This window comes from Bufo bufo, chromosome 5 (assembly GCF_905171765.1).
Source record: "Bufo bufo chromosome 5, aBufBuf1.1, whole genome shotgun sequence".
Classification (NCBI taxonomy): Eukaryota; Metazoa; Chordata; class Amphibia; order Anura; family Bufonidae; genus Bufo; species Bufo bufo.
In genome coordinates, this window is record NC_053393.1 from 502127329 (window position 1) to 502199417 (window position 72089).

General features: G+C 45.8%; 1 protein-coding gene across 1 annotated transcript; it reads left to right on the forward strand.

Annotated features, from left to right (window-relative positions):
- The first annotated feature begins 21223 nt into the window (after positions 1 to 21223).
- Positions 21224 to 24035, forward strand: LOC121002592 (uncharacterized protein K02A2.6-like). Its single transcript, XM_040434038.1, has 2 exons — positions 21224 to 23742; positions 23969 to 24035. The coding sequence occupies exons 1-2, from the start codon at positions 21224 to 21226 to the stop codon at positions 24033 to 24035; spliced, it is 2586 nt and encodes an 861-aa protein (XP_040289972.1).
- Positions 24036 to 72089: the final 48054 nt, after the last annotated feature.

The following is a 72089-nucleotide window of genomic DNA, read 5'->3' on the forward strand; positions in this document are numbered from 1 at the left end:
TATGGGGGCAGCCACAAGGAGAGGTTATACTGTATGGGGGCAGCCACAAGGAGATGTTATACTGTATGGGGGCAGCCACAAGGAGATGTTATACTGTATGGGGGCAGCTACAAGGAGACATTATACTGTATGGGGGCAGCCGCAGGGAGACGTTATACTGTATGGGGGCAGCTACAAGGGGACGTTATACTGTATGGGGCAGCCACAAGGGGACGTTATACTGTATGGGGCAACCACAAGGAGACATTACACTGTATGGGGGCCACAAGGAGATGTTATACTGTATGGGGGCAGCCACAAGGAGACATTATACTGTATGGGGCAGCCACAAGGAGATGTTATACTGTATGGGGGCAGCTACAAGGAGACATTATACTGTATGGGGGCAGCCACAAGGAGAGGTTATACTGTATGGGGGCAGCCACAAGGAGATGTTATACTGTATGGGGCAGCCACAAGGGGACGTTATACTGTATGGGGCAACCACAAGGAGACATTACACTGTATGGGGGCCACAAGGAGACGTTATACTGTATGGGGCAGCCACAAGGAGACATTATACTGTATGGGGCAGCCACAAGGAGATGTTATACTGTATGGGAACAGCCACAAGGAGACGTTATACTGTATGGGGGCAGCCACAAGGAGACGTTATACTGTATGGGGCGGCCACAAGGAGACGTTATACTGTATGGGGGCAGCCACAAGGAGACGTTATACTGTAAGGGACGGCCACAAGGAGACGCTATACTGTATGGGGCAGCCACAAGGAGACGTTATACTGTATGGGACGGCCACAAGGAGACGCTACTGTAAGGAGTCAGTATAATAGTCTTGTGGCCATCATACAGTAATGTATATTTCTTCTTGCCCTAATGCCTGCTTTTAGAGATCAATGTGCAGCTTGCAGGCAGGAAGGGAAGGACCAGGGCCATAGAAGACAGACACTATCACCTTTGGAGGGACTCTCTCCTGGCAAACACAGCTCTGCTGCAGTGAATGCAGTGGAGCAGACTGATGTAATTACAATGTATAGTTATTGCAGGGACTCAGAGAATCGTCTGAGAGTTTATTAGTTAAAAGAATCTAATGAGTCAGAGACTGTGTCACCGAGTCCCTGCCAGGCTTCCTGCTCTGCTACATGCACCCTGTACACACACAGCTCCACTACATGCTATGCTAATAATGCCCCCCCTTCCCCCGGACGGACTTACAGGGAGCCGCAGAGCAGGAGGCCTGGCAGGGACTCTGTGACGGTCTGTGACTCATTGGATTCTTTTAACTAATAAACTGTCAGACGATTCTCTGAGTCTCTGCACTACGCTCCCTGTGCTGTGAGTCTCTGATTGGTTGGAGGGCGGGGCGGGGCGGAGCTAGCTTCCACTGTCGGCTCCTATTACACACTGCCTGCTGCTGCCTCTGAAGCTGTTAGCTGTGCGAGGTGCAGGGGCAGGCCGCGGACTGACACAGACACATAGAAGCGGTGCACAGGTATCGGCAGTGGTATCGGGGACATTTGCACGAGTACATGTACTCGTGCAAATGCCCGGTAACGGTCCCGATACCGATACTGGTATCGGTATCGGGACATCCCTAGTTTGAAGTATTTGGCAAAGTCCTCAGGTGAGATGAGAGGAGAGGGTGGGGGCGCTGGGGGACAGAGACGGGAGTTAAAAGTGTTAAAAAGTTGTTTAGGGCTGTGGGCCAAGGAAGATATGAGAGATGAGAAGTAGGCCTGTTTTGCATCAGCGAGTGAGGATTTGAATATGAGGAGGGATTGCTTGTATGCGGTAAATTGATCTGTATAATGGGATTTCTTCCATTGCCGCTCAGCAGCCCTGGAAGCTTGTCTGAGTTTTTTGGTCAGGTTGGTGTGCCAGGGCTGTCTGTTAATTTTTTGGGTTTTGTTATATGTGAGGGGGGCAACAGTGTCCAGAGCTGTACTTATTGTGGTGTTATATAGGGTGGTGGCAGCTTCTGGGTCTTGGAGGGAACAGATGGTAGAGAGTGGGAGAAGAGAGTCAGAAAGCAAGCAAAAGTCAAGATGTTTAAGGTTCCTGCGGGGGTGTGCTAATGTGGACCGGGGGAGCAGCAGAAGAGACCAATGAAGAGAAGGTGAGTAGGTTGTGGTCGGATAGGGGGAGAGGCGAATTAGAAAAGTTAGATAGGGAGCAGAGGCAGGTAAAGATAAGATCCAGAGTGTGACCATCTCTGTGGTTGGGAGCTGAAGACCACTGTGATAGGCCGAAGGAGAAATAGAGTGATAGGAGTTTAGAGGCGGCCGAGTGGCAGGTGTCAATAGGGATGTTGAAGTCACCCATGATGATAGTGGGGATGTCGGCATAAAGAAAGTGTAGTAGCCAGGTGTTAAAGTGGTCAAGAAAGATGGTGGCTGGGCCTGGGGGGCTGTAAATGACGGCTACTTGAAGGTTGGAGGGAGAGTAGATGCAAACAGAGTGTACTTCAAATGAGGTGAGCATAATGGAGGGTGGCAGTGGAGTTGGGCTGTAGGAGCAGGTGTCTGATAGGAGAAGACCAACTCCTCCACCATGTTTGCAGCCGGGGCGGGGGGTGTGAGTGAATTGAAATCCACTATATGAGAGTGCAGCAGGGGAGGAGGTGTCAGCCATGTTTCTGTGAGACCCAGAAAAAGTTTTTGAGAGATGAAAGGTTCATGAATGTAGGACAGTTTGTCTCAGCCAGAGCGTGCATTCCATAATGCTCCTGCAAGAGGAACCAAGGGAGCAGGGGTCAGAGGAATGGTTATTAGGTTTAAAGGATTGCAGAAATTTGTAGAAGGGGATTTGTACTGGGACATAGAGGTGATAGTAGGGATTTGCTGAGGGGGGCCTGGATTTGGAGAGATAGCACCAGCAATAAGGAGAAGCAGAGAAAGTGTTAATAGGTTAGAATAAGAGAGGGCAGGAGGTATCTGTGTGTGTCGTCCAATTCTGGTATAATTCAGTATGTGCACTTAAGAGTTGCACTTGAGAGATGTTGCATTTGAAAAGACCAAGGTCTGGAAGACCTAGGAACTTACATTTATACCACTCAGTATTCAATCAGGTGTGACCAAGAGGGGAGGTGGCTACATTTGGCCTAATCAAGGAGGACCAGATACAGGGGTGAAATAGTCGATGTAAACAAATACTCAATAAATCCAGCAGGGAAAGAGACATTAAAGCTTCAGTGAAGACATACCAGGATTTAGAAGGAAAGGTGAGAGGTGTGGGCAATATCAGACTCTGGAAAAGCTGGGTGCAGCAGTAAGCTTCAGTGAAGACATACCAGGATTTAGAAGGAAAGATGAGAGGGGTGGACAATATCAGACTGTGGTATTCAGACTGTGGCCAGATTTGGCACATAAAACAATAGCGCTTGCATATGAATGAGTGATCCTGGGACAACATCCCATTGTATCTTATAGACACCACTTTAAAGGGAAAGTGATACATTGTGTATTGATATACACTGACACTGTAAATTAACAATATTGGCACACATCTCCCACAGTGGACAACTATATACTAATGTGTGAGAGATAACAGTGAAATGGTTGCTGTGTCCTTATAATTTGTGGGCAAACTGCCCTCTCACATTGAGCCTGTATTTGTAAATCTAGTGGAAAGCCACAAGTTTTTAATAAGTAGTATTTAATAAAATGGTATTTTAAGCATTCTATTTATTCAGGCAGTTAATCAATGGTAATAAAAAATAATAAAATAATTACTCACCTCATCCACTTGATCGTGCAGCCGTATATGAAGATAGAAGGATCTTGTATCTTCATTCAGCAGGACCTGCGCTGACGTCACCACTTGGTGAGCGCGATGACGTCATCGAAGGTCCTTTTGTAGGTCCTGCAAGAAGAAGAAAGAAGACGATAACGGCTGCGCGATCAAGCGAATGAGTTGAGTAATTATTTTATTATTTTTTAATCCTCAATGGACATTTTACTTAGCATTCTGTATTAAAGATTGCTATTAAACGATGTCATTGAATTTGTGGGCAGTGGCCAGTGGGGCTCAAGAGGCAGCTGCCTTGGGCCCCCAGGAGCAACTGGGCCCAGGGCAGCTGCCTCTTTTGCCCCGCATTAAAGACGGGGGCCCTCCAGCTCAGCTGTCTATGCGCCTCCCGTCTAGCACTGTCAGTAGCTCCGCCCCAGTCTAGGTAGCTCTGCCCCCTGGTAGTAGCCCCACCCACATCTGGTGCTTAATGTGTGAGGCCTGCAGCCTGTCCCTTACTCACATACTGTGAGGCTACATTAAATGGATTCTAATGTATTTTGCGGTCCGCAGATGGGCAAGATATGGATGCGGTCCATGTGTGATCCGTATATTTTTGTAGACCCAATAACTTAAATGGGTCTGCATTTTGTAGAGAAATATAGGACGTGTCACATTTTCCATCTTGTGCAGATTGGACATACAGATGCAGAAAACACATAGAAGTCATTTGCTTTCCGCATCCGTATGTTTGTTCCGCAAAGGACAGAAAATGTGACATGTCCTATACTGGTCCGCAATGTGCAGGCTAGTTAATGGGTCTGCAAAAAAATGCAGATGGCACATGGGCGTCATCTGTAATTTGCAGATCACAAAATACATATGGTCCATGTCGTGTAAATGGGTTAAAAGTGTTGTTCAGACACTCAGAGGTCATTTATTAAGACCGGCATTTTAGACATCGGCTTTAAATGGATTCTGTCATCTGGATTTTGCCTATAGAGCTGCGGACATGCGCTGCTAGATCGCCGATAGCACATCCGCAATATAGATTCCCCATAACTCTCAGTGCTTTTATTGTGTAAAAAAAACAGATTTTATACAGTACAGACCAAAAGTTTGGACACACCTTCTCATTCAAAGAGTTTTCTTTATTTTCATGACTATGAAGGCATCAAAACTATGAATTAACACATGTGGAATTATATACATAACAAACAAGTGTGAAACAACTGAAAATATGTCATATTCTAGGTTCTTCAAAGTAGCCACCTTTTGCTTTGATTACTGCTTTGCACACTCTTGGCATTCTCTTGATGAGCTTCAAGAGGTAGTCCCCTGAAATGGTCTTCCAACAGTCTTGAAGGAGTTCCCAGAGATGTTTAGCACTTGTTGGCCCTTTTGCCTTCACTCTGCGGTCCAGCTCACCCCAAACCATCTCGATTGGGTTCAGGTCTGGTGACTGTGGAGGCCAGGTCATCTGGAGCAGCACCCCATCACTCTCCTTCATGGTCAAATAGCCCTTACTTTCAAAGTTTTCCCAATTTTTCGGCTGACTGACTGACCTTCATTTCTTAAAGTAATGATGGCCACTAGTTTTTCTTTACTTAGCTGCTTTTTTCTTGCCATAATACAAATTCTAACAGTCTATTCAGTAGGACTATCAGCTGTGTATCCACCTGACTTCTCCTCAACGCAACTGATGGTCCCAACCCCATTTATAAGGCAAGAAATCCCACTTATTAAACCTGACAGGGCACACCTGTGAAGTGAAAACCATTTCAGGGGACTGCCTCTTGAAGCTCATCAAGAGAATGCCAAGAGTGTGCAAAGCAGTAATCAAAGCAAAAGGTGGCTACTTTGAAGAACCTAAATTATGACATATTTTCAGTTGTTTCACACTTGTTTGTTATGTATATAATTCCACATGTGTTAATTCATAGTTTTGATGCCTTCAGTGTGAATCTACAATTTTCATAGTCATGAAAATAAAGAAAACTCTTTGAATTAGAAGGTGTGTCCAAACTTTTGGTCTGTACTGTATATATGTAAATGAGGCAAGTAAGGTGCTCAAGGGGCTGTTACTAACGTTTTTGTAGCCCAGCCAGGCCCACTGTGAAGGAGCCCAGCACCACCCGCATCCTCCGAATCTCCTCCTTGCTCCCCAACGTCACAAAGCTAGAGCGCCGTAATATTTGCCAACTCTATAGGCAAAATCCAGGTGACAGAATCCCTTTAACCACTTAAGGACCACAGGTTTATACCCCGCTAGTGACCAGGCCCTTTTTTACAAATCTTCACAACTTTAACAGTTTATTGCTCGGTCATGCAACTTGGCACCCAAATGAATTTTACCTCCTTTTCTTCTCACAAATACAGCTTTCTTTTGGTGGTATTTGATTGCTGCTGAGATTTTTTGTTTTTCTAATATTAATCAAAATAGACCGCAATTTTCTCAAAAAAAGTGTATTTTTAACTTTTTCTGGTAAAATTGTTCAAATATAATTACATTTCTATACAAGTTTGTGTCAGAATTTATTGTGCTACATGTCTTTGATAAAAAATTAATCCAATAAGTGTATAGTTATTGGTTTGCGCAAAAGTTATAGCGTTTACAAACTATGGTACAAAAATGTGAATTTCCGCATTTTGAAGCATCTCTGACTTTCTGAGCACCTGTCATGTTTCTTGAGGTGCTAGAATGCCAGGATAGTATAAATACCCTCCAAATGACCCCATTTTAGAAAGAAGACACCCCAAAGTATTCGCGGAGGGGCATGGTGTGTTTATGTATGATTAAAATTTTTTTCACAAGTTAGCGGAAAATGACACTTTCTGAGGAAAAAAATAAATAAATAAGGTTTCCATTTCTTCTAACTTCTGGCAAAAAAAATAAAAAATCTCCCACGGACTCACTATGCCCCTCAGTGAATACCTTGGGGTGTCTACTTTCCGAAATGGGGTCATTTGTGGGGTGTGTTTACTGTTCTGGTATTTTGGGCGGGGCTAAATTGTGAGCAACCCTGTAAAACCTAAAGGTACTCGTTGGACTTTCGGCCCCTTTACGCTCCTAGGCTGCAAAAAAGTGTCACACATGTGGTATCGCCGTTCTCAGAAGAAGTAGGGCAATGTGGTTTGGGGTGTATTTTTACATATACCCATGCTGGGTGAGAGAAATATCTCTGTAAATTGACAACTTTGTATACATTTTTTTTAAAAAGTTGTCATTTACAGAGATATTTCTCACACACAGTATGGGTATATGTAAAAATACACCCCAAAACACATTGCCCTACTTCTTCTGAGTACGGCGATACCACATGTGTGACACTTTTTTGCAGCCTATGTGCACAAAGGGGCCCAAATTTCAATGAGTACCTTTAGGATTTCACAGGGCATTTTTACGCATTTGGATTCCAAACTACTTCTCACGCTTTAGGGCCCCTAAAATGCCAGGGCAGTATAAATACCCCACAAGTGACCCCATTTTGGAAAGAAGACACCCCAAGGTATTCCGTGAGGGGCATGGCGAGTTCATCGAAGTTTTTTTTTTTTGGGACAAGTTAGCGGAAATTTTATTTTTATTTTCTTTCCCCTTACAAAGTCTCATATTCCACTAACTTGTGACAAAAAATACAATTTTACATGAACTCGCCATGCCCCTCACGGAATACCTTGGGGTGTCTTGTTTCCAAAATGGGGTCACTTGTGGGGTATTTATACTGCCCTGGCATTTTAGGGGCCCTAAAGCGTGAGAAGAAGTCTGGAATCCAAATGTCTAAAAATGCCCTCCTAAAAGGTACTCGTTGGAATTTGGGCCCCTTTGCGTACCTAGGCTGCAAATAAGTGTCACACATGTGGTATCGCCGTACTCAGGAGAAGTAGGGCAATGTGTTTTGGGGTGTCTTTTCACACATACCCATACTGTGTGTGAGAAATATCTCTGTAAATTACAACTTTTTTTTCTATTTTTTTATACAAAGTTGTCAATTTACAGAGATATTTCTCTCACCCAGCATGGGTTTATGTAAAAATACACCCCAAAACACATTGCCCTACTTCTCCTGAGTACAGCGATACCACATGTGTGACACTTTTTTGCAGCCAAGATGCGCAAAGGGGCCCAAATTCCAATGAGTACCTTTAGGATTTCACAGGGCATTTTTTTACGCATTTGGATTCCGTGAGGGGTATGGTGAGTTCATGTAAGATTTAATTTTTTGGCACAAGTTAGTGGAATATGAGACTTTGTAAGAAAAAATAAAAAATAAAAAAATAAATAAATCTCCGCTAACTTGTGGCAAAAAAAAAAAATCTTCTATGAACTCGCCATGCCCCTCAAAAGTGATCTTTATAGCGCCGCAGCGATTTTACAGTGTTTTTGCAGTGATCAGAAAAAAAAAAAATTCTGCCACTGCGGTGGGGTAGACTGAACGCAAGTGTGCGCACAAGATCAGGCCTGATCGGGCGAACACTGCGTTTTTTGTAGAGCCTAAGGTGACCCTAATGTACTGATATAGATCTGATTGCGATCAGTCTTGATCACTTACAGATACTATATAGTACTAGTGCTGATTAGCGACAGCGATGACGCTAATCAGCGACTAATCAGTGACTGCGGTGGGCGCTAACTACCTAACAAGTAGCTAAGTAACTGGCGGTGATAAGGGACCCTTAGGCCCCATTCACACGTCCGCAATTCTGTTCCGCATTTTGCGGACCCATTCATTTCTACGGGGACAGACTTTATCCCGCTTGGATCCGGAATTGCGGATCTGCACTTCCGGGTCCGCACTTCCGTTCTGCAAAAATATAGAACATGTCCTATTCTTGTCCGCAATTGCGGACAAGAAAAGGCATTTTCTATATAGTTCTGGCAATGTGCGGATCCGCAAAATGCGGAAAGCACATTGCCGGTGTCTGTGTTTTGCGGATCCGCAAAACACATACGGACGTCTGAATGGAGCCTTACAGGGGGTGATCAATGACAGGGGTGTGATCAGGGAGTCTATATGGGGTGATCAGGGGTTAATAAGGGGTTAATAAGTGACAGGGGTGGGGTGTAGTGTAGTGGTGCTTGGTGCTACTTACAGAGCTGCCTGTGTCCTCTGGTGGTCAATTCAAGCAAAAGGGACCACCAGAGGACCAGGTAGCAGGTATATTAGACGCTGTTAACAAAACAACGTCTAATATACCTTTCTGATGCGATTATTTTAACATCTACAGCCTGCCAGCGAATGATCATCGCTGGCAGGCTGTAGTTTAACTTCTAAGCTGTGCATCGCTGTGAGCGCGCACGCGAAATCTCGGGTCTCACGAGATGACGCCAATAGGCGTCATTGAGACCTGAGAGAGCCGCCGCACTGACGCCTTTCGGCGTTAGTGTGACGGCAGGAGGTTAATAACCCCTAAACTGGCAGTGGTTCTGCTGAAGTTATGAAGTGGCGCTGGCCTCTCTATAACTTTGGCGCATCCAGCCCATTCTAAATGAATATCATCCAGACTGCATCCTGACCCATTAATTTCAATAGGTCTGTGTGAGGAGGCATATATCTGGCCATAACTACTGTGAGGGGGCACATATCTAGCATAATTACTGTGAGGGGCACATATCTCGCATCATAACTACTGTGAAGGGGCACATATCTGGACATAACTACTGTGGTGGGCATGTATCTGGGCATAAATACTGTGAAGGAGGCATAACTAATGTGAAGGGACACATATCTGGCATAACTACTGCGAGGGGGCACATATATGTCCATAGCTACTGTGAAGGGGGCACAATGTGGATATTACTACTGGCACAAAGGGGCAAAAATTACTACTTGGGGGCATTAATACGCACCACAGTATCTAAAGGGTCTCCACCATCTTTGATGCCCCTGATCACCCCTTCCTCTCTCTGTAGGGTTGGGGGGAGATGACAAATTGGGATCCCTTCTGCTGCCACACATCATTGTATTAATCTTTACCTGTGGCCTAGGTTTATTTCTGTATGTGTGATTGGGGGGACCCAGGCACATTCTTTGCACCTGTGTCCGTCCCAGGTGGGACCCACACCTATCAGACATCGGGGGCATGCCCCAATGTATGAGATGGGCCAACTCCTTTCACTGAGAAAGGCCAGTTTCTGCAGCTGCAGGTAACAGCTGATTGGTGGGGGGGGGGGGGGGGGGGGGGAGCGTGCTGAGTGTCAGAACCCCTGTGAAGTCATTTTCCTGTTGACCAAAATCCAAAATGTGGCTTCTGTGGGAAAATAAAAGTGAGTATGGGATGAGCATAGCGGATGTGCTGTATGTACGTCAAAGCATTTATGTTCCAACAACGAAAAATTCTAAAGTCTGCAGCTATAATGAGAATTGCTAATATCATTCAAAAACCTGAATGTAAATGTTTCTGGAGGTTTGCAGATCTGGATATATGTGATCGTGGGAACAGACATTTTTCAGAACCCCTTCTGGAAAAACCCTTTAAATGCACAATTTAGGTTTTTGAAGGGTTAACTGGAGTGTTCTTCAGTTCTTCATATGACAGGAAGCCTGAAAAATGTCTGTTCCCACGATCACATATGTCCAGATCTGCAAACCTCCAGAAACATTTACATTCATCGCTTGTGAATGATATTAGCAATTCTCATTATAGCTGCAGACTTTAGAATTTTTCGTTGCTGTAACATAAACGCTTTGACGTACATACAGCACATCCGCTATGCTCATCCCATACTCACTTTTATTTTCCCACAGAAGCCACATTTTGGATTTTGGTCAACAGGAAAATGACTTCACAGTCGTGGAGCCAGCAAGCAGGGGCGTACACACATAGGTCCCCATAACAAATCTTAGTATCGGCCCCCTGCCCCCCCCCCCCCCCCGTTTCCCAGTACACGTGCGACATTCACTCTGATGTGACACCCCAGGCCTCGGACTAAGGCCACTTGCACACGGACATTGTGCGGCCGTTTCGTGCATTGGGGTCCGCAATCGATTACTGTATGTATGTTTGAAACAGTATTACACATCAACAGCGATACTGTAATATATAGTTACGGTAATTAACCCCTTCAGAACTGTGTGATTTTCCGTTTTTGCATTTTCTTTTTTTACTCTTCTGCCTTCCCGAAAGGAATGTTAACGGCTGTGAACACCTTTGGGGGAAATTTTTTTGGTCATTACATTTTACTCATTTTGAACAAAAAAATCATATTTTCAGTTCTGTATTGAAAAAAAAACAATTAACACTATCTGCAGACTATGGCTTTCAGTTTGATAGGAATATGGCTGAAAGGGGTTGTTCACCCCGGTGACTTCTTCCTCAGACTCCCAGCGTGGCCGGACCCGTGGTGGGTAATCATAGTTTTTACTTGATCCCTGCCAGCTCTGCAGATCAACATCCAGCTTCATGTGGGTCAAGTGACCATTGCAGCCACCGTTGACCACTACAGTGACATGTCACCCATGTGGCACGTTACTGCGTCACACACTGCAGTCACCCTGTCATTGGCTGCAGTGGTCACTTGACCCATGTTGACGCAGGGAGTCCCGGGACCTGCAGAGCCGGTGAGGCATCAATGGAGCCAGAAGCGGGCATCAGGATCCCAGACTCCTGTCCCACCAGTTGGTAGATTTAGGTCTCTTTCACACGACCGTATGGCTTTTTCAGTGTTTTGCGGTCTGTTTTAAACGGATCAGTTGTTCCGTTTCCATTCCGTTTTTCCGTTCCGTTTTTCCGTATGGCATATACAGTATACAGTAATTAAAAAGAAAAAATTGGGCTGGGGATAACATTTTCAATAGATTGTTCCGTAAAAACGGAACGGATACGGAAGACATACGGATGCATTTCTGTATGTGTGCTGTTTTTTTTTTTTGCGGACCCATTGACTTGAATGGAGCCACGGAAAGTGATTTGCGGGCAATAATAGGACATGTTCTATCTTTCAACGGAACGGAAAAACGGAAATACGGAAACGGAATGCATACAACGTACATTCCGTTTTTTATACGGAGCGCAAAAAACGGCCCGTAAACGGCAAAAAAAAAAAACGGTCGTGTGAAAGAGGCCTTACTTTGTGATCCCTGTCCCTTGCCACACGACAGAATACATTTACATACATAAGGTACAGGGGTAAAATATTCTCTATACAATGTCCAACATTAAAGTGGGATTCCAGCTGTAGCAAGTTTTTCCGTATCGACAGGATACAGGATTACTATTAGATCTACGGGAGTTCTACCACTGGGATGTAAGAGGTATGGGCCGCTGTATTACCCTGTATGTTCTGTAGTGATGGGAGGGTGGATATAGAATTTGGCCCACACTGTAGCAGCCCGGCTCCAGACTTCAGGTCACACTGTGCGTGTTCTGAAATCTGGGTCCTCACAACCATCTAGACGTCAGGACAACAGTGAAGCGCGCAGAGAAGATGGAGGAGCTGTGGAGCGGTGCCCCTACAGGAAAGGTAAGTACTGTCGTTGGGGACATGGCTAGACAGATGGTGGCACTGGGGGGCAATCTGGTTGCACTGGGGGGCAGTTGGTGGCACTGGGGGGACAAGCTGGTGGCACTGGGGGCAAGCTGGTGGCATTGGGGGCATTTGGTGGCACTGGAGGGGCAAGCTGATGGCACTGGGGGGGAGATGATGGCTCTGGGGTGGCAGCTGGTGGCACTAGGGTGGCAGCTGGGGGCACTGGGGGGCAAGCTGGTGGCACTGGGAGGCAAGCTGGTGGCATTGGGGGGCAAGCTGATGGCACTGGGGGGGGGGCAAGCTAATGGCACTGGGGGGCAAGCTAATGGCACTGGAGGGAGCCTGATGGCACTTGGTGGCAGCTGATGGCACTGAGGGACAGCTGATGGCACTGGGGTGGCAGCTGGTGGCACTGGGGTGGCAGCTGATGGCACTGGATTGGCAGCTGGTGGCACTAGGGAGCAGCTGGTGGCACTGGGGTGGCAGCTGGTGGCACTGGGGAGTGGCTGATGGGGAAGAGCTGAAGGCACTGGGGGGAACTGATGCACTTGGGCTGATCACACAGGGGGGAACAAAGGGTGTTGGGGACTGATGGCAGGGGGTCTGATGAGTTTTTATAAAGGAAAACAGTCTATTGATTCATTTTTTCTGATTAAATTACTCTATTAATCGTGAAAAATAATTGATAGAATACTCGATTTCTAAAATAATTGTTTACTGCAGCCATAGACCCCATACCCTGCAGAGATCCCAAAAAGAACAGGGTGGCAGGTCGAACATGCTCAGTGCCACTCCATTCATCTCTATCGGAGTTCTGGAGATAGCCGAGTACACACCGCCGCTCCTATATTTCTGGGGGTCCCACACTGATCTAATAGGGACCCCCTATCCTGTAGATAGGAGAGAACGTGCTACAACCGGAATACCTCTTGAACATTGATGACGTCTTCAGAATTTAGCTTGGAAATTAGCCTCTTGCTGTCACAAAAACATGTTTCCAGTTTTTCAGGATTTCCCAGGATTTCACAGGTTAGGTCGCTTCGCCCCCTGTTTGGATTTTTTTTTTTTATGGTTACATAACAACAACTTAAAAATGTTAATGAGTTAAAACACCCCTAGAGGGACATTTAACCTGATTGGAAGGACACATTTGTAATTAACAGGTCAATGCTTTAAATACCCATAAACAAGAAGCAAGTGACATGAAAGGACTGGTAATAATACGAGTACGTGGCCTTAAAGAGCCCCCTCATCCTAAAGACGTAACGTATAATACTCCTCTGTGAGGCTGCCGGGCACTGGTCCATCAATAATGCGTCCCAATAGCCTAATCGGGTCCAATATTCTGCCGACCAATTCATGCATAATTGCTCTGTAGATTGAGGCCCCCAGCGGTGGAGGCGGTTATTTTGGAATGGTGGACACTTATTTTATTTGTACAAATCTGTGCATTAATCATCCATTTTTTTCTATGATAATGCAAAAACAAAGTGTAATACACACAATAAACACCCATCAAGCAGAACAGAAGACAATGGGGTAGATATACTAAGCTACATTTTTATACCTCATTTATTATCCCATATTGTGTTTTAGACACTAGACAAAGGGATGGGGCTTGGGGCTCATGCACAGGACCATATGTATCTTGCGGTCCGCAAAAAACGGATCCGCATAAAGTACGAATGACGTCCGTGTGCATTCCGTATTTTACGGAACAGCTGGCCCCTAATAAAACGGCCCTATCCTTGTCTGTAATGCGGACATGTTCTATTTTTTTGCAGAATGGACATACGGAAACGTAATACACATGGAGTAACCTCCGAAATGAATGGTTCCGCATACTGTCCGCAAAATAAAACGGAATGGACACGGAAAGAAAATACATTTGTGTGCATGAGCCCTTAATAAGGGGGCATTGCTTACGGCCTCATGCACACAGCCGTTGTTTTGGTCCGCATCCGAGCCGCAGTTTTGGCGGCTCGGATGCGGACCCATTCACTTTACTGGGGCCGCAAAAGATGCGGACAGCCCTCCGTGTGCTGTCCGCATCCGTTGCTCTGCTCCGTGGCCCCGCAAAAAATATATAACATGTCCTATTCTTGTCCGCGGACAAGAATAGGCAGTTACATTAAAGGCTGTTCGTGCCGTTCAGCAAATTGCAAACGCGCGCGGACCGCAAAACACACCACGGTCGTGTGCATGTAGCCTAAAATTGTAAAAAAAATTCCTGCTAAGTAAAGCTGGCGATACACGAGAAAAACATTTTCGCCCGATTTCGACCATTTTGGCTGACACAATGATTCACAATCGCCAACGACCAACTCTTGTCTGTTGGGAATCTAATTGGCCACGCTAGGAAATTTCACCTGTTGACAGAAATGGTATGTTTTTGGCATGATCTGCCGAATTTGCCCGTTTATTTGCCATTGTGCTCAATGACCAGGGAGTCCGTTTTTTGGTCGGCCAGTTTACTCTGGCATGTCGCTGGTGGGATCATTCATAGGAACGATCCCATGGACGAATAATCTGCTCTGCCGCAATGAGACTGATCATTGTCTCAAATGTATGGCCAACTTAAGACAACCAATAGATGGCAAAACGTCAGGGCTGTATTACACCAACAGACTATCTGACGGGTTTTCTGGTCAGATGGCCGTTTACACACACAGATCTTTTGTCCGTGGGTCAGTGTTTTTAGCACAGATGCATGCTCTATTTTGTCTGTATTCATGGATCCATCACGTCCATTATGGTCTAAGGGTCCGTGAAACTCATGGATGCAACACGGATGTAATCTGTGTTGGATCCGTGTTTCACGGATCATTAAGAAGAGATGCTTTGAAAATTATTTTTCAGCTGTTCAGTGTCAGTGAAACACGGATGCAACATGGACAGCAAAAAACGGACACAACACGGATCCTTCACGGATGCATCGCTGACCACCTGCTCACGGATTTGAGCACGGGCGTGTGAATGAGGCTTTACTGTGATAAATTATAGACTTTCTGCACTGAGAATATGCCGTCTAAAATTCAGACAGGATTAGTAAATCTGCCCCCGTAGGATCCAAGTGTGTGACATGTCCTTATCTTTGCCTCAGAAAGGGTTGAGTGCTGCATTGCTATGGGGGTCGGCGGTGTTTGTTGGGTATAAATAGCCCGATGATGGCATGCATGGTCTTTTCAGAATGATTTATTTTTCTCCTGACCTGAGGACCTCCTGGACTTCTAGTGACAACAGCAGGTTTCTACTTTTAGTGAGCTGCTACTGAAAATCTTGATTTTGAATTTATTGTGTGAGAAATGATAATGTTCAAATACATATTATCAGCAAATGTAGATGTTGAGTTATTTTTTTTTAGCAAAATTTGTTGCATTTATACTTTGTGATAATCCTTTATGCTTCTCAATACTGAATTCCATGTTATATAGCCTAAAGGCCTCATGTAAAAGCCACGGAGGCAAAGACCAACAAGTTGTCTGCCCTGGATTGGCAGAGAATGTCTGTTATTTTCGTGCATTTTTTGCTGTTCTGTAAAACCTAGATGTTAAAGGGGTTGTCCCACCAAAGATATTCTACAGTTTTCAAACCACTATTAGCATCTGAATACTTTTGTAGTTGCATGTAATTATATATTTTTTTGTATTTTTGTTCAATAAAATGTATGTTTAGCGCCACCTGCTCTTTGTTCTTTATCTTATTTCTTTGCCCGACTCACTGACATGGACGCACATGCTCAGTTCGAACCTTCAACTGCCTCCTGAGCTGTGATAGGGAGAACCTGGACACGCCCCCTGAGCTGTTATAGGGAGAGCATGGACACGCCCCCTGAGCTGCAGCAGAAAAGCCACTCCCATTGAGCTGTCAGCTTGATATAAATCTAGCAGAGCAATGAATTGGGAGATTTCTGGATCCATGTGAGGTACTGGATCCATGTGAGAACTGGTTCTAGCTTTGTTAGAAAGAGATTGTCGTGTACTGTATGATGTCTGATATTTAATTTTTTACAATAAAGTGGTTGTGTCTAGAGATGAGCGAATTTCATATTTTGAAATTCATTCACGGTTCATTTACTGGTAAAAGGTAAATTGCGTTATGCATTCTGTTACCACGGACCATAACGCAATTCTGACGGCATGCATAACTGAATGCCTTTAGAGGCATTCCGGTATTCATTCCGTCATAATAGAAGTCTATGGGCTGCAAAACGGATCCAAAACGGAAACGGGACAGATCCGTTATGCAGCCCATAGACTTCTATTATGACGGAATGAATACCGGAATGCCTCTAAAGGCATTCCGTTATGCATTCCGTCTTAGAATTGCGTTATGGTCCGTGGTGACAGAATCCATAACGCAATTCTTCTTTTACCGATGATATGAAATTCGCTCATCTCTAGTTGTGTCACTTCAGTAAGTGGCATTTATCATGTAGAGAAGGCACTTACTAATGTATTGTGATTTTCCATATTGTTTCCTTTGCTGGCGGGATCCATTTTTCCATTGTTTTATACACTGCTCGTTTCCATTGTTACGACCACCCTGCAATCCAACAGTTGTGGTCGTGCTTGCACATTATAGGAAAAAGTGCCAGCCTATCTGGTGGCCGTGACTGTGGGAGCGCACCTAGGTTGGTGCTTTTTTCTATATTGTGCGAGCACGGCCACCGATACTGGATTACAGGGTGGTCGTAACCATGGAAATGAGCAATGTATAATGTGATCAAAATGAATCAAGCCAGCAGAGGAGGCAATATGGAGAATCACAATACATTAGGAAGTGTTTTGTATTAACTTTCTCTACATAATAAATGCTATTTGCTGAAGTGACACAACCGTTTTAATCATGGGATAATAACCTTCAAGACAGGAACACATATAAATGAATATTTTCACTGTAAAATTCTGCAGTATGTATTCCAAGGGTGACTTTAGTAAGTCTTGGGAGTCTCCTGACAACCCAGCCCTATCCTAAGTTTATAGCACATGTAAGTATCAAAGGCTGGTGTTCTCATACTTTAATACTGATGACTATGGTTGAGCGAAGCGCGCTTCGGATCATAGACCTAAAGTCGCTTTGTTTAAAATTTAATTTGCTGCAGCATTCAAATGTATGGGCAGGGTTTCATAGGAATACATTGTCTTATACACTCCAATGCTAATGCATTAGAGTGTATAAGAGACGCAATCTGATGACTATAAAATAGTGTAAAACATTTTTTTTTTTATATAAAAATTCAAATCACCCCCATTTTCTCAAAATATAAATAAAAAAATTGTAAACAATAAAAAAATACACATCATGTATATCGCCATGTGCAAAAATGCCTGTACTATTGAAATATAAAAATATGTTTCCCATATGGCAAAAGGCGAAATAAAATAAAAAAAGTCAAAATGGCCAATTCACCATTTTTTGGTCACTTCACCTGCGAGAAAAATTTTAAATAAAAAGTGATTAAAAAGTCTTACACACCACAGAATGGTATCAATGAAAAGTACAGATCACCCTGCAAAAAATGAGCCCTCACACAGCTCTGTACACATACCTACAGAAGGTTATAGGGGTCACAATATGCCGTTGAAAAGAAAAAAACTTTTTAAAATGTTTTTTTTTCAGTATTAAAATGCAAGAAAAACTATACGTGGTATATGTGGTATCGTCGTAATTGTACTGACCTGGAGAATAAAAGTCAGTTTTACCGTATAAGGAACACTGTAAAAACAAAACCCATAAAACTGTTTTTTTTCCAATTTCACTCCATTTGGAATTTTTTTCCAGCTCCCCTCTACATCCTATGCAATATTAAATGGTGGAATTAGAAAGTGCAACTTGTGCCACAAAAAAAATAAGCCCTCTTATAGCTATGTAAGTGGTAAAATAAAAAAAGGGAGTGAAAATGAAAATGTGAAAACGAAAAACCCTCAGGGGCTGAAAGGGTTGAAAGGGTTAATATATTTTTAGTAATCACAATCATCAAGGTTGACACCATGTGGAAAAAAAGGATAGTTGCAAGTCGACAACAATTCACACTTTCATGACTTCTCCTTACTACCAAATACCAGCAATACAACGTGATGATTTTTTTCCCCAAATGCAGCTTTGAATGTTGTTACACAGCAAGAAAAACAGGTAGTCGCATAACTATAGGGATTGCAGTGGTCAACCAAGCCCCTAAGCCAGGGGAACCCAAAGGGCCTCAATTGTATGGGGCGCATTACCTATTATGCGTGATGAGGCAAATGCCTCAGGAGACGCGACCCAGAGACAAGTGGAGGCGGCGGCAGGTCCATGGCAAATGAGTGCTTCCGTTTTGGAAGCGTTCATCTCTCTATATCCAACTATATCGCCATCCTCAGGATGGCGATATGCAACGGGCCCACTATCAGGGCATCTGGGCTATTTCTGGGGTATTTCTACAAAATATGTCCCTCTTATAGAGCAAGTAATTGTGACACCAGTTGCAGTTAAGCAACGAGGACATGGAGTCCCCTTGTAGATGGTAGTGTTGGGTAGGATTGCTAGAGTGGTGTAGGATGGCCTAAAATGTATCTGTAGATGTTGTATACAAGTGTCACGGTGCTCCTACCTGGATATCCTTGGATCCCAGACGTGAAGTGGTCCGAAGCAGTGCAAAAAGGGTAGTTGAACTTGGATGATGAAGGAATAATTGAGCCCAGACTTGTAGTAATGTTGAACACAGCTTTAGTTGGCATAAAACGGTAATCCAAACAGTTTCCAAACTTTATCTTGGTCATCAGCAGGTATTGGCTTAAATGGCAGGCAAACACTTCTCTGCAACAATATCAGCTCTGCAATGCTAGCTGGAGTAAATAGGAACTTCTCCTCTTCCGCTGGAACATAGTTTAGTTGGCTGTAGTCTGTTTCTTACTTTAATCCTAAGAACTTCTTCCTGGCTTTGAGTACCTCAAGCTCTAGCTTCAGCTTGGATGAAGGCAATGCAAGCCCAAGAGGGGATAAGCAACCATGAAGACTTCAGAGGCAGGGCCTCTGGGCACAGCAGAGCAGGCAGAGCTCTGCTGGCCAGGGCCGCTGATAGAAATCATGGGGCCCCGTACAGCATACATGACGGGGCCCCCTTCAGCTCCACCCCCTGATCCCTCCTTCAGCCACACCCCTGGCCCCGCCCTTGGCCCCTCCCCAGACGCCGCCTTGAAACAACATGCAGATTTGTCTACAAGTGATATTTATGGCGCTGGGGGGTCGTCTGTGAATGGCGCTGTTATGGAGGGGATCTGTGAATGGCACTGTTATGGAGGGGATCTGTGAATGGCACTTTTATGGAGGGGATCTGTGGATGGCACTGTTATGGAGGGGATCTGTGGATGGCACTGTTATGGAGGGGATCTGTGGATGGCACTGTTATGGAGGGGATCTGTGGATGGCACTGTTATGGAGGGGATCTGTGGATGGCACTGTTATGGAGGGGATCTGTGGATGGCACTGTTATGGAGGGGATCTGTGGATGGCACTGTTATGGAGAGGATCTGTGGATGGCACTGTTATGGAGGGGATCTGTGGATGGCACTGTTATGGGGGGATCTGTGGATGGCACTGTTATAGAGGGGGATCTGTGGATGACACATACCGTATATAGCATCTTATGCTATGTGTCATCCACAGATACCCCTCCATAACAGTGCCATTCACAGATACCCTCCATAACAGTGCCATCCACAGATACCCTCCATAACAGTGCCATCCACAGATCCCCCCCATAACAGTCATCCACAGATCCCCCCATAACAGTGTCATCCACAGATCCCCCCATAACAGTGTCATCCACAGATCCCCCCCCATAACAGTGTCATCCACAGATCCCCCTCCATAATGGTGCCATCCACAGATCCCCCCCATAAGTGTCATCCACAGACCCCCCGGCCCCCCCCATAAGTGTCATCCACATGACAGACCCCCCCCCCCATAACAGTGCCATCCACGGATCCCCCGCCCTCCCTATAACAGTGCCGTCATGACGTCATCCATATAGATCCCCCCCCGCCACTCACAGTAGTATACATTAATAAATCGGTGCAGCCGTGCAGGCTGCAGACAGTAACTTTAATTTTAGCACAGGCACAGCGCTCATCTCTTTACTAAAATACTACCTTACATTCAGCTCCTGCCTCCTCCCTCCACCCTCCAGCCTCCAGTAACAAGTGCGGGCGGCAGCGCTCACTCACTGACGTCACGCGCCTGCGCCGCCTAGTGGGAGGAGCAGGCGTGTGACGTCAGTGAGTGAGCGCCGCCCCCACACTGCCTGCTGTTACTGGAGCCAGCCCACTGACAGCAAAAAAATTAAAATGGCTCGGGAGTCGGCAGCCCGGGCCCCCCTGCCAGCCGGGCCCGGTACAACTGGGCCAGCTGTACTGGCCTATCAGCGGCCCTGCTGCTGGCCGACACACAACCTCTCCCTGAGGAGGGTAGGCTAGACTGCACATTAAGGGTCCATTCAGACGTCTGTATCCACAATACACCCGGCTGGCACCCCCATAGAACTGCCTATTCTTGTCCACAATTGCGGACAAGAATAGGACATGTTCTATTCTTTTCCGGAGCCGTGGACCGGAATATCGGGGCGCGCTCCGGAAATGCGGATGCGAAGAGCAATTTGCAGAACGGATGCGGACCCATTATACGGACGTGTAAATGGAGCCTGTGATGTTTGTGATAGATCACTGTGACCTTTACCCTCTTTCTCCTGATGCATGATGGGGGAGGAGGAGCTGTACCAGGAAGTCAGACAGTGTGTGAGGGGAACCGGAAGCAGACACATGAGGCTGAGAAGGGATTACATCTGATAAGGACAGAAGCTGTTTGGAATAAGACTCCTCCATGTAAGAATGCCATAATGTTCTGAGTAATAAACCTTGCTCTGGTTAAGTAGTACATCGGCCTGTGTGTGTAACTTGCTGAGCAGATACTGGCAGCATTACCAGCAGCACCTGAGAGACACAGAGTGTCCAGGGGACATAACAGTGGCGACGAGGATGGGATTTTAGCACACATGGCCTTCATAGGGTTTATTCAATCATTTGATCCTGCAGCTGAGTCATGGATCTCCTGGGTGGAGAGGCTGGAACAGTATATGGAAGCAAATAATGTGACTGTTGAAAAGAGAAGTGCAGTTTTTCTCACTGCATTGGGTCAAGCTGCATATGGAACCCTCAGAGACCTTGTTTCTCCAGACAAGCCAGCCTCTAAGTCCCTGCCTGAGTTAATTCAGACGCTACATACACACTACAACCCGAAGCCGTTAGAAATCGCAGAGCGGTTTAAATTCTACAGTAGAAGGCAGCAGGCCGGGGAGGATATAAAGACATATATCATTGCTTTACGTAAACTAGCTGCCACTTGTCAGTTTGGAGACTACCTACAGACGGCTCTCCGTGACATGTTCGTCATGGGACTCTGCGACCCAGCCATACAGAAACGTTTACTCACAGAACCCGACTTGACTCTGACGAAAGCCACTGACCTTGCTACGGTCATGGAGTTGGCAACACGGGACGCCACCCTACTGAAGGCACCACCTACAACTCCTGCAAGCCAGGGTGAGGAAATATTCCACACTGCTATCACTCAACGCTCGAGACGCCCGTCCCCTGCCACTCAGCTTAAACCTCGCCACCCTAATTCTTCTGTCTCTGGGACCCCGACTTGCTACCGTTGTGGTAACACTGCTCACAGTGCGCCTGCTTGCAAGTTCAAGGATGTCGTTTGTTTTCGCTGTGGAAAGACTGGTCATATTGGGCGCGTTTGCCGCAGCTCTCGCTCCCCGAACACTACCACAAAAGATAGACGTAAACAGACATTCCGTGTGGATATGGACAATAACGGTTTTAGCTCTGATGAGGAGACATGTGTCCAGCATGTTGGACTGTTTCGAGTAGCTGGGAGTACTCCGGCGATTAAAGTGGATGTCACACTCAATGGCTGTCCTGTCTCCATGGATGTTGATACAGGGGCAGCTGTGTCTGTCATTTCATGGACTGATTTAAAGGCATCGGGTCTGTCCCTGCCGCTAAAACCTACAAAGCTCACACTACAAACCTACAGCAAGGAACTACTACAGCCCTTGGGTTATGTAAAACCCCTTGTTACATTAGGCAACCGCAGTCAAAGTCTACGCCTTTATGTTGTAAGGAATGGAGGTCCTCCGCTGTATGGAAGGGACTGGATCAAAGCGCTGGGCATGCCTCCTTTTACCATTGCCCAATGTACATTGCTTTCTAAAGTAGACCATTGGGTGGAATCCCTGAAGTCACGTTTTAAAGAGGTTTTTGAGGACTCTTTGGGCACCGTAAAAGGAAAGATGGCCCACCTCCTCTTGAAGCCTGGTGCTACACCTCGTTTTTGTAAGGCAAGATCAGTACCTTTTGCCTTGCGAAAAAAAGTGGAAGCAGAGCTGGACCACCTATTGGCTGAAAAGATCATAACGAAAGTGGATAGAAGTGAATGGGCATCACCAATTGTGCCTGTCAAGAAAAAGAATGGAGACATTAGGATTTGTGGTGATTTCAGGGTAGCTCTGAACAACCAACTTCTTGTGGATCAATACCCATTGCCTCGACTTGAAGATTTATTTGGCTCACTGGCTGGGGGGCAAAAGTTTACAAAAATAGACTTAAAGCAAGCTTACCTGCAACTGCAAGTACACCCAGATTCACGCCATCTGTTGACCATTAACACTCATAAAGGATTATTCCAGTATAACCGCATGGTTTTTGGCATAGCCCCAGCTCCAGCCATCTGGCAGCGGATCATGGATGAGGTACTGGCAGGAATACCTTTCACCCAATGTCTACTGGATGACATGCTCATCACTGGTCCCACTGATGAAGAACACAGAAAGAATGTTGAAGCTGTGCTAGGGAGACTCCAAAAGTATGGTTTACGTGTCAATCTGTCAAAATGCGAATTTCTCAAGTCTCAACTGGAGTTTTGTGCCCACACGGTGGACCGACATGGGTTACACACTACTGAAGAAAAGGTTAAAGCCCTTACCCATGCCCCTACCCCCCGGAATGTCACCCAGCTCAGGTCCTACCTTGGCCTCCTAAATTACTACCACCGTTTCTTGCCGAACCTAGCACACCAGCTCTACCCATTACATCGCTTACTGGATGCAAGAGCTAAATGGATATGGACAGACAAATGTGAAGAAGCTTTTCGGCTTTCTAAAGAACTCATTCTGTCTTCTCGAGTTCTGGTCCACTATGATTTAAAGAAACCCGTCATCCTGGCTTGTGATGCCTCGCCTTATGGACTGGGTGCCGTGCTTTCCCATGTCATGCCGGATGGCACGGAGCGCCCCATTTCTTTTGCCTCCAGGTCTTTAACCTCAGCAGAACAAAACTACTCCCAGATTGACAAGGAAGCTTTGGCCATTGTATGGGCCACAAAAAAAATTCACGCGTACATCTATGGTCGGGAGTTCACACTTATCACTGACCACAAACCTCTGTTGTCAATACTGAACCCTCAGAAAGGAATTTCTACAACAACCGCATCTTGCTTACAAAGGTACGCTTTATTTTTAGGAGCTTATGCTTATTCTATCAGATACCGCTCCCATGATACCCATGGCAATGCAGATGCATTTTCCAGATTGCCACTAAGAGATGACCACCCACTAAGAGAGGTACGTGTAGTGGAAGTACACAGGCCACAATCTTGCATGTCCACCTCCCTGATTGCCAGACATACAGCCACAGATCCTTTCCTGTCTCAGATATTCTCTTATGTTCAGACTGGATGGCCAGAGACAGTTTCAGGTGAATTTCGTCCGTACTTTGCCAGAAAATGTGAGCTTGTGACTAATGCTGGTTGCCTACAATGGGGCAATAGAGTGATTGTACCCCAGTACTTGCAATCAACCATGCTAAGGATACTGCATGAAGGCCATCCTGGTGTGGTGCGCATGAAGCAGCGAGCCCGGAGCTATGTTTGGTGGCCACAAATGGATACAGCAATTGAAGATTATGTTGCTCAATGTCCTGGGTGCTGTCAAGCCCAGCGACCCCAAAAGAGAGGAACCCTGCAACCTTGGCCATGGCCAACAGAACCGTGGTCCAGACTCCATCTTGATTTTGCTGGCCCCATCCAGGGTAAAATGTATTTAATCGTGGTAGATGCGCATTCAAAATGGCCGGAGGTTTTTCAAATGCCTTCTATTACCTCAGCTGCTACCATTCTAGTCTTAAGGAAGCTCTTTGCTCAATATGGCTTGCCAACAGCCATAGTCTCCGACAATGGAACTCAATTTACATCGCATGAGTTTCAATCATTCCTTAGTGGCTTGGGCGTCCAACACTACAAAACAGCTCCTTATCATCCAGCTTCAAATGGGCTGGCAGAACGATTTGTGCAGACATTTAAGAAGCACTTACTGTCCACTATAGACCAGGTAGGACTGTCAGAAGAGAAGCTGCTGGAATTCTTGATCATGTACCGTAACACGAAACACGCTACTATTGGGCTGTCACCGGCTTTTCTTATGTTTGGCAGGCATCTCCGCACCAAACTTGATTTAGTTCGTCCGCAGGAACAGTCACCAACACCTCCTCCGCCGGGCCGTCTGGGATTCCGTGCCGGTGATCTTGTATGGTCTCAGAATTACAGAGCTTTGCCTCCTTGGCTTCCTGGCGTTATTGATGGAACTCTTGGCAGAAGAATGTACCTTGTCCGCCTGGAGGAAGGCATTTGTGTTCGGCGACACCTTTCACAATTGAGGAAACGCATTTGCCGGCCACTAGTGACAAAACCGACCCTTCTTTCTAACCACCCACCAGAGTCTACTCTGAACTCTGCTGGTGACATATGGCATGGTGTCTGGCATGATCCCACAAGTTTACAACCAAACCCTGAACCGGTTGGTGACCATATTCCTGAGGAGCCCGGACATGTGCCTGGAGTTACAGAGACTGATTTGTCTGTGGGACGCCCACTGACATCTCCAGAACCTTTGACTGACTCTATCCCTCCCGGTGCTGTACCTCTGCGTAAGTCTACCCGTCAAAGACGTCAAACGCCTCGCTGGCAAAGTGCTGAAATCTTACGGGACACATTGGAGGTCAGGGAACAGAGACAAAGGGCTCATGAAGTGCTGCGGAAATCACAGAACTGAGTTGGAGATACTACTTGCTGAACTGATCTCGCTTGCCTTGTTATGTTATGTGTTCAACATTTTGTTCTCTTGTTATGTTTTTTTTTTTTTTTTGGGAAGGAAAGGAGGTGTGATGTTTGTGATAGATCACTGTGACCTTTACCCTCTTTCTCCTGATGCATGATGGGGGAGGAGGAGCTGTACCAGGAAGTCAGACAGTGTGTGAGGGGAACTGGAAGCAGACACATGAGGCTGAGAAGGGATTACATCTGATAAGGACAGAAGCTGTTTGGAATAAGACTCCTCCATGTAAGAATGCCATAATGTTCTGAGTAATAAACCTTGCTCTGGTTAAGTAGTACATCGGCCTGTGTGTGTAACTTGCTGAGCAGATACTGGCAGCATTACCAGCAGCACCTGAGAGACACAGAGTGTCCAGGGGACATAACAGAGCCTAAGGGTACTTTCACACTTGCGGCAGAGGATACCGGCAGGCAGTTCCGTCGCCGGAACCGGATCCAGATCCGGCAATCCGAACGCAAAATTATGGCATTTGTCAGACAGATTTGGATGCGGACCCGACTGAAATACCGGATCAGTCTCTCCGGTGTCATCCGGAAAAACAGATACGGTATTATTATTTTTTTGCATTTTTAAAGGTCTGCGAATGCAGAGACCAGAAAGCCGGATCCGTTTTGCCGGAACACTTAATGCCGGATCCGGCACTAATACACTTCAATGTAAATTAATGTCGGATTCAGCATTCCGGCAATTGATCAGTATTTTTGGCCGGAGAGAAAACTGCACGAATATATGAATTTGACACCCTATCCCCTGCAGGCCTTAATGCTGAACTCGAAATTTTCTGATTTTTATCAATTTGGGGGATGGGGGTGCCTCTTGAGGACAGAGAAATAGAGGTCATGCTGTTCTACCAGCACCTCTATCTCCTCTCCTCGTGAGGCCCCCCTCCCTCATACATCCTCCTATCAAGGCTCTACATAGACAACACGATTTCCCAACACAATAGGCAGATGCATATGATCCATTACCTAACTAACATATTAAATCAAATAATATTGGGAAATGGACCATAAAATTCAGGCAAAATATGCTAAAAACAAAGGTAGATACCAATATTACAATGATAAAGACGAAAAACAACAACATTTTAAAAAAATCGCACAGAAACCGCACTAACGATTTTTTACAATTTTAAATCACAAATGATTCTAGTTGCAGTCTACAGTATACAACAAGTCCCTATACTAAGACAATTCTCCAATATAACATATCTGTAGGTTAGAACAAATAAATTAGGCCAAACACCTGCTGAATACGATTTTAGACTACCTGAGTTAATTTTACTAATTTCAATCGATTTTTACCATTTTTATATTTCCACGATTAAAAGAAAGAAAAAACTTTTTAATTTTTTCAACCTTTTTAATTTTTGTATTTTATATATTTAGAAAAGGCATTCTGAATACATTCCATCTCTACCAGCATATAAGACATTTCCTGTTTTTATGTCATTAATAAAATAATTTTTTAATCCAAAACAATTATTCCATTCTATACCAGATGAGAGTGTGCCATGACATCCTTACATATACATTTTTTCATATCAAATGGTTTCTGGGTGTACCGGTGACTGAACACCTCTATCCATAATACATAATTGGTGAGCCACTAAACAACTAAACGTCAAATCCATATATCTGAAAGTAGAATAACTTGTCGATTGGACTGAAGCAATGATGCTCAATGATCATTTCAAAACTTGCGTTCCACTCTATGAACTTCAGTACGTCTCCTGAAAATACAGTGGGTTCCGGCACGGGAAGTCTAGCGAGGACTGTTCTCTGTTGTCCTGTTGGGACAATAGTTGTAACACTCTCCTGAGCATTGCCGTGACATCTAAAAATAGAATCATCCGGTTCTATTTTCTCACTTAGTTCTGAATTAGGTGAGTCAATTTCTTTCTTTTCTGGTAGAGATAGAGGGTAAATTCACACACTTTTTTCCTAACACTGGACTAGGCCTCTCTTTGTTTTTCTGAGCAGGGATGGAAGGATAATAACTTATTTTCTTACTAAATGCTGGAGATTCCCTTCCATTCTCATAGGCGTAAGTAGGAAAGTAGGAGTCTGCTTCTTCACTTAGAACATATTTGAACCTATGACTACTCTGATTCATATCCTCTTCGTGAGCTCTGAGTCTGGCTTCTACGATCTCAACTTCTTTTTGCCTTTCCGGATTTTTCATCTGTTGGCGCTGTGCCTCCATTTAAGCTTTCATTTGATGGAGCTGTGCCTCCATTTGAGCTTCCATTTTATGGCGTTGTGCATCCCTTTCAGCTTTCATTTGATGGCGTTGTGCATCCATTTCAGCTTCCTTTTCAGCCATCAGTTGGCGCTGCGCCTCGATGACAGCTTCCATTTCAAATTCTGCTCTCTTGACAGCAAGTTGTTCAGCTAATTCCTTTCTTTTTTATGAAATAATTGAGGACTCTGATATGTGGGTGGCACTTCTGCTAGCGAAGGAAGTCACACTTGAGATTGTGGTTCCTCCTAAGGATCTAGCATAGTCTCTCATAAAAAGCTCATTCATTCTACTTCTTGCTTTAACTTCATCATGATTAGCTGCAGATGAAAGTTCTCTCATGAGCTTTACTAAATCTTTAGTGACCGCAGTACATGTGTCCATGTTCCTTACAATGTCCTGGGAAGGTGTCGTAAGCGACCGCAGGTTGACATATGCTGCCATAAGCTCTGATTCAGATTCTTCTACCGTCTCTACCATATCACTTAAGTTTCTTTTTATACTTTCTTGCTTTAGCTTTCTACGAATGTCTTTAATGTATGATTTCCACCTATCATGCATCCGGGAAAACTTTTTCCCTTTCAGCGCTGCTTCTTGCTCCAAATTTTCCAATATCTTTGAGGTCGGTTTCCTGTCACGTGATTAACGTCTTAGTTCATCTGTTTCGGCTATATTTGCTTGAGGCAAGACTAATGCTGCATCAGACTCTTCTACCTCAGACAGGTTCCCTTGCTCTTTAACTTCTACTCTATCTATCTTTGTATCCTCTAACAGTGGCATAGTAATACTAAGCTCAGACATTTTACTTTTAATGCTATAACAATCAATACAAATATTAAGAGTCCTTTCACTTTAATGCAATATTGACAAATGCAGAAATAAATGACTTTCACTCTAAATACAACAGCTAAATGCAGGCAATAAATGACTTTCACTTTAAATGCTTTAGAGTCCGTGTACTACAAACTGTCCGTTGTTTTTATTTAAAGTCTCTTATTTGTGAACACAAAAAATGTCTCTTTATGCCACAGACCATATGCAATGATATGTAATAAAAGGAAAGCTCTGACCTTATTCTGACGAGCAGGATACTGCGATCTGAAGGTTGCTGGAACAAATGTTATGCAATGATAAGTAATAAAAGGAAAGCTCTGACCTTATTCTGACAAGCAGGATACTGCGATCTGAAGGTTGCTGGAACAAATGTCTGTCTTAAAGGAGACTTGTCTTTTATTGATGTGATGCGATGCTCTGCGCTGACTTACGCTGCTTTGCGCTGACTTGCGACACGCTGGCTTGGATACGCTGCTGCAGGCTTTGGACCTAGTGGCGGGAAACTAGCTGACTGCAGTACGTGGTCTCTCTGTGGATAGCAGTGCAGGCACTCTAGCTCTGGACTTTGGCCTCCCACCATGCGTCTCTTTCTCTCTCTAGGGATCGCAGGAGGGTTGGCGCTCTTTCTCTGACTATTTTGCCTTTGCCATTTTGCCACTTTAAGAGTCGGCTGCAGTTTGACTAATGCACACGTTCTATGGCCTTTATGGTAGCTCCGCTGAGATCTCCGCTGAGATGCTGCGTGGCGGTATATGCTGGCGCTCTGCTGCTCTAATGCGCTCTTTACTGTGCAAGTTGAGGAGCGCTTTCACTTCCCCCTCTGAGGGCAATAGTTCCACTGTGGCAGGGCGCAGCACTATGAAGTGCCTTTTGCGCTGTGGCATTAGAAGAATTTTGATATCTTTGACTTTTAGTCTAACCAGACTGTCTGTTACTCTGTAATTCCTCTAGCGCCGTTCTATGGAAACAGTAGGTTTAAAGAGCACACCAAATTCTTGAAATAACTTCTTTATTAACTTAAACCTTTCTTAATATATAACACTGCCGCCTCCGCAGCAGATAGTCCATGTACAAAACATGTGTTGAAAAGATATCACAAAATGGCGGTATGCATAAGATGGTGGTTCAACTGTTCAATCTTGTCATTCAACATAAAATGGTGGATATATTTCTCTCTTCAGTATCTGTACTGTCACTTTAAGTTATTTAAGCACTTTATGATCTCTCTAAGAGGTATTTCTGAGATTTAACTAATAGTTCTACTTGCAGTATGCAGTTAGCAGTGACTATTTGCAGATTGGTTGAGTATGATCTAGTATGGTTGTATGCAATTTGGATTGCAATATGGAATCTGAATGCTTGCAATTTGTATTTTGCAATTTGGTGGAACTGTAAGTAAACACACATATACCTAGTTCAGTATACAGTTCTAATCACTATACTAACAATATGAACATTATATAACTGTTCTAAATATTTTGGCCTCTTGTTCCCATAAAACTGGACTCTGACTGGAACTGTGTGTCTGTTCAGCTCCTCTCTCTGGTGAGTAATGATTCCAGCAGCTCCTACCAGGGGGATTCCCAGACAGGCTGTGTGTGAGGCTGGCTGTGATTGGTGAAAACTCTTGCTGTGTGAGAAGCTGGCTGTGATTGGTCTAGACTTCTGCCCAGCAACAACAGATTAACACTATGCTTTCTGTTGTTTTCTCTGCGTCACTGAGCTTACCTTACACTATAAAATGAATCTTAACCCCTTAAGGACCTAGGACGTACCGGTACGCCCTATTTCCCGAGTCCTTAACCCCTTAAGGACTTAGGACGTATCGGTACGGCATGGATCCCGAGTCCTTAAGGACCCATGACGTACCGGTACGTCATAACTTGAAATCTGTATTCCGGCGCCCGAGGGGTTAATCGGAACGGGATTTCGGCTGAAATCATTCAGCCGGCATCCCGTAACAATGCAGGGGGGGGTCATTTGACCCCCACGCATCGGCGATCGCAGAAAACCGCAGGTCAATTCAGACCTGCGGTTTGCTGCGCTTTGTGCAGTTTCTGATCCCCGCGGGCCCTGACCGCGGGGATCAGAAGCTTTAGTGTCCCTAAAATATATATTTTACACCCCCCCCCCTGCACCCCTGCATGATTTTTTGCCGGCGGGTGGTGCAGGGGGGGAGTTGTGGGCGGTGGGGGCGGTGCGGGAGGCGGGCGGTGCGGCAGGCGGGATCGCGATCCCCCGCCCGCCTCCCCTTGTATAATCGTTGGTGTAGAGTGGGTATACCAGGGTGCCAGCACATTGCTGGCACCCTGGTATAAACGGCTGACATCGATGATGCGATGTCAGCCGTTTAACCCTTTCCATACAGCGGTCCGTATGGACCGCTGTATGGAAAAAGTTAACAGTAAGAGGGAGCTCCCTCCCTCTCCCATCGGGGGGCTGCTGTGCCTTTGCAGCCCCCCGATGGAGAGGGAGAGAGCCCCCAGACAGCCCCCCGAGAGATCCCCTCCTTACCCTTCCCCGTCTGCGCAGTTCTGAGCAGACGGGGAAGGTTCCCATGGCAACAGGACGCCTCTCAGGCGTCCTGCTGTCCATGGTGCTGAACAGATCTGTGCTAAAGGCAGAGATCTGTTCAGACAAAGTGTAAGTAAAATACAGTACAGAACAATATATATTGTTCTGTACTGTATTATACAGACATCAGACCCACTGGATCTTCAAGAACCAAGTGGGTCTGGGTCAAAAAAAATGTGAAAAAAAGTGAAAAAAAAGTAAAAATCCAAAAACACATTTATCACTGATTAAAAATGAAAAAAATAAAATTCCCTACACATGTTTGGTATCGCCGCGTCCGTAACGACCTGATCTATAAAACGGTCAGGTTACTTTCCCCGCACGGTGAACGCCATAAAAATAAAAAAATAAAAACTATTAGGAAATTGAAATTTTGCCCACCTTACTTCCCAAAAAAGGTAATAAAAGTGATCAAAAAAGTCGCATGTACGCCAAAATAGTACCAATCAAACCGTCATCTCATCCCGCAAAAATCATACCCTACCCAAGATAATCGCCCAAAAACTGAAAAAACTATGGCTCTTAGACTATGGAAACACTAAAACATGATTCTTTTGGTTCCAAAAATGAAATCATTGTGTAAAACTTAAATAAATAAATAAAAAGTATACATATTCGGTATTGCCGCGTCCGTATCGACCGGCTCTATAAAAATATCACATGACCTAACCCCTCAGGTGACCACCGTAAAAAAATAAAAATAAAAACGGTGTAAAAAAAGCAATTTTTTGTCATCTTACGTCACAAAAAGTGTAATAGCAAGTGATCAAAAAGTCATATGCACCCCAAAATAGTGCCACTCAAACCGTCATCTCATCCCGCAAAAAATGAGACCCTACTTAAGATAATCGCCCAAAAACTGAAAAAACTATGGCTCTTAGACTATGGAGACACTAAAACATTTTTTTTGTTTTAAAAATGAAATCATTGTGTAAAACTTACATAAATAAAAAAAATTGTATACATATTAGGTATCGCCGCGTCCGTGACAACCTGCTCTATAAAATTACCACATGATCTAACCTGTCAGATGAATGTTGTAAATAACAAAAAAAAAAAACGTGCCAAAAAATCTATTTCTTGTTACCTTGCCGCACAAAAAAGTGTAATATAGAGCAACCAAAAATCATATGTACCAACAAAACTGCCACCCTATCCCGTAGTTTCTAAAATGGGGTCACTTTTTTGGAGTTTCTACTCTAGGGGTGCATCAGGGGGGCTTCAAATGGGACATGGTGTCAAAAAAACCAGTCCAGCAAAATCTGCCTTCCAAAAACCGTATGGCATTCCTTTCCTTCTGCGCCCTGCCGTGTGCCCGTACAGCAGTTTACGACCACATATGGGGTGTTTCTGTAAACTACAGAATCAGGGCCATAAATAATGAGTTTTGTTTGGCTGTTAACCCTTGCTTTGTAACTGGAAAAAAAATATTAAAATGGAAAATCTGCCAAAAAAGTGAAATTTTGAAATTGTATCTCTATTTTCCATTAAATCTTGTGCAACACCTAAAGGGTTAACAAAGTTTGTAAAATCAGTTTTGAATACCTTGAGGGGTGTAGTTTCTTAGATGGGGTCACTTTTATGGAGTTTCTACTCTAGGGGTGCATCAGGGGGGCTTCAAATGGGACATGGTGTCAAAAAACCAGTCCAGCAAAATCTGGCTACCAAAAACCATACGGCGCACCTTTCCTTCTGCGCCCTGCTGTGTGCCCGTACAGTAGTTTACGGCCACATATGGGGTGTTTCTGTAAACTACGGAATCAGGGCCATAAATAATGAGTTTTGTTTGGCTGTTAACCCTTGCTTTGTAACTGGAAAAAAAATATTAAAATGGAAAATCTGCCAAAAAAGTGAAATTTTGAAATTGTATCTCTATTTTCCATTAAATCTTGTGCAACACCTAAAGGGTTAACAAAGTTTGTAAAATCAGTTTTGAATACCTTGAGGGGTGTAGTTTCTTAGATGGGGTCACTTTTATGGGGTTTCTACTGTAGGGGTGCATCAGGGGGGCTTCAAATGGGACACGGTGTCAAAAAAACAGTCCAGCAAAATCTGGCTTCCAAAAACCATACGGCGCACCTTTCACTCTGCGCCCCGCTGTGTGCCCGTACAGTAGTTTACGGTCACATATGGGGTGTTTCTGTAAACGGCAGAGTCAGGGCAATAAAGATACAGTCTTGTTTGGCTGTTAACCCTTGCTTTGTTAGTGGAAAAAATGGGTTAAAATGGAAAATTATGCAAAAAAAAGAAATTCGCAAATTTCATCCCCATTTGCCAATAACTCTTGTGCAACACCTAAAGTGTTAACGAAGTTTGTAAAATCAGTTTTGAATACCTTGAGGGGTGTAGTTTATAGAATGGGGTCATTTTTGGGCGGTTTCTATTATGTAAGCCTCGCAAAGTGACTTCAGATCTGTAGTGGTCCCTAAAAATTGGGTTTTTGTAAATTTCTGAAAAATTTCAAGATTTGCTTCTAAACTTCTAAGCCTTATAACATCCCCAAAAAATAAAATATCAATCCCAAAATGCTACAAACATGAAGTAGACATATGGGGAATGTAAAGTAATCACAATTTTTGGGGGTATTACTATGTATTACTGAAGTAGAGAAACTGAAAGTTTGAAATTTGCTAATTTTTCAAAATTTTTGGTAAATATGGTATTTTTGTGTGCCCGTACAGTAGTTTACGGTCACATATGGGGTGTTTCTGTAAACGGCAGAGTTTATAGAATGGGGTCATTTTTGGGCGGTTTCTATTATGTAAGCCTCGCAAAGTGACTTCAGATCTGTAGTGGTCCCTAAAAATTGGGTTTTTGTAAATTTCTGAAAAATTTCAAGATTTGCTTCTAAACTTCTAAGCCTTATAACATCCCCAAAAAATAAAATATCAATCCCAAAATGCTACAAACATGAAGTAGACATATGGGGAATGTAAAGTAATCACAATTTTTGGGGGTATTACTATGTATTACTGAAGTAGAGAAACTGAAAGTTTGAAATTTGCTAATTTTTCTAAATTTTTGGTAAATATGGTATTTTTTTATGCAAAAAAATTAACTTTTTTGACCCAATTTTAGCAGTGTCATGAAGTACAATATGTGACGAAAAAACAATCTCAGAACGGCCTGGATAAGTAAATGCGTTTTAAAGTTATGAGCACTTAAAGTGACACTGGTCAGATTTGCAAAAAATGGCCAAGTCCTTAAGGTGAAATAGGGCTGAGTCCTTAAGGGGTTAAGGACCCAGGACGTACCGGTACGTCCTGACTTAAAATCTGTATTCCGGCGCCCCAGGGGTTAATTGGAACGGGATTTCGGCTGAAATCATTCAGCCGGCATCCCGTAACAATGCAGGGGGGGGTCATTTGACCCCCCCGTATCGGCGATCGCAGCAAACCGCAGGTCAATTCAGACCTGCGGTTTGCTGCGCTTTTTGCAGTTTCTGATCGCCGCGGTCCCTGACCGCGGGGATCAGAAACTTTAGAGTGGCTAAAATAAATATTTTTCACCCCCCCCCTGCACCCCTGCACGATTTTATGCCGGAGGGTGGTGCGGGGGGGGGGTGTCGCAGGCGGTGGGGGCGTTGCGGGAGGCGGGCGGTGCGGCAGGCGGGATCGCGATCCCCCGCCCGCCTCCCCATGAACGATCGTTGGCTTCTAGTGGTTGTACCAGGGTGCCAGCACATTGCTGGCACCCTGGTATAAACGGCTGACATCTGTGAAGATGTCAGCCGTTTAACCCTTTCCATACCGCGGTCCGTACGGACCGCTGTATGGAAAAAGTTAACTGTCATCGGTCAGGGAGCTCCCTCCCTCTCCATCGGGGGGCTGCTGTGCCTTTGCAGCCCCCCGATGGAGAGGGAGAGAGCCCCCAGAGAGCCCCCAGAGAGCCCCCCTCAGCCCCGTGCTTACCCTTCCCCGTCTGCGAAGTTCTGAGCAGACGGGGAGGGTTCCCATGGCAACAGGACGCCTGCTCAGGCGTCCTGCTGTCCATGGTGCTGAACAGATCTATGCTGAAAGCATAGATCTGTTCAGTGTAAGTAAAATACAGTACAGAACAATATATATTGTACTGTACTGTATTATACAGACATCAGACCCACTGGATCTTCAAGAACCAAGTGGGTCTGGGTCACAAAAATGTAAAAAAAAGTGAAAAAAGTTAAGATAAAAAAAAAACATTTATCACTGAATAAAAATTAAAAAAATTAAATAAACTACACATATTAGGTATCGCCGCGTCCGTAACGACCTGATCTATAAAATGGTCATGTTACTTTCCCCGCACGGTGAACGCCATAAAAATAAAAAAATAAAAACTATGAGAAAATTGAAATTTTGCCCACCTTACTTCCCAAAAAAGGTAATAAAAGTGATCAAAAAAGTCGCATGTACGCCAAAATAGTACCAATCAAACCATCATCTCATCCCGCAAAAAATGAGACCCTACTCAAGATAATCGCCCAAAAGCTGAAAAAACTATGGCTCTTAGACTATGGAGACACTAAAACATGATTTTTTTTTTTTCAAAAATGAACTCATTCTGTAAAACTTACATAAATAAAAAAAAAGTATACATATTAGGTATCGCCGCGTCCGTATCGACCGGCTCTATAAAAATATCACATGACCTAACCCCTCAGATGACCACCGTAAAAAAATAAAAATAAAAACAGTGTAAAAAAAGCCATTTTTTGCCATCTTACGTCACAAAAAGTGTAATAGCAAGCGATCAAAAAGTCATATGCACCCCAAAATAGTGCCAATCAAACCGTCATCTCATCCCGCAAAAAATGAGACCCTACTCAAGATAATCGCCCAAAAACTGAAAAAACTATGGCTCTTAGAATATGGAGACACTAAAACATTTTTTTGGTTTTAAAAATGAAGTTATTGTATAAAACTTACATAAATAAAAAAAATGTATACATATTAGGTATCGCCGCGTCCGCGACAACCTGCTCTATAAAATTACCACATGATCTAACCTGTCAGATGAATCTTGTAAATAACAAAAAAAAAAAAACATGACAAAAAAGCTATTTCTTGTTACCTTGCTGCACAAAAAGTGTAATATAGAGCAACCAAAAATCATATGTACCCTAAACTAGTAGCAACAAAACTGCCACCCTATCCCGTAGTTTCTAAAATGGAGTCACTTTTTTGGAGTTTTTACTCTAGGGGTGCATCAGGGGGGCTTCAAATGGGACATGGTGTCAAAAAAAACAGTCCAGCAAAACCTGCCTTCCAAAAACCGTATGGCATTCCTTTTCTTCTGCACCCTGCCGTGTGCCCGTACAGCAGTTTACGACCACATATGGGGTGTTTCTGTAAACTACAGAATCAGGGCCATAAATAATGAGTTTTGTTTGGCTGTTAACCCTTGCTTTGTAACTGGAAAAAAAATATTAAAATGGAAAATCTGCCAAAAAAGTGAAATTTTGAAATTGTATCTCTATTTTCCATTAAATCTTGTGCAACACCTAAAGGGTTAACAAAGTTTGTAAAATCAGTTTTGAATACCTTGAGGGGTGTAGTTTCTTAGATGGGGTCACTTTTATGGAGTTTCTACTCTAGGGGTGCATCAGGGGGGCTTCAAATGGGACATGGTGTCAAAAAACCAGTCCAGCAAAATCTGGCTTCCAAAAACCAAACGGCGCACCTTTCACTCTACGCCCTACTGTGTGCCCGTACAGTAGTTTACGGCCACATATGGGGTGTTTCTGTAAACGGCAGAGTCAGGGCAATAAAGATACAATCTTGTTTGGCTGTTAACCCTTGCTTTGTTAGTGGAAAAAATGGGTTAAAATTGAAAATTAGGCAAAAAAATGAAATTCTCAAATTTCATCCCCATTTGCCAATAACTCTTGTGCAACACCTAAAGGGTTAACGACGTATGTAAAATCAGTTTTGAATACCTTGAGGGGTGTAGTTTCTTAGATGGGGTCACTTTGAGGGAGTTTCTCCTCTAGGGGTGCATCAGGGGGGCTTCAAATGGGACATGGTGTCAAAAAACCAGTCCATAAAAATCAGCCTTCCAAAAACCAAACGGCGCACCTTTCACTCTACGCCCCGCTGTGTGGCCGTACAGTAGTTTACGGTCACATATTGGGTGTTTCTGTAAACGGCAGAGTCAGGGCAATAAAGATACAATCTTGTTTGGCTGTTAACCCTTGCTTTGTTAGTGGAAAAAATGGGTTAAAACGAAAAATTTGACAAAAATATGAAATTCTCAAATTTCCTCCCCATTTGCCAATAACTCTTGTGCAACACCTAAAGGGTTAACAATGTATGCAAAATCAGTTTTGAATACCTTGAGGGGTGTAGTTTCTTAGATGGGGTCATTTTTGGGTGGTTTCTATTATGTAAGCCTCGCAAAGTGACTTCAGACCTGAACTGGTCGCTAAAAATTGAGTTTTTGTAAATTTCTGAAAAATTTCAAGATTTGCTTCTAAACTTCTAAGCCTTATAACATCCCCAAAAAATAAAATATCATTCCCAAAATGCTACAAACATGAAGTAGACATATGGGGAATGTAAAGTCATCACAATTTTTTGGGGTATTACTATGTATTACAGAAGTAGAGAAACTGAAACTTTGAAATTTGCTAATTTTTTTAAAATTTTTGGTAAATTAGGTATTTTTTTGTGCAAAAAAAATAATTTTTTTGACTTCATTTTACCAGTGTTATGAAGTACAATATGTGACGAAAAAACAATCTCAGAATGGCCTGGATAAGTCAAAGCGTTTTAAAGTTATGAGCACTTAAAGTGACACTGGTCAGATTTGCAAAAAATGGCCTGGTCCTTAAGGTGAAAATGAGCCCGGTCCTTAAGGGGTTAAAGGGGTATTCCCATCTTAAACAATGGGGGCATATCGCTAGGATATGCCCCCATTGTCTGATAGGTGTGGGTCCCACCGCTGGGACCCGCACCTATATCGAGAATGGAGCGGGGATTGCTGTGGCTGGAGGACCCCAGATTTCCCGGGGGTCCATCCACTACCAAGCGCTAATCCCGCCTCTCCCATAGAAGTGAATGGGAGCGTGCCGCACATGAGCGGCCCATGCTCCCATTAACTTCTATGGGGCAGACGGCAATAGCCGAGCCCAGCGCTCGGCTATTTTCGGTGGCCCCATAGAAATGAATGGAGAGCGGCTGCGCATGCGCAGTGCGCTCTCCTTCACTTTCGGGGCTCCGTTCTCGATGTAGGTGCGGGTCCCAACGGTGGGACCCGCACCTATAAGACAATGGGGGCATATCCTAGCGATATGCCCCCATTGTCTGAGATGAGAAAACCCTTTTAAAGGCATATTATCTTTTTCTGCTATTGTGAACACAAAATATAACCGTCTTTAACACATAAACATATGAACTGTATTAAAGGGACTCTGTCACCACTTTCTAACCCCCCCTTTTAAAAGTATTGTTCTCTCCATGGCGCCCTTGTGATTACAAAGGTGTTGTTATAACATAAATTCGCCGTCTCGTTTTGATAAAAATACCTTTTATCTAACCTGTCAATCTTGTGGATAAGGTGCCCAGGGCGTTTCTGAAGCTCTGAAGCTGCCGGCCGCCGCCGTTGGTGCCCAGCTCCTCCCCTGATCCTTTCAGCGCTGCCTGAATGTAAAGAAATCCGCCTCCGGCTCCGGCTCTCGCTCAGTGCCCCCTCCTCCTTTTCAAAGATCCCGCGCGTGTGCACAGGCCTGTGCCTGATGCGCCCGTGCGGACATTTAGAATCAGCCTCATTGAGCGAAGTGCGCATGCGCGCACTTCGCTCAACCTCCTCATTAGACGAGCACAGGCCTGTGCGCACGCGCGGGATCTTTGAAAAGGAGGAGGGGGCACTGAGCGAGAGCCGGAGCCGGAGGCGGATTTCTTTACATTCAGGCGGCGCTGAAAGGATCAGGGGAGGAGCTGGGCACCAACGGCGGCGGCGGGCGGCAGCTTCAGAGCTTCAGAAACGCCCTGGGCACCTTATCCACAAGATTGACAGGTTAGATAAAAGGTATTTTTAGCAAAACGAGACGGTGAATTTATGTTATAACAACACCTTTGTAATCACAAGGGCGCCATGGAGAGAACAATACTTTTAAAAGGGGGGGTTAGAAAGTGGTGACAGAGTCCCTTTAAGGCTATTGGCAAGTCTAGCTGTATACACATATAAGGCTATAATAGCAACCTAGGACAGGTCCTAGCTGGCCAGCTACAAGCGGTGAATGCACCAAAGTTATGTAGAGTCCGGCGCATGGGTTATTAATCTTAATAAATGACACCCTTAATTTTTGGGGGATTTATGAGCTGCAGTCCCTCCATCTGTATGGACTCAATTAAATTGTAGAAACGATTCTGTAAAAAGATTCTAAAATAATAATTCCGGTTCTGCAATATGATAAATATTCTGGCTCCATAAAAGTTAAAAGTTGTATTTCAATGTTACAATTTTTTCAGTGTATTGGCTACATTGTTACATTGCCTTTTACAATACCCATATTGCTATCCTTTCAGGCTCTTTGGTGACCCCTGATGGCTATTCTTAGAAATTACAAACCATAATATACACTTTATGGGGAAGGCATAAATGCATGTGGGTAAGAAAGATATTGCAGCTGTGTAAAAAGGGCGGGTTCACATCAGCGTTACCACTTCCGTCATTGCTTTCCCCTATAACATGGTTATAACGGAAAATAACGGAATTCGTAAGATGGAATTTAAAACGGAAACCAGACAGATCCATTATGCTTGCCCATAGACTTCTATTATGACGGACCAAAACGGAATGCCTCAAAAGGTTTCTGTTTTGAATTCCGTCTTACGAATTCCGTTATTTTCCGTTATAACCATGTTATAACGGAAAACAATAACGGAATTCATAAAGGTGAAAACTGAGAAAACCTACATATACAGTTACCTAGTGGATAATTTATTATTTAATAATTCATTAATTAATGTGCACCCATAAAAGGTTTCTCGCACAATTTATGCGTTTTAAAATATTTTTGGAATACATAATTTTTGCATATTCACCTCCTCCTATTTTTGCCTCCATGTATCTCTACCCACAGTGACTCCACATGTTCATGTCGCCCACTTATATCTTCTCGGACTGTGGGCTTTAGACACGACTTTATATAAAGGCAGACTTCTCCCCCTCTCCGGTTTTGACGATCCTTTCTAACCAGACTGTAACCTTGTACATTAACTGCCCAGTCATAGCTATCATCCAGCCATGTCTCAGTTATTCCCACTATGTCATAGTCCTCCTCACACATCACTAATTCCAGCTCCACAGTTATTAGTCAGGCTTCTGGCATTAGTATACATACAATTGAGAGGTTTATGTATATTTTTTACCCTACACCTTTCCTTCTGAACTGTTCTAGTCCCTCCTTCTATTCCTCCCCCAGTCCCATTACCTTGCCCCAGTCTCTATCTGCCCTATCTTCCCATCCTATAACGTAATTGCTCCGGCAGGGTTCAGCAAAAACGCTAGCGTTACTGATAATTCAACCGTCTGCATCCATTTAAACGGATCCAGATGTATGAAAGTCAATGGGGGACGGATCCGTTTTCTATTGTGGCAGATTGTGACAGAGAAAACGGATCCGTCCCCTTTGACCTGCATTGGTCAGTTTGATCAGTTTCCCAGGTCGGAAAGCAAAATACATGTTGGGAACTCAACTAAACGGAACGTAATGCATTCTGGCGCACTCCGTTCTGTTCAGTTACGTTTTGTCCCCATTGACAATAAATGCGGACAAAACTGAAGCGTTTTTTTCCAGTATTGAGACCCTATGACGGATCTCAATACCGAAAAAACTTAAACGCTAGTGTGAAAGTAGCCTTAATACAAACACACACTGGAAATAAAACACATAAATGTTCACAAACTCGCGTTGTTTGTCTGCTACCCATGGTGTGTCCCACAATCCAGGATGGCGCCTCCGCTCTGGTGACTGCTAGCTGATCATCATAGCGAAATTCTGTGTGGATATTGTCCTCTTTCTAAGGCCCTATTATGCTCCACATCCGATCTGCATTTTTTGTGGATAGGATGCAGACCTATTCATTTCAATGGGTCCACAAAAAATGCGGACAGTACACCGTGTGCTGTCCGCATCCGTACGTCCGTTCCGCACCTCCGCAAAAAAGATAGAACATGGTATTATACCTCCCAACTTTTAAAAAGAGTAAGTTAATTATATTAAGTTAGTTGTCTGATGTGTGTATTTTTTACTCCTTTGTATACTAATAAAGTTGTTGAATTATAAAAAAAAAAAAGAAGGTAGAGGCGCAATATGTGCGGCACATTTTTTATGCATTAGGCCACACCTCTAACTCCGCCCAAAACATAACTAAACACCTAATCCCACCTAGTCCCCTAATTGCCCCCACATAGTAATTATCCCCCCTTTATGCCACCACACAGTAGTTATGCAGCATTATAGTAAAAACACCAAGTTGGAGCTCACCTCACCATATGCAGCATTATGCCCCATCACAGATTATGCCCAGATATGTGCCCCCTTCACAGTAGTGATGCCCAGATATGTGCCCCCTCACAGTAGTTATGGCCAGATATGTGCCCCCCACAGTAGTTATGCCCAGATATGTGCCCTCTCACAGTAGTTGTGCCCAGATATGTGTCCCCTCACAGTAGTGATGCCCAGATATGTGCCCCCTCACAGTAGTGATGCCCAGATAGGTGCCCCCTCACAGTAATATGCCCCGCTGTGCCCCCTCACAGTAATATGTCCACCTGTGCCCCTCACAGTAATATGCCCAGTTATATGCCCTCTCACAGTAGTTATGCCCAGATATATGCCCCCTCAAAATGATATGCTCAGTTGTTCCCCCTCACAGTAGTTATGCCCAGTTATGTACCCCCTCACAGTAATATGCCCAGCTGTGCCCCCTCACAGTAATATGCCCAGCTGTGACCCTTTACTGTAATATGCCCAGTTGTGTCCCTTCAAAGGCAGTAAAAAAAACATGAATCTGCAAAAAACTGATGCAACACGGACATCACACAGATGTCATTCATATTTTCTTTAGATCTGCGTTTTGCAGTCTGCAAAATACATATGGTCGTGTGAATGCACCCTAAGTGATAGCAGTCTTCTCAGTGGTGGACTGGGGACTAAAAGTGGCCCTGGAAAAAATCCTAAAAGTGGACCCATGTTTTAGGTAGATCCAAACAGACAGGAGGCAGGGCAGCACACGTAGGCAGGGTCAACACATGTAAGCAGGGAAAATAGAAGTAGTTGGGGCCATTAATTCTATAGTGCACAACAAAATACCACTCCATCTGCGGCGGGCCGCCCCCCAGGGCTGATCGGGTCCCAGTGTTTAGGAATGCAGAGTGGTATGTCGTGGCCCTAATAGTCACGGTGCTCCTACCTGGATACTGTCGCTTTCCGGGGTTAGGTTTCTCTTGGCTCCAGCAAGCTAAGGGTAAACTGGCAGGTAAACTTGAATACATTGGTTTCTCTCTCTCTGCTGTGCTAATCTCTGGCTTCAGTCTGGTTAATCGACTTTCTAGTGGTTCTGGTACCATTAAATGGGGTGTCTTTGGCTGTTGACCCCCTCGTAATACTCAGTCTATGAACTGCAAGAAGTCAGGGTGCATTCCAAGCTACTCCCCCTGGAAGCCTCCTGCAGCAGGGGGGAAAAGCTCCCCTTACTGCGCCATGTCTGGTCCCTTTGGACTCTAAAACTCAACTTCAGTTTCCTGCAACCCTTCCCTTGGTAGGAAGCAGGACTAGCCCATTTTTGCCCAAAAGGGGGAGAATGGAATGGTAAGTTCCATTTTATCTAAAGGTACTCTCTGCCAGATATACTGCCACCTGCTGGACAACCAGGCACATTATATTTAATAACAGTTGCATAACAATATTATTAAGGCACAATATCATAGGATCTGGAATTAAAAACACAGATGACATACTTTGCTAGCCATTAGAGACAGTAGCTAGGTGTAAGAATGGTAGTGCCTCCTCTGGGGTACTACATATCAGAACCAAATACCACATTGCAGCACAATCGTCCTGAGAACGGCAATACAGGTGAATTCAGAGGACACCTGCAGCTGCTGGCCAGATGCATAAATGCCTGATGCTCCTACATGAATTAATGCTGAGACCATCAGATCTTTATATACATGGCTGCTGGCAGCAAGGAGTCCTTGGGTGGCCACCTGGGAAATTTCCCTTTAGGGTCTATGGCCAGTCCTCCTCTGAGTCTACTATGCTGGATAAAGAACCTAGGGGGAAGCACTGGTTTCACCCTATTGTCTCCTAACTGTCTAGGAAAGGCCACTGACACCCTGTAGTCAGACCTACGTCAGCACTGTGAAAAGATCCACAGCCTCTGACACATGTGTAGTGTACGGGAACTGTAATGCCCGTCACTACAGAAGGGTCACTTGTTGTGCTGTCGTTTCCCCTTATTTATGGGGAGGTTGGTATGAGTCATCTTCATAATGTAATGCTATGTACTTCCCTGTTACTGTGAAATTTGCATGTGCAGGCCTGCTAGGGGTGTCATTCCAGCTCTTAGTCACAAGAGGGAGCTAGGGAGCCCTAGTTTATATAAGGCCCAGTCAGGGAAGGGAAAGGCAGTCTAAGGTTGATAGTCTAGTCTAACCAGAGATTAGACAATGTCAGAGTCAAGTCCAGGCCTGAAGCCTGCAGACTAGGAGAGGGTAATGCAGTCCCTGTAACCGGGTTCCAGATCCAAGGAGAAGGTTCCCCTCCTGAATTCATATACACCAAGCATGTCAAACTCAAAGGCTAACATGGGCCAAAAAAAAATAAATTTAAGTTTATGTGGGCCGCATCAAAAAAAAAATTTTTTTTACAATATAATGCAGACGGATCCGTTCTGAACGGATCCACCGTCTGCATTATATGAGCGGATCCGTCTCAGACGGATCCGCTCTGAACGCAAGTGTGAAAGTAGCCTTAGGGGCGAGAACCTGGGATCTTTCATCCCTTGTCCTATTCAGCTCTATTAGGGTGAATAGGACTTCACACTGTCCCTGCTGCTCTGTGCCTTGTGCACACAGCATCAGGGATGTTACCATGGCAACCAGGGCTTCTGTAGCGTCCTGGCTGCCATGGTAACTGATCAGAGCCCCAGGCTTACACAGCTGGGGCTCCGATCAGAAGCTGCCACTGCACCACCAATGAGGGGGAGGGGAGAGGTCCCTGTGGCCACTGCCACCAATGATTTTAATACTGGGGGGGGGGTTGAGAGGGGCTGGCGCACTGTGCCACCAATGATTTTAATGGGATGGGGGGTTGAGGGGGGCACACTGCACCACCAATGATAAATTTCCCCTTTATACAGGAGGCTGGTACTGGCAGATCAGCAGTTAACCCCTCAGGTGCGGCACCTAAGGGGTTAACTGCCTCTGATCGCAGCTCCCTGTCAGCGGCAGGGTGCCGGCAATGCGATTCTGCTGCCGGCACCCGCCTCCTGTATTGTGTTAAAGACTGACTCTTACTATCAGGCCACACAGAGCGGAGCCCAGCGATGTCTCAGCACTCACCATTAGTCCTGGGCGCCGCTCCGTTCGCCTGCAGTGCTCCATTACTGTCTCCTCTCCTGCTCCACATGCTGCTGATTACTATCGGAGCGATGGGAGGAGACATCAGCTTCACTAGTGGGCGTTCCTTCTTCCTGGCTGTAGCGCTGTCCAATCGCAGTGCAGGGAGAAGGAACGCCCACTAGTGAAGCTGATGTCTCCTCCCATCGCTCCGATAGTAATCAGCAGCATGTGGAGCAGGAGAGGAGACAGTAATGGGGCACTGCGGGCGAACAGAGCGGCGCCCAGGACTAATGGTGAGTGCTGAGACATCGCTGGGCGCCGCTCTGTGTGGGAAATGGGAATAGTCCTATCATTGGTGGCTCAGTGCGCCCGCCCCTCCTCCGCCCCTCTCTCCTCATTGGTGGCGCAGTGCGCCCGCCCCTCCTCCCCCCCTCTCTTCTCATTGGTGGCAGCGGCAGCAGCACAGGGGGAGGGAGGACAGCTTCCTTCTCCCCGTGCTGCTGAGAGAACATGAGCGCGCCGATAGCAGCGCTCATGTTCAGAGATACTAGACTGCCGGGCCGCAAAGATATTCATTGCGGGCCGCATGCGGCCCGCGGGCCGCATGTTTGACACCCATGATATACACAGAAGCAGGAACACTACAGTTAATCAGCCTGAGGAAACAGAGAGAGAGACAGAGGCAAGTCAAGAAAAGCAAGAGGTACTCAAGACAACAGAGGAGGTACTTGATAAAGATAAAACCAAGGATATACGCCAGAGCTAGGGCATTGGACCTTGGAGAAGAGTTTCTATGTTCCAGGATCAGTCAGGAATAGAGTGCAAGCTGCCTGTACTGCAAGTCCTGTGTTTAACACTCTAAAGTCACCTTGCTATATATATATATATATTGCCTGCATCAACTGTATTGAAAATCAACTGTCTTCAAAGGAACTGCGCTTCCGTCAATGTCCCTAAATGATGACTACTAAAGTTTGAATTCTGTTTTAACATCACGTGGTTCCTCAGTTATTCCTGCTATCAGCAAACGGCGTGCCACCGTTTAATTGGCACTGGCGTCACGAACATTTCTCATCATCACCTGCCCTTGCAGAGAGTCAGCCGTCTCAGGTTAGTGTCTATTGCACTACAACACCCAGGAACATTTCTACACCTAACTTGAGTACGCTGCACCTCTCTTTTGGCGTCACGAACAGGATACGCACGCTTTCTAGTGCAAGAAGCGTGAACTTTGTGCCTTATACAGTTGCCCTGTGACCAAAGTGACAAATTGCCTGTTTTATTAAAGTGGACTTTGTGGACTGAAAAACATACCCAAAGTGTGCCTAAAACCTCCAAAAAGCGCTGTGCAGTGTTGCGCTATCAAGAGGAAAGAAATCGCCACATCGGAGTGTGGTTTTATGGATTTTTTATCATCCTGCTTGCTGTCAGTGAATAGACAGCGGATTTTGCTAAAGATGGCCGCTGAGCTTGCTGAATTTACTGCTGCGTCATCTTCATCCCGAAAAGGCGGGAAAAGTTGGCGCCTTTTTGATGAAAAAGCGGGAAAGGGTTCAAGGTCAGGCGCCATAGCCTGTCTGGACATTTGCATGTCTGCCAGCATGGACTCCGCCTTCCGTATACTGGAATACTTGGGGGGCGGCCTCCCAGTGCAATGGGAGGATCTGGCTGATCTGATTGGCGCCACCCTGTCGCTCTCCAGAGAAGGATCGAGCATGTTGGAGAGTGAGGACTGCTCTGCTACTATGTCTGCGCCTGAGCTATTGAAGACGGATGTCGTTGGTGTCGAGCCAGAGGAGGCTCCACCGGCCTACTCTCCGGGACCGGAGAGACCCGCCTGCCCGCCACTGGGGAAAGAACCGGAGCTCCATTATGGCTCTTGGAGAGACTTCTTTCAGCCCTCTTTCAAGTGGTCCTCATTGATGGCAGAAATCCGGGAGGCCGCTATAAAGAGGAACACAAAAACTAAAATTTACTATGAGGAATTAACCAAGACTATTCACGAGCGCCACACCAGTACCCAACCCCGCCTGGAAAGGAGAAAGGGGTTGGTGGTGTCCTTTGACAAAACCCGTGGCTACGGGTTCATACAAGACTACCTAACTGGCAGAGACTTATACGTCAACAGGAGATCTGTTAAGAGAGACTACCTCCCTTCGTATCAGCATAGCCTCCGCGAGGGAGAGGAGGTGGAGTTCACCCCTGCCGAGAGCCTGAGAGGCCCATATGCGACTGCTGTGACCCGTCCCAAGCGAGAACCTGAGGACTGGGAGGCAGAAGAAGACTACTCTGGCTGCGAGCGGGAACCTGAACGCTCTCCAGAACAGGCCCACCACGCCTTCCAGGAGCGAGGCTCCTTCATTGGGCCTAATGTCTTCTGGCAGCCAACCGTGTTGGAAAAATGGGTGAGCCCCTATCCTTCCCCCGAGCTGCCTCGTCGGGAGAAGACAATCCAGGACTTGGAAAATCTCAAGGGACTCCGTGTTACCCTGGAGAATATCCGTAAGGGAAGGAGACCCGATGTGCCACCGGAGCCTGACGCGGCCGCGTCCGACGCATCGTTGACTGTACCTGTGCCGGCGACGCCAGCAGTGGACAGCGATTCCGACACGGAAAGCATCGGTGACCAGATCGTCCGGCTGGAGGAAAAGTTGCGGGAGCTGCGCAAGATTGCCACCGCCAGGATCCAGACGCCGCCTAAAGGAGACGAGGTAAGGGTGCCTGTCACCACCCGTAAACCACCGTCTGCTAACACTGCTCCGTCCAGGCCCCAAAGAAGACCCACTATTCCTGGGAATTGCTGCACAGAGCCCACCGGACCGCTTGCGGCGGCGGTACCCAATGCAGCACAACCCACAATCATTATGCCGGGACCGGTACGGTCCACAAGAGTGTTTACCCCTAGGCCTATGGGGCCAATACCTATTAGGGGTCCTTTCACTTTGCAGCTGCCCCCTAACACTGCAATGTGGGCACATCCTCCTGTAGAGGACTACTACAGGCCGTTTTTGCCAGCAGAGCCAGGTGATTATGACATGCCACTGTGAATCAGCCTGCTAGGCCTTTGATTTATTTTGCTAAAGAATGATGTTGAAAGCTTAACCCTTCCAGGACAGGAGTCCTATGTTTCCTGGTCGTTTGTTGCTGCTGCCAGTTTATCCACGGCTCAGTGGTAGGTGTTAACCACTGAAGTATTAAAGTCAACGAAGCCAAGTTTGTTTCCAGGACCTCCTGCCTGCTTTTGCTATCCCACGCCAAGTTGTGCCTGTTCCTTTGTTGCACCTTTTACCCTTAACCCCCTTTTCAGGTTGATCAGGGGTATTACAGCACTTGTTTTATATTGTGCAACTTGATATTAAGGAACTGTGCCCGGAGATAGACTCAAAAGAACCTGAGCCTCTGAGATTCTTACTCTTTTTTAAAGGAAATGTGCCCAGAGATGGACTCCACCGCATGAGAGCCTCTGTGATTTATAGGAAAGTAACCTGGGTACGGACTCATATTTGTTCTTTGAGCCTCCAAGAACTTTTATACTGTTTTACCGTTTCTTGCTGTTCTATTAAGGACAATTTGCACATATGGACTATCCTGGTGTTAATGTCACGCTGTGCCAGGTCAGCGCCCCAGTTCCATTCACTATCCTGAGAGAAGAGAACGACGCCCCTTGTCACCACCCTTCACCTTTGCCAATTGGACCTGATATGAATGTAAATGCAGATGAATTACATATATGTATGCCTGCATGTCTCTTTTTCTATTTCAGGTGAAAATTCCAGTTGGGCGGGCCCTGATGGAGTACGAGGTCGTACTCAGCTTAAAGCAGCGGGGTATGTAGTGTACGGGAACTGTAATGCCCGTCACTACAGAAGGGTCACTTGTTGTGCTGTCGTTTCCCCTTATTTATGGGGAGGTTGGTATGAGTCATCTTCATAATGTAATGCTATGTACTTCCCTGTTACTGTGAAATTTGCATGTGCAGGCCTGCTAGGGGTGTCATTCCAGCTCTTAGTCACAAGAGGGAGCTAGGGAGCCCTAGTTTATATAAGGCCCAGTCAGGGAAGGGAAAGGCAGTCTAAGGTTGATAGTCTAGTCTAACCAGAGATTAGACAATGTCAGAGTCAAGTCCAGGCCTGAAGCCTGCAGACTAGGAGAGGGTAATGCAGTCCCTGTAACCGGGTTCCAGATCCAAGGAGAAGGTTCCCCTCCTGAATTCATATACGCAGAAGCAGGAACACTACAGTTAATCAGCCTGAGGAAACAGAGAGAGAGACAGAGGCAAGTCAAGAAAAGCAAGAGGTACTCAAGACAACAGAGGAGGTACTTGATAAAGATAAAACCAAGGATATACGCCAGAGCTAGGGCATTGGACCTTGGAGAAGAGTTTCTATGTTCCAGGATCAGTCAGGAATAGAGTGCAAGCTGCCTGTACTGCAAGTCCTGTGTTTAACACTCTAAAGTCACCTTGCTATATGTATATATATCGCCTGCATCAACTGTATTGAAAATCAACTGTCTTCAAAGGAACTGCGCTTCCGTCAATGTCCCTAAATGATGACTACTAAAGTTTGAATTCTGTTTTAACATCACGTGGTTCCTCAGTTATTCCTGCTATCAGCAAACGGCGTGCCACCGTTTAATTGGCACTGGCGTCACGAACATTTCTCATCATCACCTGCCCTTGCAGAGAGTCAGCCGTCTCAGGTTAGTGTCTATTGCACTACAACACCCAGGAACATTTCTACACCTAACTTGAGTACGCTGCACATGTTGGTGCTAACTTTTGACCTTTTCTTGGCAGGCCTGCATCATGGCTTCACCTTCCAGGACACCAGCATGAGGCACTGCATATGTCCGGAGGAGCGGCTCATGATCACCCTGAGGTAAGAACCCATAATCACCCTTTCGCCTTTTGATGCGAGACCATCATGTTTGCACCATTCTTTCCTTGCTGACATGTGATTCACTTCCTTTTTTTTTTGTGCCTCAAATACACCGGAGATAAATTTCCAGTATGCAGGATTATTTTTATATTCTTAGAAAACCCCCAAACATAAAACAAACATTTGAGTTTTAAGCCAAATCTCCCACTACTGGGATTTTGGCTTTTCTGTTCCAACAATGGGACTGAAGAACAAACATAATTAGTTCATTTGAGAAAGAGGCCCATTTGACAATTTCATCTAAAAATTAAATGACCTAAAAATGACAGAAGACTTTTTTTTAGGTAAATTAATCAATGTATTATTAATATATAAGGGATAAAACTGTGCATAAACAAGAGAAAGTGTCAAACAGAAAACAGATAACTAAAGTTCAAAAAGCTCTCTAGTGAAAGAGCAAGGGCCTGGCGGTGTGGCTAACCTCCCCTTAGGATGCTCGATTGCACCATGGGAGGAAACCTGTTGTCCATGGAATGATGGGTGGCAGGTAGTGGTGAATATAGAGGTTGGGAGCTTTTGGGCATCAGTTCTGGTGGTGTTTGGGATGCTTGGCAGGCAGGGCTGTAGGCAATGAAAATATTTCTACCACTGTTGGTAACGTAGTTGTCTGTTCTGAGGAACATGCCGTAGGTAGAGAGCCAGACCACAAAGGAAATTCTCCTCCAGTCCTTCAGAACTGCTCCAATTCAAGCATGTGAGCATCCATCTGTGCCAGCGTATCTGAACCAGGTTATCCCCTTCTTAAGGACATTGGCAAGTGAGAAGGTCTGGCCTCGGGTTCTTCTTCACATTAAAGTTGTGCTCTTCTGAGGTGGCTGCCAGCTGGCGACTCGGCAACGCAAACCTCCATCTGGGTTTCATTAGGGTCTTCTATGGCTGTCAAGCAAAATAGTACACTACCAAGCCTCATTATATTTTTGGGAGAAAGCCAACCATGGAGGTAGGGTACTTAACCCTGGCTCCCTGGGGTGAATATCAAAGTTCCATAGGAGAAAAGTGATTTATATGATGCAAGAAATCAATTTCCTACATAAAGACATGGTAGAGGCCTGGGGTGGGCACCATTCCGCCACACAGGCAATGATGTCCAAGTCACAAGTACTGTGCTTCAAAAATCCATCCACATACAAGTTGCAGCTCCTTACAGATCTCCTCCCACGATCGGTTGTGGTTGGAGTCCACTCATCCCCCCACTCAGGGCCGGCTCCAGGTTCATGTGGGCCCTTGGGCGATAAATCCCAGTGGGCCCCCATGAGGCATTTTTTTACATTGACATGTCCCCCTGTGGCTCCTACACGGTATAATGACCCCCAGTGGCCCCTATACAGTATAATGACTACTAGTGGCCCTTCACACAGTATAATGACTACTAGTGGCCCTTCACACAGTATAATGACTACTAGTGGCCCTTCACACAGTATAATGACTACTAGTGGCCCTTCACACAGTATAATGAACCCCCAATCCCCCCCCACTGTATAATGACCACCTGTGGCCCTGCATTCAGAATAATAACCCCCAGTCGCCCCCATTTAGAATAATGACCCCCAGTAGCCCCCACACTGGGGGAATACTGTATGGAGGGGGCTCTGGGGGTGATTATACTGAATGGAGGGTCATTGGTGATAATTATACTAAATGAGGGACACTGGGGGTCATTATACTATGTAAAGGGTATAATGACCCCACATTGACCCTCCATTCAGAATAATGACCCCCAGTCGCCCCCACACTGGGAGTTATACTGTATGGAGGGGGCACAAGGGGTTATTATATTTAATGGGGGCTCTGGTGGTCATTATGCTAAATGGAGAGTCAATGGGGATCATTATACTAAATGGGGGGCACTGGGAGTCATTATACTGTGTAAGGGGCCCTCACAGTGTGATGAATGACCCCCCAGTGGCCCCCTCACATACCTATCATTGCAGGGGAGCTGGTGGTCCTGTCATTCACTAACCGCAGCTCCCTGCGCTCCTTCTCTACGGCGGCCCGCTACAGCAGTGAGCCAGGCCTGGAGGAGAGAAGGAGATGTGCAGTGATGGAGCTAGAACTGACTGGGCCCCACAGCAAAATTTAGTACGCCCCCTCCCCCCCAATGTGTGTTCACATTACGTTTTTCCTATCGGTTTGATGTATACAAATCTGCAGCACTCCACGTTTTTGTATCCTGCAGAGTCAAGTAAAAAATGCATACGTTAACGTATATGTTTTTTTACCATGGAACTGTATGGTGAACGGACGCCACTGTACGGCATCAGTCGGAGGCATCAGTCGGAGGCATCGCCGGAACTGCCTGCCGGATCAGGCAAAATGTATGCTAACTGATGGCATTAGTAGGGCCTCTTTCACACTTGCGTTGTTGGGATCCGGCGTGCACTTCCGTTGCCGGAGGTGCCCGCCGGATCCGGAAAAACGCAAGTGTACTGAAAGCATTTGAAGACGGAGCCGTCTTCAAAATGCTTTCAGTGTTACTATGGCAGCCAGGACGCTATTAAAGTCCTGGTTGCCATAGTAGGAGCGGGGAGCGGGGGAGCGGTATACTTACAGTCCGTGCGGCTCCCGGGGCGCTCCAGAATGACGTCAGAGCGCCCCATGCGCATGGATGACGTGATCCATGTGATCCATGCGCTTGGGGCGCCCTGACGTCACTCTGGAGCGCCTGGCGAGCCGCACGGACGGTAAGTATACTGCTCCCCCGCTCCCCGCTACACTTTACCATGGCTGCCAGGACTTTAGCGTCCTTGCAGCCATGGTAACCACTCTGAAAAAGCTAAACGTCGGATCCGGTAATGCGCCGAAACGACGTTTAGCTTAAGGCCGGATCCGGATCAATGCCTTTCAATGGGCATTAATTCCGGATCTGGCCTTGCGGCAAGTGTTCAGGATTTTTGGCCGGAGCAAAAAGCGCAGCATGCTGCAGTATTATCTCCGGCCAAAAAACGTTCCGGTCCGGAACTGAAGACATCCTGATGCATCCTGAATGGATTTCTCTCCATTCAGAATGCATTAGGATAAAACTGATCAGGATTCTTCCGGCATAGAGCCCCGACGACAGAACTCTATGCCGGAAGAAAAGAAAGCAGGTGTGAAAGAGCCCTAAGACTGATCAGGATCCTGATCAGTCTTAAAAATGCCTGATCAGTCGAAAAAATGCATTGAAATGCCGGATCCGTCTTTCCGGTGTCATCCGGCAAAAACGGATCCGGCATTTATTTTTTCACCTTTTTTTCAGTCTGCGCATGCGCATACCAGAAGGACGGATCCGGCACTAATACATTCCTATGGGAAAAAATGCTGGATCCGGCATTCAGGCAAGTCTTCAGTTTTTTTAGCCGGAGATAAAACCGTAGCATGCTACGGTTTTCTCTTTTGCCTGATCAGTCAAAACGACTGAACTGAAGACGTCCTGATGCATCCTGAACAGATTACTCTCCATTCAGAATGCATGGGGATATGCCTGATCAGTTCTTTTCCGGTATAGAGCCCCTGTGACGGAACTCTATGCCGGAAAAGAAAAACGCTAGTGTGAAAGTACCCTAAGCACCAGTACACAGCGGAGCAGCGGGGCGGAGAGGGGAGGCCGCCATGTACTGACAGAGCGCTACCTGGTCCTGGTGGTCAGGGATGAGGACTGTGCTTCCCAAGGATCATTTTCTACTGGGAAATACAGGGCACAGTATAATACACTAGGATCTATATAATATAAAGATATTAGCCCTACCCCCGAATAATAATACAATTAGGGGGTCATTTATTATATAGAAATACGTCTATATTAGGCGTATTTCTGACACAGATGTGGCGCAAAGGTCCTTAACACCGCAATCTGTATCTTTTCCCGCTCATGCCAGGTCTAAAAAAAGTGGTGTGGGCAGGGAAGGGGATACAGTTATGGCCTCGAGTTATTGGATACCACCGCCATATAGTGATAACACCGCCATATAGTGATAACACCTCTGTACAGTGACCGGATAAAAGGGTATAAGAGGGCACAGTACAGGGAATGACTATGGGCACTGCACAGAGTGTGGTAAGAGGGCACAATGCAGGGTATAAGGGGGCACAGTACAGGGTGGGGGGCACAGTCACATGACCCTGTGACGTTAGAAGGTCCTTATGGTGAATGCGGTTCAGATGCCACCATAATGAGAGGCAGAGGAGTGAGACAGGGGCCCGGGGCCCTGGATGGACAGGAGGGGTGGACACAGCAAGTAGGTGGAAGGGGCTCTGAGGGGGATTCATACAACAAGTAGTGGCAGGAGGTCTGTGCAGGGCAGCAATAGGAAGGTGGAACAGGAGCTCTGGATACATGAGGGAGGAAAGGAGACAAAAGGGGATCCATGAGGATGAGATAGGACAGGATATGGGGGGGGGGCAGGTGTCATGGAGACAAACTACTTAATGAAACAGTAAAACCACTAAATAGAATGAAGCAGCAGATGGAAGAGTCCCCCTTCCTTTCCTTCTATCCCACAGAGAAGAGACAGTCACAGTGCAGACTCACTCACAGACTGTCTTCACACTTCTCTGCTCCAGCTCCAGCCCTGCGGTCTCTCTCCTCAGGCAGCGTGTGTCCTGTGTAGAGGGGGCGTGTCCTGTGTAGAGGGGGCGTGTCCTGTGTAGAGGGGGCGTGTTCTGTGTAGAGGGGGCGTGTTCTGAGTCTCTGCAGCTCAGAGGGCCCACCAAAGGGGTACTGCATATGTAAAATGACAGCAGTGAGAGCTCCCATCTGTATTGATGGAAGTGCTCAGAGCAGCTCAGTGGGCCCCCCCAGGAGCATTGGGCCCCGGCACTTGCCCGGGAATGCCGGGTTATGACGCCGGCCCTGCCCCCACTGTCCCCAGTAATCTCCCTATTGTGCCCCCAATAATTTACCCCCAGTCTTCACTCACATGTAACAGGGCCCCACACTGTCACTGTGCTTCATGCCGGGCCCCCATCACCGCAGTGTCACATGCAGTTGGTCAGGCCCCAGCGCTATATATATTTTATTTTTGCTGATTTATTTCTCAGGTAATGCTACTTTGCTGCCATCTCCTGGTTATTAATAATCTTGCAGAATCACTGTATCCTGGAGCACAGTGTATGAGTAGCAGGATATTGGGGTTCAGCTTGTACCTGAAAAGCTGCAAATAAAGAAACTTGTCCCCTCTGAGTAAGTTTTTCTAGTAGATAGTATTCTAGTAAATAGAAATGTTATATAACTTCATACAAACAAGGACAAGTTAATGGAATGTGTTTTTGTAATAGTCTCTTGTGTTCTCCGTGCTGATATCTTGGGGGTCATGTGAGATTGTGAAACAGCTATTTCTGCATAATGTCTTTACTTAAACTGTCATTTGGCATTACGGGCACTAGAGGCCACTGTTTTGGAGCTACAGCAGCACACTCTGAGATTTAAATATGCAAAACAGATGATGACTCATGCTGATGACTCATGCTGATGACTCATGCTGCTGCCTGTGAGTGAACCAGGAAGTGTCTTGATCTGGCACGGTGGAAGGATTGTGCTGTGAGGGACTGAATCCGATTCCATTCTGGCTTGAAGATGTCCGTCAGTTAATGGACACTCAGAAGAAGGAGAGTAGCTGTAATATCCTTTCTGTATCCAGCTCTTTTGAAAGTGAGGTTGTCCCAGGAAGACCAGTCCAGTGTGTGGACAGAAGGCCTCACTATCAAGCAAGGCCGCACGGTTGCTGAGAATTTAGTGGCCATCTCTGGTAGGCTGCATCCTCGGGCCCAGAACGGACACAGGTTAGTACACCTGGTTACTGATTGCAATATATTGTGTGACGCCTGAAGTTACAGAGACTAGCCTAGGCCTAGCATTAGTTAGTCAGTTAGGATTTATATAGTTTTTGCTAGGCTGTACTGTACTGGATTGCAGCGCAGTTATTGACTTGCAGGCTCTGCTGCGTTTTCCACCGGCTAGGGGTGTCCTCTGTAGAGGCACAGCACGACTTGCAGGCCCTGCTGTGTCCGCCATCGGCTAGGCCTGTCCATTGGGCAGGGACATTTACTGTGGGTCCGGGATATAGCGTTTCTATGCATGTTTGTATTGCTTTGGTGATGCTTATGTTATTACTTGTCGTTTAAGTAAAGTTTTCTGTTCTTGCATATTAAGCTGGTGTCAGTGTCGCTTTCCTTGTCTGTGACTTCGCTGTATTCTGGGGAGCCCACCCCGGTACACGGCTTACAGTCGTGCCACACACATAATAGAGATGCCAGCCACTCTTCTTGTAGAAACCATTCACAAGACCTGGCGTCTTGACATGCTCTCAACCCATCAAAATTTGGCTCTGGTCCTTACACTTGAACATTGTCCCCGCTTCCAGCACATGACCTTCAAGAACTGACTATTCACCTGCTCCCTAATGTGATCCCCGCTCTGACAGAGGCCATTGTCCTGTGATGATGAATGTTATTCACATGACCTGTCAGTGATTTTAAAGGAAGTCTTTTCACCAGGAAATTCCCTTAAAAACCAGTTGCAATGCCTTGTAGGGCTAGCTCTGCTGAACGTAATGATACATTTCACTTGGTGATTTACTTCATTCTGGAGAAAAAGTACTTTTAATCCATATGCTAATATATAGTTAAGTGCACCGAGGGCGGGCCTAAGCCAGTCTGTGCACCCTTCCTTCTCCCCCTTCTTTTGCCAGCCCTTTCCTCTCCTTCTTAATTATCAGGACCTGGTTCCTTTATAGTCATCTCACCTGTTCCTGCCAATGAAGGAGAGGGAAGGAATGGCAGAGGACGCAGGAGGAGCGGGAGTGCACAGAGTGGCTGATCGGTAACTTCCCAGCCATGTGCGGGAGGCCATACAGGTGCGCACATCCTCTGTGGCTCTGTACTAGTCATAGGCGCTCCCAGTGCTGCCTCTCCAAAGTCATTCCTGTTACTAGGTTCTATCAGTAACGGGCCGCTCTAGTTTGTTAGTCTTTGTTTTCTTATTTTAGGCGTTATCCCTGTTATTACAATGAACATCTATTGGATTAAATGTAAATTGAGATATTGTTGTGACTAGTTGTAGCTTTGGGGGACTTAAAGGGGTTCTCCGGGAATTAAGAAAATGAAAATACTTGAATATTACTTTATTATAAATATATTCTCAAATACCTTTCATTAGTTATAATGGCTCGTTTTGTCTGGGGAGCAATCATCAGGGGAAACAAAATAGCCGCTGTCCCATCAGTTCACACAAAACCTGTCCTGATCACACATGAGGACAAGTTACTTTACAACACTGAGAAAAAGAGCTGCCACATCCTTCTCTCTGCTCTACTTGTCAGGGATTATGATCCTGAATACAGGTGATAAGAACTTTAGCTGAATCTCTGGGGAATTTAGTTCATGGGGAGACATGAAGTACAGAAAGGACGGACAAGACAGACTGGTAATGTGGTAATGGAGACTGTAAACAAGCGCTGCTGCTCATTAGCCACACCTCACCTTCCTCTCATGTCTCCTCATCATCTCCTTTCCCACAGAGATTCACCTGTATTCAGGATCATGATTCCTGACAAGCAGAGCAGAGAGGAGAATGAGACAGCTCTATGGCTCATTGTGGTAAAGTAACTTGTCATCCTGTGTGATTAGGACAGGTTTTGTAGGTACTGATAGGACGGCGGCCATTTTAATTATCCTAATGATTGCTCCCTAGACAAAACGAGCCATTCTAAATAATGAAAGGTATTTGTGAATATATTTATTATAAAATAATATTTAAGTATTTTCATTTTTTTAATTCCTGGAGAACCCCTTTAAGCAGAACTTTTGCATTCCTAGCTGTTTTCACACATTACAGTTGTATCACACTTTTTGCTAAAATTTTCACAAAATTTTATACAACTCTAATGTGTGAACATTTATTCATTCAACATAGCAGCGCTCAATACTTGCAGCCAGGGTTGGCTTCAGGTCTGTGTGGGCCCCTTCTAACCCCTACTTTGGAACGAGCCTCCCTAGCATAGCAGGTGACGCTAGGGAGGCTCATTCTCATTACGGCCTGCTATTGGCTGCCCCCCCCCCCCCCCCCCTCCCGTTGATCCACACGACAGGGAGATTTAGTGGCGGCCATGCGGGCATCAGAAACTACGTGGGTGACGGGGAGGTAAGTATAACCTGTATGAGGTGCCCGTGCATTTTGGTGGGGGGGGGGGGCATTGTAGGGGTTGAATGACCGCTTTAAGGACGCATTCGTTTTTTTAAATGTTTTATTTATGAAATGTGGTGACTGTGTGAAAAAACAGAACTCTTTAAAGTAACTGATATAATATACTGCATTACAGAGTTATTGCAGTATTATATTGGCAGCCAGAGGATTGAGTCCCTTATAAAGACATAGAAAAATGGCGGTGGGGTTGTTCTACTGCACTCACGTGTAACGGGGCCCAGCACTGTCACTGTACTTTATGCGAGGCCCCCGTCAAAGTGCTCATCACAGCAGTGTTTTATCCACTCAGTCCAGCCCCCACTATGGGGTCGTTATTATTATCAGGGGCACTATATGGGCATTATTATTATTGGGGAATATAGCAGGCACTATAGGGGCCTTTTTACTGGGGGAATTATGGGGGGCATTACTGTTAATTAAGGCACTGTCAGGGGCATTATAAATACTGGTAGCATAACCAGGGCATTATTATTGCGGGGGCCACTATAAAGGGACATTTTAGCAACTAGGACACTGTAGGGGGCATTACAGAGACCTTATAGCTATAGGGGCACTATAGGGGGCATTGGACAGTAAGGAGTCTTATAGGGGACATTATAACTACTGGGGGCACTATAAAGGTGGATAAATACTACTGGAGGCACCATAGAAGGGGCTCATTAATCCTATAGAGAGCCTCATTGGTGATGGCTGTTTTGGGAGTGAGGTACATCCAGGGTGGGCCCTTTAATTTCCCATCCTGCATAGGCTACCAGCTGATTTGCACAGCCAATGGCTGTTGGGGCTTTAGAAGGGCAGGGGAGGAGCACTGTGGAGAGGGAGGAGATCACCCATTATTGTGCCATGCTTGCTTCATCAGAAATGGGGGGGGGGGGGCAGATTGCTCTGGGGCCCATAGAACTCTAGTTACGCCTCTGGCAATATTGTACTATTCGGCACTGAATTTTAACTCTGTACTTACAGTGATGTAATAGTACAGAAATGAGAGAGAAGGGGTTAACCCAGTGCTTCTCAATTATTTTCTGTCATGCCCCCCCTAGGAAGAAGAAAACATTTCGCGCCCCCCGCGCGACTGAAATAGTATCATTTGTCTATAAAATTGTTATAAGTACACCTCTGCATAACACTGTATCCTTATTAACGTATAAGAGAATAAAAAAAGAAAGAAATGTGGATCGGACACACACTTATGGGGGGATCTGTGGATGACGGACACTTATGGGGGGATCTGTGGATGACGGACACTTATGGGGGGATCTGTGGATGACGGACACTTATGGGGGATCTGTGGATGACGGACACTTATGGGGGGATCTGTGGATGACGGACACTTATGGGGGGATCTGTGGATGACGGACACTTATGGGGGGTATCTGTGGCTGGCACTATTACAGGGGGATCTGTGGCTGGCACTGTTATATATGTGCCATCCACAGACCCCCCACCCCATAACAGTGCCATACACAGTGCCCCCCCAGCCCATAACAGTGCCATCCACAGACCCCCACCCCTTAACCGTGCCATACACAGATTCCGTGTGCCCGCCGCCACCGTTTAAAGTTTTTAAACATGCCCCCCTCACTCCTAATAGTACCGTATATCCGAATTTCTTCTGTATAATGCCGGCAGGCGGGCCGGGCGGCCAGCGCGTCCCTCAGTGACGTCACTTGTCTGCGCCGCCTGCTTCATTCATAAAGCAGGCGGCGCAGGCACGTGACATCACTGAGGGACGCGCCGGCCGCCCGGCCTGCCTGCCGGCATTATACAGAAGAAATTCGGATATACGGTACTATTAGGAGTGAGGGGGGCATGTTTAATAACTTTTAATTCAATAATACATTTTATATTAGTATACCGGAGGGAGCGGTGGGGCGGGGCTATAGTACAGTGACCGCACCGCCCCACTATTTGAGAAACACTGGGTTAACCCAAAGTGGTAGTACTGACCCCTTAAACAGTGTTTTTGCTCCTAATTCCTCATTGACTTTGTCTGATCCCTCCTCATAGAGTGGCGGATTGGGGGGGGGGGCAATGAGGCAATTGTCCCCCCCAACCCCCTTCCCCCGAGGAGTTTCCCGCTGATTTTCATTTCCCCTTTAGGCCGCCTCCGCTGCCTCTGCCTCCGCACTGTAATTGCCCAGCTGCTGCTGCTCCCTTACAGGATACAAGAAGAACACTGCTGCCCTGTCTGAGACCCGTGAGTCCGTGACCCTACCCTACCTCTGTATAATTAAGTGATATACAGTTGCAAGAAAAAGTATGTGAACCCTTTGGAATGATGGATTTCTGCACAAATTGGTCATAAAATGTGATCTGATCTTCATATAAGTCACAACAATAGACAATCACAGTCTGCTTAAACTAATTACACACAAAGAATTAAATGTTACCATGTTTTTATTGAACACGCCATGTAAACATTCACAGTGCAGGTGGAAAAAGTATGTGAACCCTTGGATTTAATAACTGGTTGAACCTCCTTTGGCAGCAATAACTTCAACCAAACGTTTCCTGTAGTTGCAGATCAGACGTGCACAACGGTCAGGAGTAATTCTTGACCAGTCCTCTTTACAGAACTGTTTCAGTTCAGCAATATTCTTGGGATGTCTGGTGTGAATCGCTTTCTTGAGGTCATGCCACAGCATCTCAATCGGGTTGAGGTCAGGACTCTGACTGGGCCACTCCAGAAGGCGTATTTTCTTCTGTTTAAGCCATTCTGTTGTTGATTTACTTCTATGCTTTAGGTCGTTGTCCTGTTTCAACACCCATCTTCTTTTGAGCTTCAGCTGGTGGACAGATGGCCTTAAGTTCTCCTGCAAAATGTCTTGATAAACTTGGGAATTCATTTTTCCTTCAATGATAGCAATCCGTCCAGGCCCTGAAGCAGCAAAGCAGCCCCAAACCATGATGCCCCCACCACCACACTTCACAGTTGGGATGAGGTTTTGATGTTGGTGTGCTGTGCCTCTTTTTCTCCACACATAGTGTTGTGTGTTTCTTCCAAACAACTCAACTTTGGTTTAATCTGTCCACAGAATATTTTGCCAGTACTGCTGTGGAACATCCAGGTGCTCTTGTGCAAACTGTAAACGTGCAGCAATGTTTCTTTTGGACAGCAGTGGCTTCCTCTGTGGTATCCTCCCATGAAATCAATTCTTGTTTAGTGTTTTACGTATGGTAGATTCGCTAACAGGGATGTTAGCATATGTCTTTAGCTGACACTCTAGGATTCTTCTTCACCTCATTGAGCAGTCTGCGCTGTGCTCTTGCAGTCATCTTTACAGGACGGCCACTCCTAGGGAGAGGAGCAGCAGTGCTAAACTTTCTCCATTTATAGACAATTTGTCTTACCGTGGACTGATGAACAGCAAGGCTTTTGGAGATACTTTTATAACCTTTTCCAGCTTTATGCAAGTCAACAATTCTTAATCGTAGGTCTTCTGAGAGCTCTTTTGTGCGAGGCATCATTCACATCAGGCAATGCTTCTTGTGAAAAGCAAACCCAGAACTGGTGTGTGTTTTTTATAGGGCAGGGCAGCTGTAACCAACACCTCCAATCTCATCTCACTGATTGGACTCCAGTTGGCTGACACCTCACTCCAATTAGCTCTTGGAGATGTCATTAGTCTAGGGGTTCACATACTTTTTTCACCTGCACTGTGAATGTTTACATGGTGTGTTCAATAAAAACATGGTAACATTTAATTCTTTGTGTGTTATTAGTTTAAGCAGACTGTGATTGTCTATTGTTGTGACTTAGATGAAGATCACATCACATTTTATGACCAATTTGTGCAGAAATCCATATCATTCCAAAGGGTTCACATACTTTTTCTTGCAACTGTATATATACACACACACACACACACACACACACACACACACAGTAACAGTATATAACGCAGTATATGGATTGCAGGATAAAACTTACCAGGAAAGATTAAAGGACCTTAACATGTATAGCTTGGAAGAAAGAAGAGACAGAGGGGATATGATAGAAACTTTTAAATACATAAAGGGAATCAACAAGGTAAAAGAGGAGAGAATATTTAAAAGAAGAAAAACTGCTACAAGAGGACATAGTTTTAAATTAGAGGGGCAAAGGTTTAAAAGTAATATAAGGAAGTATTACTTTACTGAGAGAGTAGTGGATGCATGGAATAGCCTTCCTGCAGAAGTGGTAGCTGCAAATACAGTGAAGGAGATTAAGCATGCATGGGATAGGCATAAGGCCATCCTTCATATAAGATAGGGCCGGGGGCTATCCATAGTATTCAGTATATTGGGCAGACTAGATGGGCCAAATGGTTCTTATCTGCCGACACATTCTATGTTTCTATGTACCATACCCTGCTACCCCTCCTCAGTTATATTACCTCCTGTATATAATGTACCCTGCCTGATACCCCTCAGTTATATAACTGAGTGGTATCAGGGGACATTATACAGGGGGTAATATAACTGAGGAGGGGTATCAGGGGACATTATACAGGGGGTAATATAACTGAGGAGGGGGGTATCAGGGTACTATATACAGGGGTAATATAACTGAGGAGGGGTATCCGGGTACATTATACAAGGGTAATATAACTGAGGAGGGCTATCAGGGTACATTATACAGGGGTAATATAAGTTATATCACCACTGTATAATGTCCCCTGATACCCCTCCTCAGCAGTTATATTACCCCTGTATAATGTACCCGGATACCCCTCCTCAGTTATATTACCCCTGTATAATGTCCCCTGATACCCCTCCTCAGTTATATTACCCCTGTATAATGTCCCCTGATACCCCTCCTCAGTTATATTACCCCTGTATAATATACCCTGATACCCCTCCTCAGTTATATTACCCCCTGTATAATGTCCCCTGATACCCCTCCTCAGTTATATTACCCCCTGTATAATGTACCCTGATACCCCTCCTCAGTTATATTACCCCTGTATAATGTCCCCTGATACCCCTCCTCAGTTATATTACCCCTGTATAATATACCCTGATACTCAGTTATAGACAGAGCATTTGTTATGTTATGTTATGTTACTAAGTCCTTGTATAGCGCTCTAGAGGAACTCAATCCGATTCTTCTGCTCACACTGTCACTGACGGGGACACCACTGCCTGTCTCTCTCTCTTGCCTCGGGAGCCTGCAGCAGGGTGTTGTGGGTGAGTCTGCGGTAAGGTGTGGGGGTCCTGTGTTGTCTCTGCGGTAAGGTGTGGGGGTCCTGTGTTGTGGGTGAGTCTGCGGTAAGGTGTGGGGGTCCTGTGTTGTCTCTGCGGTAAGGTGTGGGGGTCCTGTGTTGTCTCTGCGGTAAGGTGTGGGGGTCCTGTGTTGTCTCTGCGGTAAGGTGTGGGGGTCCTGTGTTGTCTCTGCGGTACGGTGTGGGGGTCCTGTGTTGTCTCTGCGGTAAGGTGTGGGGGTCCTGTGTTGTCTCTGCGGTAAGGTGTGGGGGTCCTGTGTTGTCTCTGCGGTAAGGTGTGGGGGTCCTGTGTTGTCTCTGCGGTAAGGTGTGGGGGTCCTGTGTTGTCTCTGCGGTAAGGTGTGGGGATCCTGTGTTGTCTCTGCGGTAAGGTGTGGGGGTCCTGTGTTGTCTCTGCGGTAAGGTGTGGGGGTCCTGTGTTGTCTCTGCGGTAAGGTGTGGGGGTCCTGTGTTGTCTCTGCGGTAAGGTGTGGGGGTCCTGTGTTGTCTCTGCGGTAAGGTGTGGGGGTCCTGTGTTGTCTCTGCGGTAAGGTGTGGGGGTCCTGTGTTGTCTCTGCGGTAAGGTGTGGGGGTCCTGTGTTGTCTCTGCGGTGCGGGGGGAGGGCTGCGATCTGTCTCCTCGGTGCAGAGTGTGATCAGACTGGCCCTGAGCCGCCCGACCCCCAGGAAGACCTGCAGAAGCCCAGTGTGTGTAACTGATCAGACCTGAGGGCCCCAATGAAAACAAATCATTTACTGCCCTGAGTGGTCAAAGACTATTACCAGGGACTCTGTATCCACAAGGGCCGGGCGCACCGCCATCTTTATAGAAGACCGTACCAGTACTTTAAACAGTCTATTAGATTATAAGTAATGGGATTAACTAGCCAAGGGGACTGGGACATTTAAGTTCGTCCCTCAGTTTGGCGGGACAGGCATCTGTCCGCCGCCACAAAACAATCTGGAAGTGCCCCCCCCGAGACCAGGCTCTGGATCGGCCACTGTCCTCATATGTGTTTCCCTCATGTACCTGTGGTCCTCTGCTGTCGCTGCTCATCCATTTGTCTGTCCTTGTGCTGTTGCCGTCCTGTTGGTCGTCCGCTTGTGCTGGGTCTCTGGTTGTAGTGGCCACAACTGCGGCAGGGGAGCAATGGCAACAATGCTGTACCAGATATCATTGACCTGATACTGGCCTGCTGGGTGCTGACGCATTTATGACCGTGTACAGCATATGAGGCCTAAATCAGACCAGTTCCTCTAAGGTCTGCACATGATCTGTTTTGGTCTAAGGCTGGGGCTACAGCTAGACATCTTGCAAAACTTTTAATTGATTTTAACCAGACAGTTGCAGGCACAAGAGTGCATACAAGTCAATCTGAGACGCTGGTAATGTATCACTTTCCCCACTAGAGGTCAGTGTTGTGTTGAAACTTGTGAATACTGCCATCAGCACTCAGGACGTCTAGGCTACACCTAGACTTTCTGCAGCTTTTACTTATTGATTTTAAAGGGGTTCTGCAGTTCTTTAAAACTGATGATCTATCCTCTGGATAGATCATCAGCATCTGATCGGCGGGGGTCCAACACCCGGGACCCCCGCCGATCAACTGTTTGAGAAGGCAGCAGCGCTGGCAGTAGCGCCACGGCATCCTCGCTGTTTACCGCAGGCCCAGTGACGTCACGACTAGTATCACTGGCCTGGAGCACCACTGCCTTCACAAACAGCTGATCGGCAGGGGTCCCGGGTGTTGGACCCCCGCCGATCAGTTGCTGATGATCTATCCAAATGATAGATCATTAGTTTAAAAGAACTGCAGAACCCCTTTAACTGTGGAGTGACAGTTACGGTCTAAAGCAGTAAACTGCATAAATGTTGGTAGAAAAAAACTATAAAAAACTGCTCTGGTCTATATTTTCTTCCAGGTGCATGGACGGCTGAAGGTGCGTCTAATTAATGACGAGACACACACCTTGTCATAAATTAGGTGCATCTTCCACCAACAAAACCAGCGCAAAAGGGAAAACAACATTCTATATATTTTGGGTAGCTGGAGAGCTAGGCTTTGCTTTACCTAGGACAGAGATTCAGTTTGCTGCTGAAGCTGATAAGAGGAGAGCTGTGCTGCTCTAGGTCCTCATACTGTAAGGATAGCAGACAGTATGTGACATCACTGTGTACATTATCCCTGTGCTGTGAAATCACTCTGAGAATTATCCCTGTGCTGATATCACCGTGTACATTATCCCTGTATTGTGACATCACTACAGTATGTGCATTATCCCTGTGCTGTGACATCACTGTGTGCAATATCCCCGGGTTGTGATATCACTGTGTACATTATCCTTGTGCTGTGAAATCACTCTGAGAATTATCCCTGTACTGTGACATCACTGTATGCATTATCCAAGTGCTGTGACATCACTGTGTGTATTATCCCTTGGCTGTGACATGACTGTGTGTATTATCCCTGTGCTGTGACATGACTGTGTGCATTATCCTTGTGCTGTGATATTGCTGTGTGCATTATCTCTGTGCTGTGACATGACTGTGTGCATTATCCTTGTGCTGTGATATCCCTGTGCTGTGTCATTGCTGTGATCATTATCTCTGTGCTGTGACGTCGCTATGTGCATTAGCCCTGTGTTGTGATATCACTGTGTGCAGCATCCCTGTGCTGTGACATCAATGTGTGCATTATCCCTGTGCTGTGACATCACTGTGTGCATTATCCCTTGGTTGTGACATGACTGTGTATATTATCCCTGTGCTGTGACATGACTGTGTGTATTATCCCTGTGCTGTGATATTGCTATGTGCATTATCTCTGTGTTGTGACATCACTATTTGCATTATCCCTGTGCTGTGACATCACTGTATGCATTATCCTTGTGCTGTGATATTGCTATGTGCATTATCTCTGTGTTGTGACATCACTATGTGCATTATCCCTGTGCTGTGACATCACTGTATGCATTATCCAAGTGCTGTGACATCACTGTGTGTATTATCTCTTGGTTGTGACATGACTGTGTGTATTATCCCTGTGCTGTGACATGACTGTGTATATTATCCCTGTGCTGTGACATGACTGTGTGCATTATCCTTGTGCTGTGATATTGCTGTGTGCATTATCTCTGTGCTGTGATATCACTGTGTACAGTATCCCTGTGCTGTGACATCACTGTGTGTATTATCCCTTGGTTGTGACATGACTGTGTGTATTATCCCTGTGCTGTGACATGACTGTGTGCATTATCCCTGTGCTGTGTCATTGCTGTGATCATTATCCCTGTGCTGTGATGTCGCTATGTGCATTATCTCTGTGCTGTGACATCGCTATGTGCATTATCCCTGTGCTGTGATATCACTGTGTATATTATCCCTGTGCTGTGACATCACTGTGTGCATTATCCATGTGCTGTGAAACCACTGTGTGCATTATCCATGTGCTGTGAAATGACTGTGTGCATTATCCCTTGGTTGTGACATGACTGTGTATATTATCCCTGTGCTGTGACATGACTGTGTGCATTATCCCTGTGCTGTGACATGACTGTGTGGATTATCCTTGTGCTGTGATATTGCTATGTGCATTATCTCTGTGCTGTGACATCACTATGTGCATTATCCCTGTGCTGTGACATGACTGTGTGCATTATCCCTGTGCTGTGTCATTGCTGTGAGCATTATTCCTGTGCTGTGATATCGCTGTGTACATTATCTCTGTGCTGTGATATCGCTATGTGCATTATCCCTGTGCTGTGACATGACTGTGTGCATTATCCCTGTGCTGTGACATGACTGTGTGGATTATCCTTGTGCTGTGATATTGCTATGTGCATTATCTCTGTGCTGTGACATCACTATGTGCATTATCCCTGTGCTGTGACATGACTGTGTGCATTATCCCTGTGCTGTGTCATTGCTGTGAGCATTATTCCTGTGCTGTGATATCGCTGTGTACATTATCTCTGTGCTGTGATATCGCTATGTGCATTATCCCTGTGCTGTGACATCACTATGTGCATTATACCTGTGCTGTGATATCGCTGTGTGCAGGAAGTTGTACGGCAGCACACAGGGACCCACATGGTTCTGTACTATGGAGCGGCAGGGACTCCATTGTATATGTACAGGGTTATTCTTCTTCCTCTCCAGGGGAGAACAGCTCTGTACATATGACATCTGTAGGAATTATACAGAATCTAACAAATAAGATATAGTAAGGTCCATGCACCTCTGCATGGCCTCTAATACACCTGTGTGCATGAGACCTGATTCTTACAAACAGCAATGCACCAAAAAAATAAATAAATCATTGTGATGGTTGACCTCCCTTTCACGAGGACCTGTCACCTTTCCTGACATGTCTGTTTAGTAACAATTCTGGAGCATCTGTAACGCCCCAGAGGAGCATTACCACTTATGCACCTTGCTACTGTCTCCTATGGTTAACCTAATGGTATCACATGTATTTATTTCCAGGTCCCACATAATGTGCATCTCCTATTTTGCAACTGTTTGTGTTCACATGTAATGTGCCTGGTTTACCAGCAGGTGGCAGCAAACATGGCAGAGCTATCTTACAGAGAATAGAACCTTCCTTTCCATTCAACTTCATCACAAAGTCTGGACTTAATTTATTCTCCATCCAACCATTCAACTACCCCTTTTTCTGCTTTCGGAGGGCAACCCTTGGGGTTCCAGCGTATCCAGGTAGGAGCACCGTGACACGTGCAACACCATTAAAGGACATTTAGGCCACCATACAGCAGTCTGGCATTTCTACACCTGGGTACCATCCACAGTATCACTAAAAAGGGGACCTGTGCCCTTGTTGCTTCATTGCAACTGGCGTCACGACAAATATGTACTTTAAGAAACCCCAAGTAGTGCACCCGAGCGACTGCACATCCATTATTATGACTATGTTGTGCCATTATTTTATAAATGAATTGTCAACTGGGTGTTAGCAGCTGTGGGGTGTGTCCAGTCTGATACTATCCAATCAGTGCTGACAGTAACAGCACCCATTTGTACATTTATTCGTAAACGTCTAACAGAAATAATAGAGGAATCGCACAACATACATTTATAAGAATAGACGCTCCAGAAAGCTTATTTCATTTGGAATTCAATTATTTACTAAATTGACAGCTCCTCTTTAAGGACTCTCCATTGTACACTGCTCAAAAAAATAAAGGGAACACAAAAATAACACATCCTAGATCTGAATTAATTAAATATTCTTCTGAAATACTTTGTTCTTTACATAGTTGAATGTGCTGACAACAAAATCACACAAAAATAAAAAAATGGAAATCAATTTTTCAACCCATGGAGGTCTGGATTTGGAGTCACCCTCAAAATTAAAGTGGAAAAACACACTACAGGCTGATCCAACTTTGATGTAATGTCCTTAAAACAAGTCAAAATGAGGCTCAGTAGTGTGTGTGGCCTCCACGTGCCTGTATGACCTCCCTACAACGCCTGTGCATGCTCCTGATGAGGTAGCGGACGGTCTCCTGAGGGATCTCCTCCCAGACCTGGACTAAAGCATCTGCCAACTCCTGGACAGTCTGTGGTGCAACGTGACGTTGGTGGATAGAGCGAGACATGATGTCCCAGATGTGCTCAATTGGATTCAGGTCTGGGGAACGGGCGGGCCAGTCGATAGCATCAATGCCTTCGTCTTGCAGGAACTGCTGACACACTCCAGCCACATGAGGTCTAGCATTGTCTTGCATTAGGAGGAACCCAGGGCCAACAGCACCAGAATATGGTCTCACAAGGGGTCTGAGGATCTCATCTCGGTACCTAATGGCAGTCAGGCTACCTCTGGCGAGCACATGGAGGGCTGTGCGGCCCTCCAAAGAAATGCCTCCCACACCATTACTGACCCAATGCCAAACCGGTCATGCTGGAGGATGTTGCAGGCAGCAGAACGTTCTCCACGGCATCTCAAGACTCTGTCACGTCTGTCACATGTGCTCAGTGTGAACCTGCTTTCATCTGTGAAGAGCACAGGGCGCCAGTGGCGAATTTGCCAATCTTGGTGTTCTCTGGCAAATGCCAAACGTCCTGCACGGTGTTGGGCTGTAAGCACAACCCCCACCTGTGGACGTCGGGTCCTCATATCACCCTCATGGAGTCTGTTTCTGACCATTTGAGCAGACACATGCACATTTGTGGCCTGCTGGAGGTCATTTTGCAGGGCTCTGGCAGTGCTCCTCCTGTTCCTCCTTGCACAAAGGCGGAGGTAGCGGTCCTGCTGCTGGGTTGTTGCCCTCCTACGGCCTCCTCCACGTCTCCCGATGTACTGGCCTGTCTCCTGGTAGCGCCTCCATGCTCTGGACACTACGCTGACAGACACAGCAAACCTTCTTGCCACAGCTCGCATTGATGTGCCATCCTGGATAAGCTGCACTACCTGAGCCACTTGTGTGGGTTGTAGACTCCGTCTCATGCTACCACTAGAGTGAAAGCACCGCCAGCATTCAAAAGTGACCAAAACATCAGCCAGGAAGGAACTGAGAAGTGGTTTGTGATCACCACCTGCAGAACCACTCCTTTATTGGGGGTGTCTTGCTAATTGCCTATAATTTCCACCTGTTGTCTATCCCATTTGCACAACAGCATGTGAAATTGATTGTCACTCAGTGTTGCTTCCTAAGTGGACAGTTTGATTTCACAGAATTGTAATTGACTTGGAGTTACCTTGTGTTGTTTAAGTGTTCCCTTTATTTTTTTGAGCAGTGTATATCCCGCACCTACTGCAATTGTGTGATGTGTTTTCCTCCCACCTAACCAGTAACTCCTGCGTCCAGGAGCGGCCATGTCTGCTTGTGTAATCCGAAATGTCATTACAATGAACTACTGAACTGTGCACAGATGAAACTGATACTACGCATCCACCTCTGCATTTCCTTCAGCTGACAGCCCTGAGCCGCATTGTGTAATAGCTGTCCTTCCAGTCCTCCCCAGTACACAGTGGCTGAGCTCCCAGTTACATCTGCCCCTTCTGTCTAAGGCCTCTTTCACACTTGCGTTGTTGGGATCCGGCATGCACTTCCGTTGCCGGAGGTGCCTGCCGGATCCGGAAAAACGCAAGTGTACTGAAAGCATTTGAAGACGGAACCGTCTTCCAAATGCTTTCAGTGTTACTATGGCACCCAGGACGCTATTAAAGTCCTGGTTGCCATAGTAGGAGCGGGGAGCGGGGGAGAGGTATACTTACAGTCCGTGCGGCTCCCGGGGCGCTCCAGAATGACGTCAGAGCGCCCCATGCGCATGGATGACGTGATCCATGTGATCACGTGATCCATGCGCTTGGGGCGCCCTGACGTCACTCTGGAGCGCCCGGGGAGCCGCACGGACGGTAAGTACACCGCTCCCCCGCTCCCCACTACACTTACCATGGCTGTCAGGACTTTAGCGTCCCGGCAGCCATGGTAACCACTCTGAAAAAGCTAAATGTCGGCTCCGGCAATGCGCCGAAACGACGTTTAGCTTAAGGCCGGATCCGGATCAATGCCTTCCAATGGGCATTAATTCCGGATCCGGCCTTGCGGCAAGTGTTCCGGATTTTTGGCCGGAGCAAAAAGCGCAGCATGCTGCGGTATTTTCTCCGGCCAACAAACGTTCCGTACCGGAACTGAAGACATCCTGATGCATCCTGAACGGATTACTCTCCATTCAGAATGCATTAGGATGATCCTGATCAGGATTCTTCCGGCATAGAGCCCCGACGACGGAACTCTATGCCGGAAGACAATAACGCAGGTGTGAAAGAGCCCTTATTCTGGGTTAGTTCATCTTTCGGTTTCTTGTACTTTCTCAATGATGTTTGAAAACAAATAAAATAGTCAGTCTTGCTCCGTACAATAACCATTTCACCCTCATATAGAAAGTGCCGCCGCGTCCTCTGTATATCACCGCCTATGTTCAGGTCAGGACAGATGGCACAATGGGAGAGATTTTTTTTATGACTGGCATCTCATAGCACTTGAAAGTCTTGGTCATGCTCATACAACTAGGGATGACCGGCTAGATGTCCGGGTTCGAGGGCTTCGGCCGAACTTCGTTTCAAAGTTCAACTCGGGTTCTGAACTTGACCCCGATCAACAAACCCCATTGAAGTCAATGAGGACCCGAACTTTGGGGCACTAAAATGGCTCTAAAAATGTAATAGAAAGGGTTACAAGGCTGCAAAAGGCTCCAACGTGGGCGTAAGAGCAGTGCAATTACCCTGCAAACAAATGTGGATAGGGAAATGAATTCAAATATAAAATACCTAAAAATAAAAAATAACAATCTTGAACCAGAAGGTGGAGGTCCAAGTGGAGTAGGAAGTTGAGGAGGCTGTGGACGTGGCGGTTTAGGTGTATTTTTTATTTTTCTTATTTTTTGGTTTGTAGAGGCCCCAAAACATTGGGAAATAGCAGAGAGAATGCACAAACTGTGCTGGAGTACAACAATGGCTAGGTGCGCCCGGTATACTTCTCTACTCTGCCAATATAAGAGCCAGGAGGTGCAGGTCCCAGTGGAGGAGGTGTCGGACTTGGCAGTGCAGACCCAATTTGGAGACCCAGAAGTTAAATAGGGCAGACCAGGGGCGCAGCTAGAAATGACTGGGCCCCATAGCAAAAAAAAAAGATGGCCCCCCCCCCGGATCTCCCACCCCCACATACCTCTCGGACCTCGCCAACGCATTTGTGCCAGTGTAGGAAATGTTAAATTGTACAGGGGTCTGTAACACAAGAAGGTGAAAGAACATATCGTGGGGTGTGTATGTGTATTAGACAGAAGGTAGGGATATGTATCTTGTGTAGTTTGGGTATTAGGGAGAGTAAGGGGTATATATCTAGTGCTGATACACGTGTAGGTGAAGAGCCGCTCTGACATAATTCGTCTCTTTCATATTATAAGCTCCCCTTATATATAATTTACTTACAGTTCTGAAGACTCAGGGGTGCTGACAGGCTTAGCCTCAGGGGTGCTGGCAGGCTTGGCCTCAGGGGTGCTGACAGGCTTAGCCTCAGGGGTGCTGACAGGCTTGTCCTCAGGGGTGCTGACAGGCTTGTCCTCAGGGGTGCTGACAGGCTTGTCCTCAGGGGTGCTGACAGGCTTGTCCTCAGGGGTGCTGGCAGGCTTGATCTCAGGGATGCTGGCTGGCTTG

What these genes read in the sequence shown, in the direction of transcription:
- LOC121002592 (XM_040434038.1), top strand. Translation starts at nt 21,224, where the DNA reads ATGGCCTTCATAGGGTTTATTCAATCATTTGATCCTGCAGCTGAGTCA. An exon ending in ACCGCATCTTGCTTACAAAG is followed by an intron (nt 23,743 to 23,968) that starts GTACGCTTTATT and finishes TCTTATGTTCAG; the next exon opens with ACTGGATGGCCAGAGACAGT.